The sequence below is a fragment of the Tursiops truncatus genome, chromosome 2, assembly GCF_011762595.2.
Source record: "Tursiops truncatus isolate mTurTru1 chromosome 2, mTurTru1.mat.Y, whole genome shotgun sequence".
NCBI lineage: Eukaryota > Metazoa > Chordata > Mammalia > Artiodactyla > Delphinidae > Tursiops > Tursiops truncatus.
Window position 1 is genome coordinate 88,703,084 of NC_047035.1, and position 72,089 is coordinate 88,775,172.

The following is a 72,089-nucleotide window of genomic DNA, read 5'->3' on the forward strand; positions in this document are numbered from 1 at the left end:
ACTGGAAAGAAGTGAGAGGGTAGCATGGACATATATACACTACCACATGTAAAATAGATAGCTAGTGGGAAGCAGCCACATAGCACAGGGAGATCAGCTCGGTGCTTTGTGTCCCCCCAGAGGGGTAGGACAGGGAGAGTGTGATGAAGACGCAAGATGGAGGGGATATGGAGATATATGTATATGTATAACTGATTTACGTTGCTATACAGCAGAAACTAATACACTATTGTAAAGCAATTATACTCCAATAAAGATGGTAAAAAGAAAAAAGATGATATGAAGTTCAAAGATACTTTTTATGACTATTTTTCAGAAATAAGAAAAAAATTCATTTTAAAATGGTGGCCTGGAAGTTCTATTAAAATGCTTTGTTTTGCTCTTGGAATTACCCACCTAATGTGAACCAAGAGAGACCAAGCCTGTGTTCAAATAGATCAAGCAAGTGATGTTGAGGAGGAGAAAACAAGAAGAGAACACCTCTGTTTTTGTCTTTCTGTCATCTTTTTCTGGCTTTGGTATCAGGGTGATGGTGGCCTCGTAAAATGAGTGTCAGAGTGTTCCCCCACTTCGGTTTTTGTGCCAGTACCATACTGTCTTGATTACTGTACTTTGTAGTGTAGTCTGAAGTCCAGGAGCCTGATTCCACCATCTCAGTTTTTCTTTCTCAAGATTGTGTTGGCTAATCGGGATCTTTCATGTTTCCATACAAATTGTGAAATATTTTGTTCTAGTTCTGTGAAAAATGCCAGTGGTAGTTTGACAGGGATTGCATTGAATCTGTAGATTGCTTTGTGTAGTACAGTCATTTTCACAATATTGATTCTTCCAATCCAAGAACATGGTATATCTCTCCATCTGTTTGTATCATCTTTAATTTCTTTCATCAGTGCCTTATAGTTTTCTGCATACAGGTCTTTTGTCTCCTTAGGTAGGTTTATTCCTAGGTATTTTATTCTTTTTGTTGCAATGGAAGGGTAAATTTTATTGTAAATGTAAGTGTTTCCTTAGTTGTTCTCTCAGATTTTTCATCATTAGTGTATAGGAATGCAAGAGGTTCCTGTGCATTAATTTTGTATCCTGCTACTTTACCAAATTCATTGATTAGCTCTAGTAGTTTTCTGGTAGCATCTTTAGAATACTGTATGTATAGTATCATGTCATCTGCAAACAGTGACAGTTTTCTTTTTTTCTGATTTGGATTCCTTTTATTCCTTTATCTCTGATTGCTGTGGATAAAACTTCCAAAACTATGTTGAATAATAGTGATGAGAGTGGGCAACCTTGTCTTGTTCCTGATCTTAGTGGCAGTGGTTTCAATTTTTCACCATTGAGAACAATGTTGGCTGTGGGTTTATCACATATGGCCTTTATTATGTTGAGGTAAGTTCCCTCTATGCCTACTCTTTGGAGGGATTTTATCATAAATGGGTGTTGAATTTTATCGAAAGCTTTTTCTGCATCTGTTGGGATGATCATATGTTTTTTCCGCAATTTGTTAATATGCTTTATCACATTGACTGATCTGAATATATTGAAGACTCCTTGCATTCCTGGGATAAACCCCTCTTGATCATGGTGTATGATCCTTTTAATGTGCTGTTGGATTCTGTTTGCTAGTATTTTGTTGAGGATTTTTGCATCTATATTCATCAGTGATATTGGCCTGTAGTTTTCTTTTTTGTGTGACATCTTTGTCTGATTTTGGTATCAGGGGGATGGTGGCCTCGTAGAATGAGTGTGGGAGTGTTCCTCCCTCTATTATATCTTGGAAGAGTTTGAGAAGGATAGGTGTTAGCTCTTCTCTAAGTGTTTGATAGAATTCGCCTGTGAAGCCATCCGGTCCTGGGCTTTTGTCTGTTGGAAGATTTTTAATCAGAGTTTCAATTTCAGTGCTTGTGATTGGTCTGTTTATATTTTCTATTTCTTCCTGGTTCAGTCTCAGAAGGTTGTGCTTTTCTAAGAATTCGTCCATTTCTTCCAGGTTGTTCATTTTATTGGCATAGAGTTGCTTGTAGTAATCTCTCATGATCCTTTGTATTTCTGCAGAGTCAGTTGTTACTTCTCCTTTTTCATTTCTAATTCTATTATTTTTTTATTTTTTAGGGAGTAATATGTATAATTTATTGAATGGCAGATATGCCTTAATAAAGATGTTTCTGAAACAGCAAATAATTTTGGCCCTTAGGAGCTTTAATATTCACGGAGAGAACATTTTATTTGTATATTATATTTTTTCATTAATTCATTTATTTATTTATTTTAACACCTTTATTAGAGTATATTTCCTTTACAATGGTGTGTTAGTTTCTGCCTTGTAACAAAGTGAATCAGCTATACATATACATATATCCCCATATCTCCTCCCTCTTGCATCCCCCTCCCACCCTCCCGATCCCACCCCTCTAGGTGACCACAAAGCACTGAGCTGATCTCCCTGTGCTATGCAGCTGGTTCCCACTAGCTATCTATTTTTTTTCTTATTAGTTATCCGTTTTATACACAGCAGTGTATACATGTCAATCCCAATCTCACAATTAATCACACCACAATCCCCACTCCTTTCCACTTTCCCCCCTTTGTGCCCATACGTTTTTTTTCCCTACTTCTGTGTCTCAATTTCTGCTCGGCAAACTGGTTCATCTGTACCATTTTCTAGGTTCCACATATATACGTTAATATACAATATTTGCTTTTCTTTTTCTGACTTACTTCACTGTGTATGACACACTCTAGATGCATCCACATCTCCACAAATGACCCAATTTCATTCCTTTTTATGGCCGAGTAATATTCCATTGTATATATGTACCACATCTTCTTTATCCATTCGTCTGTCGATAGGCATTTAGGTTTCTTTCATGTGCCAGCTATTGTAAATAGTGCTGCAATGAACATTGGGGTGCATGTGTCTTTGTGAATTATGGTTTTCCCAGGGTATATGACCAGTAGTGGGATTGCTGGGTCATATGGTAATTCTATTTTTAGTTCTTTAAGGAACCTCCATACTGTTCTCCATAGTGGCTGTATCAATTCACATTCCCACCAGCAGTGCAAGAGTGTTCCCTTTTCTCCACACCCTCTCCAGCATTTATTTTTTGTAGATTTATGATGATGGCCATTCTGACTGGTGTTAGGTGATACCTCATTGTAGTTTTGATTTGCATTTCTCCAATAATTAGTGATGTTGAACAGCTTTTCATGTGTTTCTTGGCCATCTGTATGTCTTCTTTGTAGAAATGTCTATTTAGGTCTTCTACCCATTTTTGGATTGGGTTGTTTACTTTTTTAATATTGAGCTGCATAAGCTGTTTATATATTTTGGATATTAATCCTTTGTTCAATAGTTTTTTGCAAATATTTTCTCCCATTCTGAGGGTTGTCTTCTCGTCTTGCTTATGGTTTCCTTTGCTGTACAAAAGATTTGAAGATTCATTAGGTCCGTTTGTTTGTTTTTGTTTTTATTTCCATTATTCTAGGAGGTGGATCAAAAAAGATCTTGCTGTGATTTACATCAAAGAGTGTTCTTCCTATGTTTTCTTCTAAGAGTTTTATAGTGTCCGGTCTTACATTTAGGTCTCTAGTCCATTTTGAGTTTAATTTTGTGTATGGTGTTAGTGAGTGTTCTAATTTCATTCGTTTACATGTAGCTGTCCAGTTTTCCCAGCACCACTAATTGAAGAGACTGTCTTTTCTCCATTGTATATCCTTGCCTCCTTTGTCATAGATTAGTTTACCATTGGTGCATGGGTTTATCTCTGGGCTGTGTATCCCGTTCCACTGATCTATATTTCTGTTTTTGTGCCAGTACCATATTGTCCTGATTATTGTAGCTTAGTAGCATAGTCTGAAGTCAGGGAGTCTGATTCCTCCAGCTCCATTTTTTTCCCTCAAGACTGCTTTGGATATTCAGGGTTTTATTTGTCTCCTACAAACTTTAAGATTTTTTTGTCCTAGATCTTTAAAAAATGCCATTGGTAATTTGATAGGGATTGCATTGAATCTGTAGATTGCTTTGGGTAGTACAGTCATTTTCACAATATTGATTCTTCCAATCCAAGAACATCGTATATCTCTCCATCTGTTGGTATCATCTTTAATTTCTCTCATCAGTGTCTTATAGTTTTCTGCATACAGGTCTTTAGTCTCCCTAGGTAGGTTTATTCCTAGGTATGTTATTCTTTTTGTGGCAATGGTAGATGGGAGTGTTTCCTTAATTTCTCTTTCAGAATTTTCATCATTATTGTATAGGAATGCAAGTGATTTCTGTGTATTAATTTTGTATCCTCCAACCTTACCACATTCATTGATTAGCTCTAGTAATTTTCTGGTGGCATCTTTAGGATTCTGTATCTATACTATTATGTCATATGCAAACCGTGACAGTTTTACTTCTTCTTTTCCAATTTGTATGCCTTTTATTTCTTTTTCTTCTCTGATTGCTGTGGCTAGGACTTCCAAAACTATGTTGAATAATAGTGGTGAGAGTAGACATCCTTGTCTTGTTCCTGATCTTAGAGGAAATGCTTTCAGTTTTTCACCATTGAGAAAGATGTTTGCTTTGGGTTTCTCGTATATGGCCTTTATTATGTTGAAGTAGGTTCCCTCTATGCCCACTTTCTGTACAGTTTTTATCATAAATGGGTGTGGAATTTTGTCAAAAGCATTTTCTGCATATACTGATATGATCATATGTTTTATTCTTTAATTTGTTAATATGGTGTATCACATTGATTGATTTGCGTATATTGAAGAATCCTTACATCTCTGGGATAAATCCCACTTGATCATGGTGTTGATCATGGTGTATGAACCTTTTAATGTGTTGTTGGATTCTGTTTGCTAGTATTTTGTTGAGGTTTTTGCCTCTATATTCATCAGTGATATTGGTCTGTAATTTTCTTTTTTTGTAGTATCTTTGTCTGGTTTTGGTATCAGGGTGATGGTGGCCTCATAGAATTTGTTTGGGAGTTTTCCTTCCTCTGCAATTTTTTGGAAGAGTTTGAGAAGGATGGGCATTAGCTCTTCCCTAAATGTTTGAGAGAATTCACCTGTGAAGCCACCTGGTCCTGGACTTTTGTTGGAAGGTTTTTATCACAGTTTCAATTTCATTACTTGTTACTGGTGTGTTCATATTTTCTGTTTCTTCCTGGTTCAGTCTTAGAAGGTCATACATTTCTAAGAATTTGTCCTTTCTTCCAGGTTGTCTATTTTATTGGCATAGAGTTGCTTGTAGTAGTCTCTCAGGATGATTTGTATTTCTGCGGTGTCTGTTGTAACTTCTCCTTTTTCATTTCTAATTTTATTGATTTGAGTCCTCTCCCTCCTTTTTTTTATGAGTCTGGCTAAAAAACCGCGGTGCGGTGGGGATGGTAGTTGCTGAATTGGGCGATTGGGATTGACATGTATATGCTGATGTGTATAAAACTGATGACACTATAAGAACCTGCAGTATAAAACACACAAACAAACAACTAATACTAAACTTTCTTTGGGTTATTTGTATGTAAATATGTTAATATAAATGTTTCAGACATTACATGAAATTTCTAAAAATCTTATATGTTCTGGTATAATGTTATAAGTCATAATTCTAGTTATTACTTTAAAATGTATATCTCAGAAATAACTAAATTTCCTTGTCAATTGCATTATTATGAACATTCATCAAATCTTTATCCGTGGTCATTTTTAAGTCTTTTGTTATTTACAGACAGTTCTGGGCGTACTCTGATGCTTTTGCAAATATGTTCCTATAAAAGGGTTTCATCTTCAAGGAATTCATGGAAAAGACTCTGACAAGTACAGGTTTCTGGTAACTGACTATACTGCTGAACTGAATAAATAAGCATTTTCAGAACTCTAATGGAAAACTGATGAATTCATAAAAGTGCTAACAAAAGATCAAGATAAAAAAAATAATTAATTACATGGGACTGAGTGAACTGATGAGGATGATTATAATTCTTGTGATTTTCTGTTTGAATAAAAAAAAAAATCCCACAAGGACTCAGAGGCAAAAAATATGCAAATCAATTTTCACTGCAAAGTAAAGGAGCTGTTACAGTGGAGGATTCCTGGACTGAATGTCAATATTATGACATAGTATGGGTGTGTTTCGTGTTTGGTGATTGCAATCATTGTTGCTTTTGTTGTGGTCATCCATTTACAATGCTTGGTGTCAGTTTATCTCTTGTAAAAATAAAATACAGTGTTTGTGTGTGGGAAAAAAAAAAAAAAAGAATAAAGGCAGTCTCTGGGCCTCTGGGAGGAAAGTCAGAGAGGCAAAGATCTGGCTCAGGGCTCTCCCCGTACATGAAGTAGACAATTGCTCTTAATATTTAAGACATTACTATTCCTGGAGGTATATGTTTAGTCCAACATAGTTTAAAAACTACAAAGCCAGAGGAAACAGTTTTGAATTAACATAACTTGAGTGACTTTACAAAATGATTTACTCAGAACACTCAGAAAAATCAATCATTTGAAAAATTGTAAGGGATTGGGGTTTTCTAAATTTGAAGTTACTGCTAATGATTTAACTTAGCTGGAGGGAAAATGAAGTCTTTCTGTCAACTACAGGTTGTTCAGCCAGGGAAGGTCAAAAAAGAGCACACACACAGAAAGAACAAACTCTGATATTCATGAGAAGTGATGGTCTTTTCTAAAATGAAGTTCTAACTGTAATGTAAGAAGTCAGCTAGAGGCAATGATTCCAAGGGTTTTTGAAGAAGGCATCAGAGAAGAGTGATAGAGATGCAAATTTCAAGCTTTCTGTATAGCTTCAGCCCAGCAGAGATCTGGAGTGAAGAGAAACTATTTCCTCAAGACTTCAGTGCCTGTCCATCTGGAAGTTGAAAAAAAAAAGGAGGCAGGAAAAATAGAGACAGCCCAATCTGGTGTATGGTTTGGTTTATGGCCACAGAAAGTTCAGCTAACTCCATCTTCCCTGTTCACATACAGAGAAGTTTCTCCCTTGTCCCTTACACCCACCTTTGCTTTCTTCCTCAGGTAAGTTAAGTCCTCAGACAGGGCCACCAACACTCTTTGGTTCATGACACTAGATGTTTTCTAAGGAATTCCGTTTTGGAGCAGACAGTGTGTAAAGTAGATTTAAAAATGTACCACTCTCCTCGCTCTTCCTTTATATGTTTGCAATAAACATACTATTCCTTTTCTTTTTAAGGAGTTTTTTGTGAAACACTACGAAAAACAGCTAGGGAGTAACAAAAATAACCAAAGTTAATCTTCAAGAAATCTTCAAATTGTTATAGTGTCTGTCCCTGTTCTGAAGTAAAAAGCAGGGGGAGGGCTTCCCTGGTGGCGCAGTGGTTGAGAATCTGCCTGCTAATGCAAGGGACACGGGTTCGAGCCCTGGTCTGGGAAGATCCCACACGCCGTGGAGCAACTAGGCCCGTGAGCCACAACTACTGAGCCTGCGTGTCTGGAGCCTGTGCTCCGCAACAAGAGAGGTCGCGATAGTGAGAGGCCCGCGCACCGCGGTGAAGAGTGGCCCCCGCTTGCCACAACTAGAGAAAGCCCTCACACAGAAACGAAGATCCAACACAGCCAAAAATAAATTAAAAAAAAAAAAGGCAAGGGGAGCTAGCCAGCTCTGGGCCATAAGATGCATGCTAAATTTTGCTTTAAGAATCAGTCCCATTAAACCCTACCTGCTAGACAGATGGTTCCCATCCAGTGCTATGCACTGTTGCAACTGCTGATTCACTCTCGTGTTCACCAGTAAGGTGGCCTTACCTGTTGTTTATTAGCTGTTTGATACCTTAGGCAGGTTCTGAGGTACAGTCAAAGGTTAGAGCACTGTCTAGCATGTGAAGAGAGCCCAAAGGAGGAGGTGAGAAGCAAATCTGTTCAGCTGTAGGAGAAAGTCTATGCCATCGTGTGTGTGTGTGTGTGTGTGTGTGTGTGTGTGTGTGTGTGTGTGTGAAAAGGACAGAAAAGAAAAGAAACTGCAGTTTTCCCCTTTTCTTTCCTTTGGACTTTACTTTTGTCCAAGGTCACCCGTGGGGCCACCTGCAAGTGTCTATGAATATGTCATCCTACACCCCCGGAACTCTGACCTGCGCTTCTCTCGGACTATTTCCTTTGGTTTCTTAAAAATGTCATCCCAGTGTTATCTACATGTTAAATGATTTGCTGGTGCTGTGACATTTGATCTTCCCTGCTGAGAGAAAACCTGTGTAGATTCACAAGTGGTTAAGTCATTAATATAGCTAGCACGTATTGAGCACTGACTGTATACCAGGCATTCTGCTAAGTGTTTTATCTATAATAATCCATCGAGGTAGGCTTTGTTACTGTCTTCATTTTATAAAGGTTAAGTGCCCGAGGCAGCTCATAATTGGCCAAAATCAGACCCAAATATAGGAAGCCTGAGCCTACAGCTGTGTCTTCAGCACTACATCCGTGCCCTTCCCTCCAAGACTCCCACAGCTTCCTCTCCTGAGCTTCAGTTTGCCCCAACTGTCCAGCACTTTCCTCCCCACACCCCTCAGGACCTTCCGGCTCCAGTCCTGGCCCTGTTGGCTGCATTCTTTTTATTTTTCCTGTAACATATTCAACACATGGTTATTTTCCTTGGCTTCAGTTTCTATTATTCTAAGTCAATATCTCAGTCAAGTACAGCACACTGCAATATTTTAAAAAGTGCCCCCATAGCCATCATATCAATTTTTCCATCTGTAAACCTGGGCTAGGATAGTGTCTATCTCCTGTGGGTATTAAGAGGATTAAAAGGTGACATATGTGTGACATTCAGCGCAGCGCCTGGCACAATATGAGTGCTAATTATTTTTGTGACGTGCTTACTAAAATAGTCTAGAGGTATAATTATGCTTACTTTGTGGATGTGAAAAATGGAGCCTTGGTGTCTAAATAACCTGGCATACGGAAATAACACGAGTTGCTGGCAGAGCTGGTGGAGCCTGTGCCTTAGAACTCATCTCCCAGCTCAGCTGCCCTGCAGAGGCACGTCCTGCGGACCTTTATCCACTTCTCACATTGTTGGGTATCCCATTGCCTTTATGTTTATGGTTTGGGGTCACTTTACATTTTCAGTTAATTTGAGGAGAAGAGATAATTTGTATTCCATTTCAGATGATCAAATTCTCAGGTTCATTTTAAGATTATTCAGGGGCTGTCAGACTTGGGAGTGGGAAAGCAGAGAGGGGAGAGATGAAGGCTCACTTCTAGTGTTCCTGGTGTGATGTTCCTGTCAGAGAACATGGGAAGAGGGCAACAAAGAGCCTAAATCAGGGGACGGTTAAGGATGTTCACTTGGTTGTGCGGTTCACTTGGATGATAGGGGAAGCCTGACCCTTGGGATGGGGGAACCCTGATGCATAGGAAGTGTAAGGCCAAGTGGCCCGAAGCAGGGGAACGCAATCAGACTCACAGGTTGCATCAGACCGAAACCTACCGGACCACCCAGTTCCAGAAACTGACCTGGAGACTTTCCGGACCACTCAGTTCCAGAAACTGACCTGGGGACTTTCCACCCGGCCCAGCCTTCCCGCCTTTCGAGGGGTGGGACAAACGGTCCCAAGCCTGATGCGACCAGCACCAGATATTGCCACGATACCCGAACAGACCACCACATAAGGAATACCCTGCGCCCTCCCGGATATGCCACACCCCTTTCCCCTCTTCCCCTATAAATTCTGCCCAAACCCCCGCCCGGGCGCGACTTCTCTGGCCCCTTTCTCTCGGACCAATGAACCTCGCCCCAGAGCGCTCCCAGATAAAGTTTGTTTAAGCTCTCCTCCGTTTCTTGGTGACGTTCCTTACAGGAAGTAAGATTGTAACAGAAAGCTGGAAGGTATATCAGCTCCATGTAACCATCACAGAGCTCGGGTCTTCCCAGAGTTGGGCAGCTTAACCAAGATCAGATTTATCCACGTAGAGAGAAAGTAGACACCCTATTCCAGGGTCAAGGACATATTATGATGGACAAGAATTACAGGGGAAGAGCATCACGGAGCTGAGAGGAACAGAGCAAATTAAGTGCACAGCTTCCCTTCCCTCTGGAAGTGTACACTGGGCAAAAGCTGTAACTGAATTTAAATGATGCTTGTTTCTAGAAGGGGCTTAGAATAAGGAGGGTTTTACCCTAGGAGAGCCTTTATTTTCACCTTAAAAATAAATGGTAACGTTTCCACGTAAGGAAGAAAAAGCAATATTGCTTCGTATAAGATTCTCTAAGGCTTAGGGATTTTTTTTTTTTTTTTTTTTTTTTTTTTTTTTTTTTTGCGGTACGCAGGCCTCTCACTGTTGTGGCCTCTCCCATTGCGGAGCACGGGCTCCGGACGCGCAGGCTCAGCGGCCATGGCTCACGGGCCCAGCCGCTCTGCGGCATGTGGGATCTTCCCGGACCGGGGCACAAACCCGCATCCCCCGAATCGGCAGGCGGACTCTCAACCACTGCGCCACCAGGGAAGCCCAGGGATGTTTTTTAAAGATGAAGAAAAGCAAATTACCTTCTTATTTACATTTACGCTGTCACCATACACCAAGTAGTAGCTTAAATGTAAGAGGAACTCTAATAATAGAGTAAAAATCCAATGCAATGCTGATTAAAAATGCAAATTTGAATTTGTCAGTGATCTTCTAGCTAAGCAGAGTAAATACAGGGAAGGAGAAAAGGTAGACTGAGGTTGGTCAGATAATTGAAATGATTGTGTGTGCTGAAGGAGGTAAGAAACGTGGAGTCTGGCTTCTGAAGAGTAAAGGGAGACTGAATAAGCCCTGGTAAATCAGGGGGGGAAATCAAGTCCCCCAGAATGATGCTTAGCAGGGTTTAGATTTTATGTCCATGGACTGAGCCAGTGATGCTTGGAGGAAATACAATCAGCAAATTACAACTGAACATCCACTATGTGCAAGGCAGCCTGCTATGCATTCCCAGTGTAATAAAGAAGTGTAAAGATGAGATAACCTGGGCTTCCCTGGTGGCGCAGTGGTTGAGAGTCCGCCTGCTGATGCAGGGGACACGGGTTTGTGCCCCGGTCTGGGAAGATCCCACATGCCACGGAGTGGCTGGGCCCGGGAGCCATGGCCGCTGAGCCTGCATGTCCGGAGCCTGTGCTCCGCAATGGGAGAGGCCACAGCAGTGAGAGGCTTGTGTACAGCAAAAAAAAAAAAAAAAAAAAAAAAGATGAGATAACCTTGCAATATAACATCTAAACATACAAAATGGTAAGTAAGATAGAGAACGTACGCACCTTGAAGAAAAGAAAATTATAGCACGTTAAATGCAAAATAATGGTACATGATAGCAGCACTAGGGGACTTTGAGCAAGAGGTGGGGTAGTCAGGAAAGTCTTTTGGGAAAGTGTGATGATTATATTGCGTAAGATAGAAAGGAAAGATGGGAAAGATCATGGCAGAGGTGAGAGACAATCGCCTTTATGGAATCATAACGTTATGGGGACAACATTAGTGGTGACAATAGTTCACAGAGCCCCGTTGTGTTGCTCGTTAGTTTAACCCCACTTGTCTCTCTCACCCCAACCTTTCACCCTCTGAGTCTGCCCACAGAGCAGGGCACACTGGCTGAGGGGAGAGGCGTGCTACTTGTACAACATGAAGCTGGACGGGTCTGAGACCGAGTTGGTCTGAGACTGCACTGCTGAGATGGAGGGGCAGCCCCAAAAGGGATGTTTATCCTGCTTGTGGGTCACATAATGTGGTGGAAGGTTGAGCAAGTACAGAGATACAGGGTCAGGCTTGAGAACAACGTCCAGTTGGAAGGTTCAGGAACTAGTCTGGAAACTGAAGGTATATACTCCTGCATGGGCTCTGCTGGGGACAGCTCCTTAAAAGAGATTCAATAATTCTCTACAAATTACAAATATCTCATTTAATATTTTCCACAGTAAGACCCTGGTTTTAGTCCACAACTCTCTTACACTTTACAGTCTAACCAAGGCACTTTTAATATTCATTGAAATCACCAGGGAAGGAAGTATAAGTAATCAGAACCACCTTCAGAGATTCTTATTTAGTTGGATTGCAGTGGCACCCAGAAAACAATATGTCTTGATATCCTTCCAGCTAGCACTGGGAGCCACAGGTACAGCCAAACTGGGGTTGTCTTTCTTCTTTAAATATGCTCCAAAGTTTCCCACCACCCCCCTTTTTTTTCCTCTTCAACTAACTTTATTTTTTTTAACATCTTTATTGGAGTATAATTGCTTTTACAATGGTGTGTTAGTTTCTGCAGTATAACAAAGTGAATCAGCTATACATATACATATATCCCCATATCTCCTCCCTCTTGTGTCTCCCTCTCACTTTCCCTACCCCACCCCTCTAGGTGGTCACAAAGCACCGAGCTGATCTCCCTGTGCTATGCGGCTGCTTCCCACTAGCTATCTATTTTACCTTTGTTAGTGTATATATGTCCATGCCACTCTCTCACTTCATCCCAGCTTACCCTTCCCCTCCCCGTATCCTCAAGTCCCTTCTCTACGTCTGCATCTGAATCCCTAGGTTCTTCAGAACCATTTTCTTTTTAGATTCCATATATATGTGTTAGCAAATGGTATTTGATTTTTTCTTTCTGACTTACTTCACTCTGTATGACAGTCTCTAGGTCCATCCACCTCACTACAAATAACTCAATTTTGTTCTTTTTATGGCTGAGTAATATTCCATTGTATATATGTGCCACATCTTCTTTATCCATTCATCACTCGATGGACATGTAGGTTGCTTCCATGTCCTGGCTAATGTAATTAGAGCTGCAATGAACATTGTGGTACATGAATCTTTTTGAAATATGGTTTTCTTCAGGTATATGCCCAGTAGTGGGATTGCTGGGTCGTACAGTAGTTCTATTTTTAGTTTTCTAAGGGACCTCCATACTGTTCTCCATAGTGGCTGTATCAATTTACATTCCCACCAACAGTGCAAGAGGGTTCCCTTTTCTCCACAACCTCTCCAGCATTTACAGTTTGTAGATTTTTTGATGACGGCCATTCTGACGGGTGTGAGGTGATACCTCATTGTAGTTTTGATTTGCATTTCTCTAATGATTAGTGATGTTGAGAATCCTTTCATGTGTTTGTTGGCAATCTATGTATCTTCTTTGGAGAAATGTCTATTTAGGTCTTCTGCCCATTTTTGGATTGGGTTCTTTGTTCTTTAGATATTGAGCTGCATGTGCTGCCTGTATACTTTGGAGATTAATCCTTTGTCAGTTGCTTCATTTGCAAATATTTTCTCCCATTCTGAGGGCTGTCTTTTCATCTTGTTTATGGTTTCCTTTGCTGTGCAAAAGCTTTTAAGTTTCATTATGTCCCACTTGTTTATTTTTGTTTTTATTTCCATTTCTCTAGGAGGTGTCTCAAAAAGGAGCTTGCTGTGATGTATGTCATAGAGTGTTCTGCCTATGTTTTCCTCTAAGAGTTTTATAGTGTCTGGCCTTACATTTAGGTCTTTAATCCATTTTGAGTTTATTTTTGTGTATGGTGTTAAGGAATGTTCTAATATCATTCTTTTACATGTAGCTGTCCAGTTTTCCCAGCACCACTTATTGAAGAGGCTGTCCTTTCTCCACTGTACATTTCTGCCTCCTTTATCAAAGATAAGGTGACCATATGTGTGTGGGTTTATCTCTGGGATTTCTATCCTGTTCCATTGATCTATATTTCTGTTTTTGTGCCAGTACCATACTGTCTTGATTACTGAAGCTTTGTAGTATAGTCTGAAGTCAGGGACCCTGATTCCTCCAGCTCTGTTTTTCTTTCTCAAGATTGCTTTGGCTATTCAGGGTCTTTTGTGTTTCCATACAAATTGCGAAGTTTTTTGTTCTAGTTCTGTAAAAAAATGCCAGTGGTAGTTTGATAGGGATTTCATTAAATCTGTAGATTGCTTTGGGTAGTATAGTCATTTTCACAATGTTGATTCTCTCAATCCAAGGACATGGTATATCTCTCCATCTGTTTGTATCATCTTTTTTTTTTTTTTTTTTTTTTTTGCCGTATGCGGGCCTCTCACTGTTGTGGCCTCTCTTGTTGCGGAGCACAGGTTCCGGACGCGCAGGCTCATCAGCCATGGCTCACGGGCCTAACCGCTCCGCGGCATGTGGGATCTTCCTGGACCGGGGCGCGAACCCGTGTCCCCTGCTTCGGCAGGCGGACTCTCAACCACTGCACCACCAGGGAAGCCCCCGTAACATCTTTAATTTCTTTCATCAGTGTCTTATAGTTTTCTGCATACAGGTCTTTTGTCTCCTTAGGTAGGTTTATTCCTAGGTATTTTATTCTTTTTGTTGCAATGGTAAATGGGTGTGTTTCCTTAATTTCTCTTTCAGATTTTTCATCATTAGTGCATAGGAATGCAAGATTTCTGTGCATTAATTTTGTATCCTCCTACTTTACCAAATTCATTGATTAGCTCTAGTAGTTTTCTGGTAGCATCTTTAGCACACTGTATGTATAGTATCATGTCATCTGCAAACAGTGACAGCTTTATTTCTTCTTTTCTGATTTGAATTCCTTTTATTTCCTTTTCTTCTCTGATTGCTGTGGCTAAAACTTCCAAAACTATGTTGAATAGTAGTGGAGAGAGTGGGCAGCCTTGTCTTGTTCCTGATCTTAGCGGAAATGGTTTCAGTTTTTCACCATTGACAATGATGTTGGCTGTGGGTTTGTCATATATGGCCTTTATTATGTTGAGGTAAGTTCCCTCTATGCCTACTTTCTGGAGGGTTTTTATCATAAATGGGTGTTGAATTTTGACGAAAGCTTTTTCTGCATCTATTGAGACGATCATATGGTTTTTCTTCTTCAGTTTGTTAATATGATGTATTAATATGATGTATTGATTGATTTGCATATATTGAAGAATCCTTGCATTCCTGGGATAAACCCCATTTGATCATGGTGTATGATCCTTTTAATGTGCTGTTGGATTCTGTTTGCTAGTATTTGTGGAGGCAAAGTTTCCCCTTTCTATGCTTCTTGTTCTTTTGATTTTCATTCATGTTAGCTATGAATATTAGGGATGTTCTCTTTCCATATCTCTGTTGAAATCCTTATTTAAAAAAATACTGATAAAGGTAGTATATGTCCAGTTCATCTTACTAGTTTGATCCACTTTCTAGGGCTCTTAGATCATTCAGGGTCTGTGTGTAACGCTGTGGAATTATTTTTGGTGCTCAACTGATGTCAGCATAGTGCCATAGGAGACCAGGAGAGGGCAGCAGAGAGCTGAGAAGCCCTCTGATAGAGGACGGAGGAAGCAGGAGGAGCGGAAGAACCTGTAGCAGGTGGAGGAGGAAATATTGGATCCTTCATGAAGCACAGGGTATGCCAGAGTCTGTGCTCCTTAAATCAACCAAAGCCAGAGTCATTACTCAGACGAGAAACTGGAATCAATAGGCGATGCCATAGGGAGTAGCAATTTTAAAACAGGAAGAGATGAAAATAGGCTCAGATATTGCGGGAAGCCTGCAAAGGAGAGCCAGCTTGTGGGGTGACGGTGGACCCATGACTGCTTGTGAGAGCCATGACTCTAGTGAGTCTAGGCCTAGATATAAACCCAAATCAAGAGAAACATGCTTTATCTAAGGGCTGAGCAAGTCTTAACTTAGGGATGCATGTGAACAGGATAGAGCAGAACATTTTAGGTAAGATTCCAGGGACCTGGAGAAGTCCTGACTTTTAGGAAGGGCAGAAGAGATGCCTGCAAGGTTAGTGCCTACTCCACAAGGAAAGACTCTTTAGAAGGCCAGGACGGGGCCAAGGGGTGTTATGCAGATGGAGGGCATACAGGAACTACCAAAGGCATAGGCCAGGACCGGGAGAGTGTGCTAGAGCACCCCATCTAGAGAAGGTATTTCAAAACCAATTCTGCAAGGTTTTGAAAATTCCACAAGACTTTGTTATTGATAGTGCCAGTGTGAATCTACCTTAGGCCCAAACTTCCAGAATGTGGTTTAGCACCTCACTACTTAAAGTGTGGTCTGCAGACCAGCAACACTTGCATCACTTGGGAGCTTATTAGAATTTTGAATTTGGGTCCTACCTCAGACCTATTGAATCAGAATTTGTATTTTAACAAGATCCCCAGGTGATTCCTATGCATATTATGCATATTAAAGTTTGAGAAATACCAGTCTAGCAGGCAGTCCAGGCAGGGCTGGGTGGCACTGATGCCTATAGAAGATTTAAGGGCATCGGTAATGAGGAAGTGAGGGAGAACAGCTGCATCTGAATGAGAGTAGGTGCACCTCTTACCAATATGTAAACTTGGTACTTTCTTTTGCCTTATTTTTGTTAATCCCTATTAGATTCCTTATAGTTACATGCAAAATCAACCAACCAATGTCTATTTCAGAGGCCCCATAGTGGGGAAAACCATATCCTTTTGCAGTCTGAATGGTGGTGGGAATCAAAGTGGAAGGTGCTGCCTGAGGTGAACAGGGTTTCTTAGAAGGTTTTTGCTATGTGTGGTCAAGGGTCTGCATATCCAGAAACTAGATTTTTGGGTTTTATTTTTTTAGGCTAGCTAAAAGCAATTAGACTATAAGACCAGGGACCACTAGTACTAACATTACAAGGTGGTGTATATTAGTTTCTTATTGCTGCTGTAACAAATTACCACAAATGTAGTGGCTTAAAACAACACAAATGTATTCTCTTACAGTTCTAGAAGCCCTCAATCAGTTTCACTGGGTCAAAGTCAAGGTTTAATCAAGACTGGTTCTGTCTGGAGGATCCAGGGGGAGAATCCATTCTCTGTCTCTTCCAGCTTCCAGAGGCTGATGCTGGCATTCATGGTCCTCTATGGCTCACGGTCCTTTTCCTCTGTCTTTGAAGCCAGCAGCATAGCGTCTTGTTTCTGTCATCACATTGCCTTATTCTTTTGTGTCAAATCTCTCCCCATTTCCCTCTTGTAACTACATTTGTAATTACATTTAGGTTCCACCTGGATAATGAAGGATAATATCCCCATCTCACTCTCCTTAGCTTAGTCACATCTTCAAGCTACTTCTTCCATATAAGGTAACATTCATAGGTTCTGGGGATCAGGGCCTGGATATCCTTGGGGACCATAATTCGGCCTACCACAGGGTTTAAATCAGAATGCTAATTAATTAACAGATAACATAAAATATACTTTTCCATTGATTAGAGCAACCTACCCTGTTTCTTGGTATTGGGAAGTCACATAAATGTCATAAGAACTGGACATTGGAAAAATAGAGAATGAGTGCCCAAGGAAGTGGCTATTTTGTGTAAGCCAGAGAGAGCCTTGAGAAAGCACCCTGACCCACAGCAATCCCTCATGACTGCATTGCTCCCGTGAACCAGAGCTTCTCTCCTCCACTCTGGCCTAGTTCATAGTGCCATAATTGCTCTCACACTTCCTTGTCCTGCACTGCTCCCCTCCTTCAGCTGGCAAATGCTTTCTTTGGACGCATAATATTATAGTTGAAGTCCCAGGTTTGGGGGTTCATGAACCTTCCAGGGACCTAAGGGTACCCTCCTAGCTGGTCCAGGAAAGAGCAGCTCAGACAGAAAACCAGGTCATTCAGGTAAAACGCTGCTGGCATAACCTTAGGAGATTCTGGAGCTTGAAGGCAACTTAAAAATTATCTAGTCCAACCCCTCATTTACTGATGGGGAAAAAAGTCTCAGAGAGACAGCTGCGTGTTCAGGGCCACACTCTGATTTATTATGTAGTCAATGCAAATTCATAAAGCAGCTGCCACGTACAAGGGTTACAAAGAAATGGAATGTGAAAGAAGGACATAAATGAGGGTGACCATGGACCTAACTGGCAGGAGGCCCCAACATGTGCACCAGAAACCAGGCTTTGGGCATTTCTGAGTTCAGACTCTAATGCTCTGTATGGGCAAGCTGGAAAACCTGATGCTATTACTCCATCATTGATAGAATAGAAATAGTTGTATTTATTTCCCAGTACATATCAAAAAAATAAAATCTGGTTCTCGCTTTTCAAACTAGAGCGTAAGTGTGTTTACCTCCCCAGAGGCAAGCTCTCTCATGCTTAGGTAGCAACCCGTTGCCAGCCCAGCCCTCTGGGAAGCAGCAGAGTAGCAATATGACAGTCCCCTCCACTCCCATGGGCATCCTGCAGGGACACATATTGGAGATGATGGATGTGACTGCCACAGCAATGTGGATGAGGATGGAGGAAGCTCTTTTTTCCTCACATGGAGCACCAATGTGCCTGAGCTTGAAGGAGAACTGACTGCTCCCAAGAGGTTTGGAGCTGAACAAATGATGCCATTGATTCTCTCCATATGTACCCATACATATCTTTTACTATATGTCTGCCAGCCCAGTGTTTGTTATCATATGTCAAACATGTTCAAATTCTTTTTTGCAGCTCTCAGAATAATATGCTGAGCAGAATATGATCATGGTGGCAAAAAGCTGTGAAATTCTGAGTCATCTTTCTCGTGTTAATTAAAGTCATAATCCAGTGATCTTAGGTTTAAATAAGGAATATACATACATTTCAAAATACCTCAGCTAGAAAGAGACTACTTAGGATTTGTTTTTCTTAGGAACTCAAAGGAGATTAAAGCCTTTTCACAGGAACAACAAAGACATCTAGGTAGCCGAACAAAATCCACAACCAAATATGAAAATGAAAGTTATGCACCCTTGTCTTGGGGTTGACAATGCAGGCTTTCCATTTACTTTTGGGGATACTGTTGGCTAGCTAGTCTGCTCTCTGGTATGATTGAAAGACCTGCTCTCTCAATAATTTCAAAACTGGCTAACAGGTCTCATCAGCACAGAGGTCAAAAACAATGACTTGATGGCTCAGGAGGTCTGCAGACATTGGCTCAGCTTCTCAGAGGTGCTGGGACAGGATGGTTCCCAGTAGTCCCTTGATCCTCACATGACTGCCCGGCACATGGTCCCTCCAATCCAGTCATCTGCTCACCATCCCATCCCACCCATGACTTGTCCCAATTCATGTCTGCCCCACTCTCGAGTGACCGAGTCTCCCAAGGGGTGGGTAACTCAGACCTATTCTCTCCTCAGTCTATCATCTTGTCATAAACTCTATGCCTGGCTCCCCTCAGGTCTTCTGCTTTCATTCTAACTGCATGTTTTATAGGTCAAGCAGACTAAAGTTTGCTAGTTGACTGTGTCTTTCCCTTCCTGCTGTAAGAACCCCAATTCTAATGGAGGCTATGTGGATTTCTCTAATTAAGGGAAGGCTGAAAAATAAGAAAGCACAGGAAAGGAAAGCTCAAATTATTATCAATCTACATAAAGGCCAAGAAAAAAGAAGGCCAGATATCAAAGTATTAACAGTAGTTTTGCTGAGTGTTGTTGTTTTTTCTATTGTTCAAGCTTATTTTTATCACAGTGAATCAGAAAGAAAATGATACATGTTGTCAGTCAGAATAATTGTGCTTCTCTTTGTAACTATAAGGTAGAGTGCAGAAAGGCAAACCACAGGGATCTCTTTGGTCATTGCAATGGGCCAGGATCAGGTTAGGTAAGTAAAGGAAAGACATTGCTCATATGCCTTTTTGAACTAAGCATAAGATCAACTAAATTTGACTTGGTAAATAAGATGCCCCAAGGTCAACCCTACTTAGGCTTACTTTATATTACTTCACATAGGCATGGCTAAATGGGTCCTCCATCACCCTCCAGACGAATTACATTTGATTAAAGGGCTTCCTTAAAAGCTCTTCTTTCACATTGAATTAAAAATGACTACTAACCTTCATTGACGGATGCCAGGGGCGTCACCTATGAATTGATTAGGTAGTGCTGCATTATGCCTTTGGGATACTAGTTCTATGTGGCCCCTGGAACCCTGACACCATAAATCAATGTATGGGATGGTAATTACAATATTCTGTTGCTATTTCTGTGCTACAGTCCATCTGTGTAATGTAGTCACCATTATCTAATTCCAAATTGGCATATTCTCTGCTTATCCAGTTTTTCTTTACATTTCTTAAAGGTATCTTGCTGATAGCTCTTTGCTCAACCTGAAGCCATTATCTCCCCTGTGTTTTGTACCAGAGAGTTTTACTTTATAGTTTTATGCCTACAGAATGGGATGGCAGGAGAGGCTAAGGATGGCTGAAAAGCAAATGGGTTCAACTATTCAAAATGTCAAAAAGAGAAGAAAGAAATCTCAAGTTCAGTCTGTGGCTGACCACTCAGAATTTGTTTTTGAACAATATTGATAACATAATATGTATTCTAAATGGAATGGTGTTGATTTCTGGGAATAGTAATTTTCTGGGAATAGTAATAAATCCCTATCATCTATCTATCTATCATCTATCTATCCATTACATGCAATTACATTTCAAATATAAATACATTTCAAAGGTAAACGAAAGCTTCAACCTAACAGGCTTTGAAATAAAGATGGTCACTTTTTTGGTATGTAGATCTTAATCCAGGTTTAGCCTTCTCTCTCCCTTAGGTACTCACTGCAACTGTGACTGGCATGCAGCCCAAGAAGAGAGAGTGCAAGAATGGGAGAGGAAGAAAGAAACCAAGGGTCCCATCAGTAAAGCTCATGGAAACAGAGTTTCAACTAATGAAGCCCAAAGGAAAACAGGTTATAGGAAAGACTATCTCCCCAATAAGTGTGGTCTTCTGGGATGAGGAGAAATTTACATTTTACTTCGTTAGAAGACCATAATTCTCTAAGAGGGTTTAGTTTTTAAACAAGCAGCCTCCGCCACTTCATGCCTATGCTTTTGATCCTGGCTCCCCTACAAATTAGCTGTATAAGCAAGTGACTTAACCACTCTACTTTTCATCAGAAAACTGGGTTGGTTATAGTAGTACCTACCTCATAATATTATTATTAGGAGCCAATAATCTCATAAATGTAAAATGCTTAGAACAGTTGTCTGGCTCAGAGTAAGTATGCGATAAATGCTAGCTCATTATTTTTGTGCCCTTCATCTTTAACTGAAATTTTGTTAAACCTTTCTTAAGATTGGTTATGTGTTGGTATTAGAAATGTCATCTTAAGATTGAGATTTTTTTTATAATGTGTCCTAGGTTCACAGTTGTTACCCAGATGCTGTGCTGCATTTCAAAGTTTCTTTTAAGAATTCAAGATACTCTGCCCTATCATCTTTTCCAAACATCAAGCCATTGCTATTGGAATATTAGTAAAAGCAAATATTTACTGAGCACATTTTATGTGCTAGGTAGGGTGCTAAGTTTTTTACATGGATTAATGCATTTGTTCTTCATAATAATCCTATGGCATTATCCCCATATGACAGATAAAGAACTTGAGGTACATGAAGGCTGAAGTATCTTGCCGGAGATTGTCCAGCTAGGAAATGGCAGAGCAGCAGCAAGTCCAGCTCGCTGCTCAAAAGGCACACCTCACATTCTTGGCTATAACCCAAACTAACTACCATATCATTGACTGCCTTTGGTTTTCCTTTGGCCCATATAAAAGGTACAGACTTACTGGAAGATTGATAACTAACCAGAATTTTTGAGTCATTGGCTCATCAATGACTCTAAGAGATGTATTAGTAATATTGGTCGAAAGTGTGATTCTTTCCAATAATCAAATTAACTAGAGACACAAATGTTTCTCTAATAGTGGTTCTTGCTCATTTGTCTCCGCCTGATTTATCTGTGAGCTGCTCTCTTACAGTATTGATGGCTTCACAAATAAGAAGCCATTAATATCTCACATTTTAAAATGACTTTTGGTGCCTACTAGAGCCTTGGATGAAAAGTTGTAACGTTGGAACCTTCTTTGTTTCTCTCATTCCTTTGTTTCCCCACATTCAATTAGCTGCTGAATATTCTGAATTCATCTCCTTATTTTGTGTAGGAGAGACTTTGCTAACCTGTAGAACCTAGGTAGAAAAATTGGCTGGAATTGTGCCACTGGAACTGTTTGTCAAATATGTAAAGAAGCCCAGGTGTTGGAAATGAAAGCCTTCTTCCTAAAGGACAAATCTCTCAGGGTTTCCTCATCCGAGTACATTAGCCTGGGGCCATGTACTCACTGGTGACCCTCCGGAGTGAAGCCCAGCCTCAGGAAGGAAGATGTGTAGCAGGTGACTGCTGGAAATCGATACAGCTCGATTTGCCCCAAGGGTTAACTCTGAGTTCTGCAGGACTTTTCATTTTTCTACCCTTTTGAAAAGGGTGTTCTTTTAGTTGAATTCTTCAACTTAAAAGTCTACCTTCTTAGTATACTCTTTTAGTCAATATTTACCTATTTACTTTAAACTTCTTTAATCTTTTTGCTTTATTGTCCTATCTTTTTACTGTATCTAGTCTGAATTTTTAGCTTGCTGTTTCATCTTCTTCATTTTATACTATGCTATCTCCTTTTATCTAAATTGTATGTATTTGCTTTATATGTGTTGTTTCAATTTTATTTACACCTCATTTTATCTTTAATGGCATGAGGTGACCAGCTGGCAGACAGCCCCTAAACTAACCAAGAGCAATTGGATTCCTTGTCCTTCTAAATATCTCACTAAACAGCTTTTTAAGTTTTCCACTGTATGTTCTTCTTTCTTCCAATAATGAAATTTCAACATAAAATATATCAAACTAATTATGTAGATTCACCTGTTAACTTCATTTTCTCACCTCATCTTTCCAGGACAATAATAATTATTTTTAGTGCCAGTGGTTTTGAGTTAGAATGGTACCATCTCTTCACAGTATTGGCCCAAACTTTCCAAATGCTTCCTGACCCAAATTTATAGTTTCTATTTTTTCCAACTGCTGTATATTGACTAGGCCTTACACACAAATCATGAGCTATTGAAGAAAACACAGGTGAGAAGATCTTCAGAATAACCTCCTGGTCCATGTTTAATCTTCCTCCAGCCTTACTGCTGTTTCCTCCCTTCTTTCCCATGGTTTCAGTGCCGTTAAAAGCCTTCGTTACCACTCCTGGATGATTGGTCTCCCTATCTCAAGTCTCCTTCCCTCTGTTTCCTCCTTGTGACCACTTCCACATTGCTTTTCTTGAAATACATCTCTCTTTTCAAATGCCTCCTCTAGTTCCCCATGGCCCACACATGAAGTCCAAACTCCTCAACCCACATTTGAGTCCTCCAGGTTATCCCTAGCCTCCTTTTCCAAACATATTTCTACTTCCCTCCCTCACATTAGACAAAATAACCAAACTTAATGGTTTGCTACTCTTCATTTATGGCTCAACCATTTCCACAGCTGTTTCTTCACCCATACTGTGTTTTTTCATGTATTTTTCTACATCTGTGAATGTCAATATTATCTCCTCTTTAAAGCCCCTTTCCTATTTTTTGACTTCTCTAGATGAAAATAATCAACCTTTGTATGACATTCCCTGGAGAAATAGTATTTTAGAGAATTAGTGTGGGTTTTGGCTCTAGATAGCCCTCAGTTCAAATCCTGACTGTGCTAGATATTATTTGACCTGAGATAAGTTATTTAACTTTCTGAGCCTTGTTTCCACACCTCTAAAAATGAAGCTAATAGAATCCATCTCACAGTGCTGTTAAAAAGAATAAATAAGATGAAGCATGAAGTTCTGAGGTCTTTTTGTATTAAAAAGCTTGAGACTCTGATTTGGTATTTGAGGAGAAGGGGAAGGAGAGGGAACCTCTGTTATGTTAAGAGTTATAGAGTCATGGATTATGGGGGTGTGAGAGATGTGCGCATGTGTGTGTGTGCCCGCGCACGCACGCACGCACACACACACACACACACACACACACTCTCAAGAAGTTTCAACTCCTGAACCTGAAATTCTCATTTGATATAGTCAGGTTTTCTTTTTCTCATTCTATCTGGATTTAAGGGGCTTTAAAAAAATTATTTATTTACTTATTTTTATTTTTGGCTGTGTTGGGTCTTTGTTGCTGTGCACGGGCTTCCTCTAGTTGCGGTGAGTGGGGCTACTCTTCGTTGCAGTGCATGGGCTTCTCATTGTCGTGGCTTCTCTTGTTGTGGCTCACGGGATCTAGAGCGCAGGCTCAGTAGTTGTGGTGCACAGGCTTAGTTGCTCCGCGGCATGTGGGGTCTTCCCGGACCAGGGATTGAACCCACGTGCCCTGCATTGGCAGGCGGATTCTTAACTGCTGCGCCACCAGGGAAGCCCTTTTATTTACTTATTTTTAAAATTTATTTATTTACCTGTTTTTATTTTTGGCTGTGTTGGGTCTTAAGGGGCTTTATGTGTATGGAAATACAACTCCTTTTGTCAGAGAAATGCCAAAGCGATCCTAGATAGATCATCTTGAAAATAAGTCAATTTGCATAAACACTTTATTATGGTGGTCTATTTGTATCTGCAGTAATTTCAAACTGTGCAAATATACTGATACCCAGTATATTAAGTATCTAAAATGAGTTAAAAATATTAAAGTATTCAACTAAAAAAGGCTTGGAAGTGATGTTAGTTGAGCAGGAAATTCCAACATGCACAGGGAAATTGAGGGGACAAGGGTCCTCTTGTGGAAGATGTAGACAGGATAACAGTTAATAGGCTTGTGAAATAAACATATCCATCAGTGCAAGGAAAGCAAGGATAACTCTTACCTGATGTTTCCAATTTTATAATGGGGTTATGTCCTTCAAGGAATTCAGATGATGGGCACGAACTGATATGAGCACAGTTGTCCCTGGGGCAGCACAATCTGCCTAAACCTATAAAGACAGAGTGAAGTTTGAAACACTGCTAGAAAGAAAGAGACAGTAGTATTTCAAGTGAGGGTTAGTCAGGGGTGAAAGATGGTTTTAAGTGAAAAGATACCTCTCTCTGATCTTTCTAAGTTACCATCACTTTAGGTTCAATAAAAACAGCCTGGAAGGAACATGACATATTCTGAAACATAATTATTCTTCACATACACGCACACACACTTAACAGGATGTATTAAAGAGGGTGGAGATTTCCTTATTTCCCTCTCTTCCTTCACAGGAATTGAGGAACCAGATAGGCTTTCAGCTTCCTTAACAAAGGGAACATAGAGGAACTTATTATGAGCTGAGAGGAGAAGGAGGACATAAAGCAAAGTGCCAGAATGTCAGACATTGTGTCTTTGTGGGGGAAATCCATTGTTATATTTGAAACCTTACTTTAATACCACCAATTACAGTACTTGTATACTGTATAAGTACTATATACTTATATATACACATATATACTATTTATAAATATATTTATATATATACATATACTATATACACACATATACAGTATGTATATACACATATATATGTATATATAGATATAATCAGAGTGATTATAAGAATGTTACATACATGAATACTTACATATATAGTATGCTGCAGTAATTTTAGATTTATCATAGTATATATATTACTAAGTGCCTAGGGTATACTAGTGTATTAATGTTATTTTAAATACTTAAAGTGACTCTGCAGCATAGATATTATTTCAGTTTCAGTGATGTGGAAATTGAAGCTCAGGGTGTTTAAGTGACTTAATCAAGAAGGCTCTCAGTGGCAGAGTCCTAAGGCAGATTCATTATTCTGCCATCTCTCTGATTTAAACAAACAAATCAACCAAGCTAAACAACAAAACCATGCGCTTTGCACAACACCAAATTATCCAGAAAAGTTTAAATAGTGTAAACTTTATAAATATTCTGTGTGCCTGGCAATTTTGTGATTCCTCTTACTCAAAATTTTAGGTTTAATTGTCATCATGTGCATTAAATATTATTGGTTTGTAAATTGTCTAACTTTTGTTTGTTGACTGAAACTATTCTCTCTTTAACTTGTGTTTTCCTTGTGAATCTAGTTCATGCAAATGCTGAAGCCACCAGGCTGCTCTATTTCTGCTACTGAAGCACCTGGCTCCTGCTAGCACTTGGTGATGGCAACACCCAAGTGGTCAGGAATTGTTTTCAGTCTGGCTTCTGAAACTTTAGATAGCAATAAGCACAAAAATGTTCAAAATAATAATAAATGATGCAGTAGTTGGCCCTTGCAGTAAGCAGTGCTGAATCTTAACGACTGAGATTAAAGGTCAGAGAGTCTTGCTAGCTCAGCAGTTTCAAGCTGGCACTGGAAGAAAACATCCATAAATCTGGAGCCAGATAGGTGGTGAAAAGGGCCAAAAAGGAGAGGACCAGCATCAGGGAAAGAAATCTGAGTGAAGTGAAGAAGCTAAAGGAAAGCAAAGACTCAGGAGAATAACAAACTGTGTGCAGGTCCCAAGAGGATAAAATCGCTGTCTGCAAACTGTCATGGACATACCACAGCTTCTTTGTGATCTCAAATTGTCAGGGCAGTGACATGAAACTCTGAATGAGTTGAATGCTTTCCTGGCTTGATTTTCTTCATCTTAGTCAAATTATTCTATGAGTAGAGACACACCCTTTGTGTACATCCCTGTGACATGAATATATGCTATATACTCTAAAATTGACTAATTCATCCCTTTTAGGATTGGTGTCATTTATTTTGTCTTTGATATAACCAACATCCTTCATCTTCATTACACTGAAATGCAGTTCTCCCAACCTCTCTCAAAAACATGTATCCATTTATGTTTTCAATTTACTTTGTGCTATTTTTCAAAAAGTCAGGTCACGACCTAATTTCTAAAGCAATCTTAACAGTGCTTTATTGTTCAGCAGTGACTTATACGATTAGAGAATCCATCAGGATTCTGTGGTTGTTTTTGTTCTTTCTATAGCATCTCCTTTGCCAATATCTCATTCTTTGTGGTTTGCAGTTCAGCATCTTGAATACAAATTCACACAAGGAATGGGTGTTAGACTTTAGAAAATCGCAGCTCCATTTCAACAGCCACATCATTTCTTAGAATTTGTGCTCTCTTATTGTGAACTTCAACCATATAAATATAAAAAGGCATTCAAATACTTAAATACAACATGTACCTGAGATTAACAATGCACCATGGTTTTCTTTCAGCCATGACAATGGTATCATCATTCCTAAAAAAAAAAAAAAAAAAAAAAAATTCAAATAATTCATTAAAAAGCAAGTGGACTGAAAGGTTGATACTCAAATGATTAGATTAATGAATAAGCCACTTTTCTGGGAACATTATGGACATTACTAAGATGTGAGGGAAGAAGCCTAAGAGTGTGACACAGCCGTAGATCCCATCTACACCTGGAATCCCAATAAAGAGCAATTCAGTTCCAGAAATATGAAGTAAAAATCTTTTTAAATCCTCAGTTTACTTGTTGCCCACATGCCTTGCAGCAGGTTTAGGAAGGAAAATAGGCACTGAAAGGGGCAGTAAAGGGACAGAGAAAATGAACTTCTTATTAACTTAAATGGCATTCATTTAGCGTGAATGTTAATGGCACCAGGACGCGGGGGATCAGAAATGGCTGTGCTAGGTCTCTTGCTGGATCTTAAGTGCTGAAGTAACACTGATGTGGAAAATGAGAATATTTTCACACTGGAACAGACAATGACCTTGATATGTGAATTGAAATGAACTGACAATAAGACCAAACTATATATTAATATTTTTCTCAATTTCAGACATTGTCTTAAACCATATCATGTAATATTCCAAAGCTGAGTAATACCTAAAAATTAAAATAAATTTGCTGTAGATGAGGTAAAGGCTATGGTGTCATAAATTGTCAGTGCCTAGAATTTACCTTCATGTAGATAATCTATTAGTTGAAATAATTATTTTATGATTCTATGGGAAAGAAACATAGACTGTTGATATAGGAAAAGATTGAGTGTTAAATATATATTTACTATCAAATATAATTTTATCATGCCTTTTAGAATACTTTGTTCTAAGTGAAAAAGATTAGATAAGATGGTCTCAAGGGATTAAAATTCTTTACTAATAATACATTTAGTGAGCAGATATATATATTTAGTATTAGTAACAGTATAAATCAAGTCATTTATATTGGAATACTCATTGGGAAAATGTCTATTAAATTTGCTTGCTTTTCATTCATTCATATATCAATTTCTTTCTTTTTCAATTTTTAAAATAAATATTTCTGGTAGCTTATATCATAGTTTGGAAAAATATAATTCATTGCTATAAAAGACCAGGAAAATATAAAACAGGGAGAAAAATGTTTTCTAAAATTAATTTTAAAAAGTGACTTAGTGCTTCAAAGTGGCCAGAGCAAAAGAAATGGAGATATGTTTCATTACATAATTTTTGTTTTTAAGGAAAAAATTGATGTAAGTTTCTGAAAATAAACATTTTTCCCTTTGGACTTCGGTCTGAATTCTATTTCTTGAATGCATCTTCTCAAATAGTCATAGACTCATGTATTGGAAAATACCATTAGCTATATAAACATGGCAAATGCAATACCAATTTTTATAGCATGTAGTGATTTGATTTCTAGATGTTTCACCATAGTCGTGGCCCTGTGGTCACTCTTCCCTAGTGACACTTATCACTTGTCCTATGTCTCCCATCTTCAGAGCAGAGTATCAAGTATTCTCCCACATTTGCTCTCTCCTTTTCTAACTATTTTTAAACTATCTTTTATCCAAAGATTATATTGCAACACATTAAATGCATGCTAATTTTTCAAATGATAAAATGACATCAGAGAGTTGTGAAATCTCTTCCTGGCTGTAAAAAAGGGTTTTTACTATATAATTAAATTAATAAAATTGTTACATTATTAACAGCAGGTCCCTAGATTAAAAATATATATATTGATGGTAGAGGGACATTTTAGGTCAGCTGGGTTGGCAGTTAGGAGGGAAAGCTGGATGTGAAATGAAGGGAGTGAAGAGAAGCAGGAAACCATGAGGGCAAACTGGAACCCACATCTGTCTCTCTTCACTTCCAGCCTCATGATGCTGGTGACCTATGGGAGAAGCTAGTGTCTTATGATACAATGTTACATGTGCATCTGGACCAGGGATTGGAGAAGCTAAGGAAAAAGATCTGGGGGGAGATTGAGGAGTTGTAGGTTTGGGTACTACCCATAAAGTAAGCCAGTAGATAATGAAAATGTGCATGAATGGCCTTACTGCCTAGAGTTCTGCACGAGCCTTCAGAACATAACAATTACTGCTTCTTCACATCTGCTTTCCTAATCCTGTATAGATTATTTATATAAGGTAAATGGCTAAGCCTTATGTAAGTTTTTACGCAAGATTTTTACATGAGGTAAGTGTCCAATCCTGACCCAGAATTATACAAGGAAGAAAATTCTGGGGCATTTGATTCTAATTTATCTACATTGACACAGCATAAGGCCATCAGAGACGACTCCTCGTCAATTTGGTATCCATGTGCACCTCTTTTATTCATACTTAACTTCTTCACTAGCCTTCTCCCAAAAAATAAGATATAACTATCAATATTTGGGGGATGTTTTTTCCTCTTCTAACTGAGCATACTTGTATTTAACTACTGAGATATAAGGTTAACTACTTTTAATCTATCTTAAGGGACATGGAAAAAAAGAAGAAAAATGATGACTATATCCACACATTTGTTCATATCAAAATAAGGCCAACATTAATAAAAATTACAGTTCTTGTTTCTATCTCTGGTCATATGGTCTTAGCTGGTGTTTGAAACTATCTTCTACTATGCATTCTGTTCTCAGAAAGCACCTCAGCTGATAGTGGTCCCTTGCCTGGTGGGGTGACCCAAGACTTAATTCTAGAACGGTATAAACCAGTAGAAGTTCAGCTTTTACTAGATTGTTGTAGTTTTACATTAACTTTTATCATAGGCCATGGAATTATTAAGATGCTCCTCTGGGTATTACATGTATTCCAAACATACTCATTCACATTCCCTTTGTGGAATAGCAGCCCATTTACCCCTTGAAAGTCAAGAAGATAAGTCCCTTCTTTGCCTGTCAATTCATTGGAATCAACATGAAGAGCCCAAACTGGCCTGGTGGCAGTATCAACTTCCAGTTTTAATAGAACCATGGCTGTGTCCTCTGGTGGAAGCATCCTTCTCTTGGGAACTAAGCCCTCTGGACCAGCAGACACAAAGTTGTGGGTTTGGGGTGAAAACACTTTGCCAGTTCATCATTAGAAATGAGAGAAACTACTTCATTTTTATCCTCAATTCTCAGGTATATAATATGATATAATTCAATCTATCTCTAAGATGTATTTTTATTTATTTAACTTTATAGAGGTACAATTTGTGTATAAAAATGCATAGATTTTAATTGTATATTTTGATGAGATTTCACAAATTTATGCAGTGTGTATCGACTCCTAAAATCAAGAAATAGAACATTTTCCATCACTTTTCATTTCCTAAAAGTTCCCTTATGTCCTTTCGCTGCCAATTCCCGTTCCCTAGCCCTAGGCAACCACTTATCTATTTTATATAAATATAGATTATTTTTATATTTTCTACACTTTCATAAACATGGATCATAGGGTAGTTATTCTTTGGCATCAGGATTTCTCAACTCAGGAAATTTTGTTTTTTCTTTTTCAGGGTTCATCCATCTTGTTTTATGTATCAGAAGTTCATTCTTCTTTTGAGTATTATTCTGCTGTATATCACAACTTGTTTATCCATCTCTCCATTTATTGACATTTATGTAATTTCCAGGTTTTGGTTATTATAAAAGTGTTGCTAAGAATATTCTTGTACTTGTCTTTGTATAGACATGCTTTCATTTTTCTTCAGTAAATACCTAGGAGTAGACTTTCTAGGTCATATAGTAAGTATACATTTAGCTTTATAAGAAATTGCCAAACTTTAAAAAAAGCGATTTATTATTTTACATTCCTACCAAAATTGTATGAGCATCTTAGTTGCTCTATATCTTTGCAAGCACTTGGTATTATTGCCTTTTTAGTATTACCCATTTTAATACGTTGACGGTAGTCTTTCATTGTGGTTTTAATTTGCATTTCCTTAACACTAATGATGTTGAGCATTTTCCTGCACTCATTGGCCACTTGAATATCTTGTGAAGTGTCTGTCCAAATATTTTTACCCATTAAATTTTTTTCCTTTTTATTGAAAGAATTCTTTATATATTCTGGATATCAGTCCATTATCATATATAAGTTTCCAGGTTTTATATATATAAATATATTATATATATTATATATGTATAACCTATACACACATATATGTATGATATACACATATATTCCATTCTTTGGCTTGCCTTTTGATTTCTTAACCATAATATTTATAAAGCAAAAGTTTTTAATTTTGATGAAGTTGAATTTATCAAATTCATGGCTCATGATTTTTTGGGTTTTACCTAAATAATCTGTCTATTCTGAACTCACAAATTTTCCTCTATAATTTCTTCTAGAAGTGGTAGAGTTTTAGTTCCACATTTAGTTCTATTTTTAGATAATTTTGTTTATAATGTGAGTTAAGGATTGATGTTCATTTTTTCCCATAAAGAACATTAAGATTCTCCTTTTCTTATTGTGTGAAATATCAATATGGCCACCTCAATATTATTATCTGGACTGTACACACTTGTTTTATTTTATTTTCAACTAGTGTCTGTATTTAAAGTGTACTTCTTATAGACAGAATATACTTGATCTTGCTTTTTGATCTAGTCTGACAAAATCTGCCTTTTGATTGGAATACTTAGTCTAACAATAGAAAATTTAAAATAACATTTACAATCACATTAAAAATAGAAAATATTTGGGAATAAATTTAATACAATATGTGTAAAATCTGTGCAATAAGAACTATAAAACTATGCTGAGAAAAAATGGAAATACTGAAATAAATGGAAAGATGTACCACATACATGTACATGTTCAACTAAAATCATGCATTTTTTGTGTATGTGCATGTGTGTGTAAAGGAAACAATTCCCAAAAAGAAAAATTCTTATCTCATATAAGCAATTTTTTCACTGTGCCACACAGCAATTAAGTGGTAGGTTTGAATCCCGAATCCAGGTTCATCAGAATCGCAAACCCATATTATTTCCAATACATGAAATTACCTTTCTGTGTCTACTTATAATGCTGAAATACTGCCTAATTGCCAATAACTTCTGTCTCGTTGAGCTGAAAGAGAATGATGCATTGGTCATATTACCTGGATCAGGGTTGGTGCCCAGTGCATTGATCTTTGCTTGGTTTCTTCCTAATACCATGTGCTCCCAGCTAGGTAGGAGATGAGTAAGTATCATCTCAAATCTACCTTGAATTTATTTCTGGCCTTTCTATCCTGCTCCATTGATCTATATTTCTGTTTTTGTGCCAGTACCATACTGTTTTGATTATTGTAGCCTTGTGGTATATCTGAAGTCACGGAGCCTGATTCCTCCAGCCCCATTCTTCTTTCTCAAGATTTCTTTAGCTATTCAGGGTCTTTCATATTTCCATACAAATTACAATTTTTTTTGTTCTAATTCTGTGAAAAATGCCATTGGTAATTTGACAGAGATTGTACTGAATATGTACATTGCTTTGGGTAGTATAGTCATTTTGACAATATTGATTTTTCAAATCCAAGAACACAGAATATCTTTCCATTTGTTTGTGTCATCTCCAATTTTCATCAGCATCTTATAGAACCACACATCTATAGTCAATTAGTCTATGACAAAGGAGGCAAGAATATACAATGGAGAAAAGATGGTTTCTTCAGTAAGTGGTGCTGGGAAAACTGGACAGCCACATGTAAAAGAATGAGATTAGAACATTCTCTAACACCATACCCAATAACTCAAAATGGATTAAAGACCTAAATGTAAAACCAGATACTATAAAAACTCCTAGAGGAAAACATAGGCAAAACACTCTTTGACATAAATCGCAGCAATATCTTTTTGGAGCCACCTCCTAGAGTCATGGAAATAAAAACAAAAATAAACAAATGGGACCTAATTAAACTTAAAAGCTTTTGCGCAGCAAAGGAAACCATAAACAAAACACAAAGACAACTTACAGAATGGGAGAAAATATCTGCAAATGATGTGACTGACAAAGGATTCATCTCCAAGATAATAAACAGCTCATATAGCTCCATATCAAAAAACAAACAACTCAATCAAAAAATGGGCAGAAGACCTAAATAGACATTTCTCCAAAGAAGACATACAGTTGGCTAAAAGGCACATGAAAAGATGCTCAACATGGCTAATTATTAGAGAAATGAAAATCATAACTACAATGAGGTGTCACTTCACACCAGTCAAAATGGCCATCATGAAAAAGTCCACAAATAATAAATGCTGGAGAGGGTGTGGAGAAAAAGGAACCCTCCTACACTGCTGATGGGAATGTAAACTGGTATAGCCACTATGGAGAACAGTATGGAGGTTCCTTAAAAATCTAAAAACAGAGCTACCATATGATACTACAATCCCACTCCTGGGCATATATCTGGAGAAAAACATAATTGGAAAAGATACATGCACCCCAATGTTCATAGCAGCACTATTTACAATAGCCAGACATGGAAGCAACCTAAATTTCCATCAACAAATGAATGGATAAAGAAAAAAAATATATATATATATATATGTGTGATGGAACATTACTCAGCCATAAAAATAATGCCATTTGCAGCAACAATGGATGGACCTAGAGATTATCATACTAAGTGAAGTAGCCAGACAGAGAAAGACAAGTATCATATGATATTGCTTACATGTGGAATGTAAAAAAAAAAAAAAGATACAAATGAACTTGTATACAGAACAGAAATAAACCTGCAGACATAGAAAACAAACTTATGGTCACCAAAGGGGAAAAGTCGGGAGCGATAACTTAGGAGGTTGGGATTAACATATACACACTACTATATAAAAATAGATAACTAACAAAGACCTAATTTATAGCACAGGGCACTATACTCAATATTTTGTAATAACCTATAAGGGAAAAGAATCTGAAAAAGAATATATATATACACACACACACACACACACACACACACACGAATCACTTTATTATACATCTGAAACTAACACAACATTGTAAATCAACTATACTTTAATTCAAAAATATGTAAATAAGTAGATAAATAAATAAATAAAAGAACTTGGATGGGGGAAGAAAATCTACCTTGGATTACACTTTAAACTGCTTTTTATCAGATTTCAGAAGGATCCCAGGAAGTCTTCCTTGAATCACTTAATAAGAAAACTAAGAATTATAAACTAGGAGACCTGAGAGCTTTGGAAACTTCAAGGATATCTGTAGCTTCACCACAGTAGTTACATCTGTCACTCCCAGTCTATTTCCATAAGAGTTAGTGGGAAGCATTTCCCATGAGAAAGTCCAGAAGGCTTTTTTAATGGATTAAGGCAGCAGAGGAACTGAGAAAACGGTCTCCTACTGTGGTGGTAGACTTGGAGGGAAATAACCTAAACAATAGCACAAACAATAACTTTAAAAAGCAGAAGAAAAAATAGCTTCAGAAAAAGAAGAAAGGGGTCCAAAGTAAGCCAAGACGGGACTGTGCAGACTTTAGGTTTGAGGAGAATTCTTACCCAAGGCCAATTTATGATTACTTAGCAGCTGGAAGAAACTTCAGACTGACAAAATTGTAATAGGACTGAATATTTCTCAGGCTAAACTTAATTCTAAAAGATAGGAGTAAAAAAAATGGTCAAGTGAAGAATATTATCATACTTTTTATGGAAATTAAGATTATTTACTTTTTATTTATTTATTCTATAAATACTATTTGACAGCCTACTAAAAACTGTCTTGGCAAGATACTATAGGTAAATAAATGATTCAGATATGACCTCTGCCATCAAGGAATGTACTGTTTAAGGAAAGAAATACATAATACGATGTTTATAAAGTAAGTACTATATCAGGTTATGCTAAGTTATGTAGTAATAAAACAACAACCCTCAAACCTATGAGGCTGTGCACAACACATTTTTAGTTGTTTCTCATGCATTGCCTGCTGTGGGGCAGAGTGCCTCTAGAAGGTAGGCATCCTCCACATGTTGGTTCACTGTTCTAGCTACTTTAATCTTATGACAATCCCACAACAACAGGTGATTTCAAGATCAATCATAACAGAGGAAGAGGGAGCTAGAGAGTACAGCATCAGAGTTAAATATCACACCAGGAAGTGATAATTGTCACTTCCACTCATTTCATCATTCAAATAAGTTGTATGGCCTTGCTTCATTTCCTGACAGGGATATAGGCCCCATGTGCCTGTAAGTAGGGGAGAACCAGGTATTGGTGAATACCTACAGTGTATAGGTATTCACCAATACCCGGTGTATAGGTATTCACCAATACCCAGTGTGAATACCTACAGTGTTTTATATGATAGAGGTTTAGTTAAAGGATTATGGTCACTAGTCAGTTAATAACAGAGGGTAAATTGGCCACTGTTTGCCTTTTCTTCTAGTTGCGGGAGTAGGTAAGACCTGAACAATATAGGAAAGGGAAAAGACAGGAAATCATTCAAATGAAAGTCTCCCTGTGCACTCTAATCTCTAATCTAACGGTAACAAATATGAATTTTGCACCCATTTGTGTAAAGTCTGTGTGAAATGCAAAATAAATAGAAGGTACGATTTTGGCTCTTAAAGATCTTAGAACATAATGGGGAGGTAAGGCAAACCTAAAGAAATGCAGTGAAAGCTGATCAATCTGATAACATATAACTGGAAATAACTGGAAATCTTTCTTCTTTCCCTACATATATAGGATGATGATAATGGTAACCTTGAGACTCTGCAAAACCCTAAAGTGCTTTCAGAATCATTAAAGGAAGATTAAAATATTTTCAGTATCGTTTAGGTTTGAGGCTATTACTGAATTTTAATACTACACAATGGGCCATTCATGCAGTGTATACTACATATCTCTATTAACTTGAACCTGTGATGAACTAGAGTAGCCCATTCTCTGATCATTTATAAACAAAATTAGAGAAACAGATAAACATTTGCTTCTAGCAACATCTGCACAGAATTGCCTATGCATATTGAGCAATCATGGTGATTTATAATGGGAGTGAGATGGAAGTGGGTTAAGTAGGAGTTTATATAAAAAGGCTATCTGAAGAAGATGAGTACGTTTTTACTGGAGAGGTGGGAGATATTTTGGAGCACAATGAGCTAAAGGTGGGTAGAAGCATTTTAGAAAAAAATGAGATTTGGAAACAGATGTCACATTAATTTTGTTTGTGTGGCTGGAGAAGAGTATATAATGGAAAGTAGCAGGGGCAAGAAAGGTCTAATAATGGGTAGAATCTTCACGCTTATGACCAGGAGTTTTTATGTGGTCAAAGTGCAAATTAAAGTCCATTCACGTTCTCAGAAGGCAGGCTTGGAAATTCAGTTCCTGGATTTGTTTTAAGATAGGTTGGATAAGGAGAAGCTGCTAAAATGGTTGATGCTGGAATACAGACATGGATTCCCAGGAACTGCCAGAATAGAAGGTGGATCCTAAAGACTACAGGGAAGAATCAGTATATTTGGTATTCCTTAGGTTTCTGTCTTAGGTACTCTTCCTCCATTATTTAAGTGATCATATCCATTGGAATGATGTCATCAACAGGCTTATAACTCTTATCCAGAAACAGGAAAAGCATCATATAGTAGTAAAGTGTGTACTCAACAAATGTTAGCTATTAGTATATGTCTATCAAAATCTATTTATTTGAACCAAAATTTGTATATCCTTCTGCAGTTTGGTTATCTCCACTTGAATACCTGAAAGAAAACTCAAGCTCAACCGGTCTAAAAGTATCCTCTCCCCATCCTGACCCACTCTTGTGCTGTGTTCCCTTTTCATTCAGCCAACTGAATATATCTCCAACGTGTATATCATTGTATCTTCACATTGTTTGCCTCACAGTACATGTCCAAATATATGAGTATGTGAATATTTCATATGAAAAAAGACTAGATAAGAGCAACAAAGAGGCTTAAGTTTTTAATGTGACTCCAAGCTTGTAAACTTAGGCAGAAATGAGACTGGGAATTGTAGGGGAAAGAGTATGGGCATGAGAATCAGGTTTCAATTGTTGACATTACTTGAAAGTTACTTAACTTAGCAGATACCTTGTATTAACAAAGCACAAATCATCAATAAGGCCTCAGAAAAGGCAATTTTTTCTACAAGCAGTCCTTCATGGCTTTCAAACATTTCCACACCTCACCAATTTTGCCCTCCTCTCCTCTAAAAGACAGCACATCATTGTGGCAAAGAAAGATAAAACTCTCTGCCATCATAGAAACCCAGGGTCTTCTTGGCTTAAAAATAAGAGGTGACATCCTCTAGGGAGGTTCCTGAAGGACACAAGTTGGCATCATTTCATAGAAGAAAAAAGGGCATGCTTTGATAGATAGATAATAAAAGCATGGGGGAAGAAGATATTTCATATGAAAGAAATAACCGACAAAGAGGGTTAGTGAAGGGTCAAAACAATATATGAAGATATCAACATTTCTTGCACAAACATTCAATAAAAGTGTCAACAAACAAAAGCCTGGCTGGCAATAATACAGCCAAAATGGGTAATTACGTGAAGAAAGTAGTCTAACTGAGCTCAACATGGCTATTAACACTTATTTACTGGTCTCAGAAAAATAAAATACTGAAAGACAAGAGTTTGAAGTGAATCAAACGTATCCAATTTACAATCAAATGAAAAAATAGTGGGCTCAGAGCCAAAAAATATTCCTCAATTAAGCTTCTTTCAATGGCTTTAATTTAACTAGCTGGATTTTTATTTAAAGCTGTAAAAAACTACTATTTTATTCAACCTTTTGAAAAGCAGGATTTTCCTTTTAAAGGGTAATCTATTTCTTTTTATAAAATGAAAGTCAGCAATAACTGGTTTTCTGCACACACGGAAACATAATAAAATTGACACAGAGAAATAGAAGGCACAGTCCCTATTCTCAGAGTGAAGACATTCTATGAAGAAGAAATACATGGCAAATGGGATATATAGCTCATGGGAATGCAGCTTACTGGACTTGCCTCAGTTTTCAATTCAGAGATGCTAGTCAACTTAGGTGTAAGGTGATAATTGAGGTTCTTTGTTTAATATAACATTATAATTTTGAGGATGACTCCTCAATAAACTGTAGCTTAAGGTCAAAATGTTCCAATTAAGTAGTCCTCTTGTCATATACTAATATACGCAGTATAATATAGTAAAATTTTCATTCCTAAATACATAAAAATTATTTAAAATTCTGGAACTTGAAAAGGTAAGCCTTTATCATCTGGAAAATTCTCTTTCATAAGAATAAAATCGGATGTTACTATACCAGGAAATATATTTCACCTTTCATCTTTTAAATTTTAAGATAAAAATCACAGTATAAATATATAAATATATATGATGTTCCTTTTTGGGGGGGGCATGAGTTTGTTTTTTTTAACATCTGTATTGTAGTATAATTGCTTTACAATGGTGTGTTAGTTTCTGCTGTATAACAAAGTGAATCAGCTATACATATACATATATCCCCATATCTCCTCCCTCTTGCATCTGCCTCCCACCCTCCCTATCCCACCCCTCTAGGTGGTTACAAAGCACCGAGCTGATCTCCCCGTGCTGTGCAGCTGCTTCCCATGACAGAACATTCAACATGAAGGGATAGTTTAATAGGTTAAAGTTCTGATTTTTTAAATGTTGAGTAATAATGTAATGTTTTATCTCTATACATGCATATGAAGTTGAAAAACTGTGCACTTGACAGATAATTCAATCCAATCAGCAAATATTTGAATCCCTACCACTGGCAAGTTTGAATGCTGTAAATGTCATAGAGTGGAGTTATGTACAGTCTCTGCTGTCACTCACTCAGTGGATGGCTACTGCGATGGCCCTAGAAGGAAAGAAGACAATATAAACTTATAGATAACTAATACAAAGCAGAGTCAACTGCAAAGCAAAGCAGGGGGTGGGAGGAAGTACATTTAATTGGAGAAAATCAGCATTGGCTCCACAGAGAAGACCGCATTTTATAAGAGCTTTGAAAGATAGGTAGAATCAACCTATAAACAGATAAGGTAGTAGGGCATTTTAGGGACTGTAAAAGGACAAGAAGGAGGTAAAGAATCAGATGGATTTGGGTGAAATGCTGAGTAATACAGTTCTAAACAAAGGATATTAAATAGAGAAACTGGTAGATAAACTTGGGTTAGCTTGAAGGCCCAAGAACAGGGAGTACTTATGTCGAAAGGCAGAAGATAGATGTCCAGCTCAAGAAGAGAGGGAATTCACCCTTCCTTGACCTTTTGGTTCCATCAGAACCCCCAATGTATTGGATCATGCCCACCCACATGGGTGAGGGTGGATCTCTTCACTCAGTCTACTGAATTAAATGCTGGTCTCTTCAGAAACACCCCACAGACATACCCAGAAAGTGTTTTACCAGCTGTTGGGGTATCCCTTAGGCCAGTAAAGTTGACACAGAAAATTAACCATCACAGTGGCCTTTTGTGTCTGCCTTCTTTCACTTAACATACTGTTGTCAAGGTTTAACAGTACTTCATTTCTTTTCGTGGTCAAATAATATTTCACTGACTGGATACACCACATTTTGCTTATCCATTCATCAGTTGATGGACATTGGGTTGCTTTCACTTTTTGCCTATTATGAATGATGCTGTTGAGAATATTCATGAACACATTTTTTTTGGCCATATGTTTTATTCCTCTTGGGTATAGAACTAGGAGTGGAATTGTTGGGTCATGTTAACTCTTTAATATTTTGAGGAACTTTCCACCGTTTTCCAAAGTGGCTGTACTATTATATAATCCCACCAACAATGTACGATATTTGAGGGTTTGATTTTCTTCATATCTGTACTGAAACTTGTAACTGTTGGTTGCTTTTTATTTTAGCCATGATAGTGTATTAGAGTGGTACATTGTAGTTTTGATTTGCATTTCTCTCGTGACTAATGATTCTGAGTATCTTTTCATGTGCTTATTTTTGCCATTGGTATATTCTTTCAATAAACGTCTTCAAATTACTTGCTTATTTTAAAAATTGGGTTATTTGTCTTATTTTTGAATTGTATGAGTTCTTTATAGGTTCTGGATATAAGTCCCTTATCAGATAAATAATTTGCAAATATTTTCCCCAATTCTGTGGATTATATTTTCACTTCCTCTATAGTGTCGTTTGAAACACAAGTTTTACATTTTGATGAAGTCCAATTTATCCACTTCTTAAAAATCATTTGTGCATTTAGTATCATATCTAAGAAGCCATTACCTAACCGAAGGTAACAAAGATTTACTCTTATATTTTCTTTTGAGAGTTTTATAGTTTTAGCTTTTATGTTTAGACCTATGATCTATTTTCACTTAATTTTTGTACGTGGGATGAGGTAGGGTCCAGCTTCACACTTTTACATGTTGACATCTAGTTTTCCCAGCACCGTTTGTTGAATAGATTATTCTTTTCCCATTGAATTATCTTGGCCCCACAGACACAAATGTGTTTTAATGGTCACCATACAGGTTTGAGGACATACTTACCCTTTACTAAATTCTTCCATAAAGCTTTAAATATACTATTTAATTTCTAGGTGAATGTTTATGGGAACATGGATGGATTAATTTCTTGTGTGTAAGTTTGGTGGTCTTAGAAATTGACATAAAAATTTGGCCTTGTTTCCAAATTAGGAAAGAGGACCCCATTCAAATCTAGAAGGCAAATCTCTATTTCAGAGTCTGCTTCTCGGAGAATTATTTAAGACATCTCCAATAAGGGGACAGGGTCTCTCAGTAGAGAGGCTTATGCACGGTAAAACATAATTAGGAGCCCACGATCTCCGTAGACAGACTGACTCAAAAAACAGAGAAGAGGAAGGCTCCAACTATACCTGCCAGTTTCTCCTTCCAAACTCACTAGTGAGGGTAGAGTGAATGAGGGGATGTAGGAAGACCAGGATTGCACTGCTAACACATTACATTGTCATAGTCATCCACATGAAAAGAAACAGAAGAGGTGGAACATAAGCATTTCCCCCCAAAACTTGTACCACATACCTCCGGTAAGGTGCCAGGCTCTGGTGTAGGTCTTCAGTTCTTTCCTACTCACCTTCCTACCTCACCTTCCCAAAGTATTCTGTGAGGAGAATCTGATACTTAACTTGTTTACTTATAGCTTTAGATGAGGGCTTACCACACAAATAGTATAATTGCTTCTTTACTTTGAGGTCTTTTATATGAATAGTTGGTCATCACAGGTGATGAATGTTTCATTTCCTTTCACCCAAAGACCAACTGACTTATGAACCAGCTCAAAGCAAAGGATAGACTTGTTGAGAAACTTTTTTTCTTTTCTTTTTTAACCACTGTGGAAAAAAAGGCCATTATTGCTGGAGTTTTTGTCTAAATACACTCTAAATTTTGGAGAAAATTGATGGCAACCCTATTTTGGGCCAAGAATTCATTTCTGGGTCCTACAAAGTGACATTTTGTCTCTACTTTATACGGAGCCAAAGGAAAATTGTTCATTAACATTTACAAGCTGTTTCTTTATATCTGTGGTCTGATGAAAATGAGCTGGGAGGCAGAAAGTGCAAATTGAATTTCCATTTCTATCACTGGCTCCATGTGTGACCTTGGACAGAACTCTTAACTTCCCTGAACCTATTTTCTCCGTCTGTAAAATGGGGACAACAACAATAGTGGATATTTGCTTCATGGCTTAGTTTCCTATACATAATTTTTAAAAAGTCTCACTAATGAGAAGGATACATTTAAATGGTTCATATGAATAAAAGTTGGAAAATACAAAGTTTCATATAAATGTGAGTTCCAAAGGTGTGATTCACTTTAAGGAACACACACATTTCTGAAAATCTGGCATAAGGTACAGCACATTATATTCTTTTCCACTTTCAAAATGATGGTGTATCCACATTAAGAACTGTTGACTTTAGCATGTAAGAGTAATCATTAAACTATGTTTTTAGTAACATGGTTTTTTCATAAAGCAGATATGTCCTTTTTTCCCCAAATTTTGGTACAACCAGTTTTCTAGTAATTTCTAGCTAGGTTACAGCAGACTTTTGTCATATGTGGTTTCGTGTTTCAGAGTTTAGCATAATACCCAAGCCTACGTAATAAGAAGTTAGTTATTATACAGTTCTACAGTATAAAACAAACACATTCAGGGGTTGTTTTTAAAACTCTAAATACTTTGTAACACACAAAAAAATTCATTTCACATTTTCTTTAAATAGGGAGCTCATAATTTCAACTACTTAAAAAATTTCAAGTTTGCACAACTTATAAGGAACACATCTATCTCAAGAACAGGCAAATTCTGCTCTCACATCAGGAAAATGAAAAGAGTATTTCAGATTACTGTTGGGTCTTTGGGAGCAGAAGGGTCTCTTTAGATGCAGCATGTGGCTTTACTTCTCCCGCATAAACTTTCATTATAAAAATGTCTAGTAAAAGAAAAACTCTTGTCTATTTCCTAGATCATACTGTATCATTTACCTGTTGAATCCAAAGAGGTTTATTTTAGCTTCACTTTCATTTTGTGATATTCAGGGATTGAGCACATGATCTAGTTCTATCGTTCCGCATATTACTTCAGTTGTCTTAGTAGGTAATGTTTAGGTTAACCGTGGTTTTGTTGAAATAATGGCTACTTCAAGCGCCTTCATTCCTCTCACAGAGTGGCTCACAGAATAGATGAAAGTCAAGGGGAGGCTAAGCTGCCCATTCAGTAGCTGTTATCAAAAATAAAGACTGATTCATGGGTGCTCTTCCCAGATATTTTTATTTTTCTGTTTTGGGAGGTGACCTGGGAATTTGGACTGAAAAGGAAAACAAACAAACACAACTTTCCAGGTGATTCTAACACCCAGCCATGCATGAGAATTCTGCCTGAATTCTGTCTTACAGTTTTTTGAAGCGCTCCATGAATTCACAGTAAATGTTACTTATGTGATTGTCACCCTGAAGTTCCAGCACCAACATTTTGAATCTCCAGTCCAGACTTTTTTTGGCCCCTTTCCTACTCATTGTATTTGAATGAAGCTGGTGCTTGGCCTCTTGACTTTCATATGTACTATAAACACCATGTTTATTTCCCTTATGTGTGTCTTAACCTGGAATAATTTGAGATATAGGCCTGTATCCAAGTTCTTAGGCCATTTATTTATTCTTTCAAAATGTATATAAACATTTTGAATATATAATATGTACCAAACAGGTACATTTTATTACAGACATTCGAGCACAAAGGATGGGGACCCCCAACTACAATAAATCTCTCTGAAGAAGAAAGCATTAAATGGAGACATAAAAGCAGGTGAGGTGGAAAGGGCAAAAAGAAAACAAAAAATGCAGGATATAAAAAAGGTGAAGTTTTATTGACTATCCCCTTAACCTGTCACATACTTTTGCACTTTAGGTAGTGCAAATTTAGTAGTTAGTATTGTTTCTTTTTTTTTTAATTAAAGACTATTACCCTGATTATTGGAGATTAATTCAAATTCCTAATTCAAAGCTCATAGGAAATACTAATATCAAGCAGAAATTTGAAAGGCAATCCTTGCAAACCCTACCAGATTGAATAGCTCTGACTCTGTTTTGCTCTGCTGCAGCCTGTGTATAATAATAATATAGGACATTAACTGAAGATTATTTTCAATCTGGAACATCCTGTTATGTCTTCAAAATGGCATGCTCATATAATAATCTTATTCTATAATGTTGTTTCTGCCATAATAGGCCACTCTTCCTATTAACCATGTCACAGACTATAATATCAATGGCAGTGATTGAGATCCAAGTGAAACGTGAATCGGGTGACGTCTGAATTGGAACTGGATCCTTGTTAGGTGAGATTAGCTAATACATTGACAAAGCTACCCACAATCCAGACTTCTTGGTAGCTTTTTCAACGTCAGCCTGAGAGCTGAAGGTGGTCTGGTCAGCAGGTGGATCTGAGGAAGGTCTTAGATTCTTGCGCTACTAGCTGTGCCCTTGCTGAATTGAATGACATTTCTGTTATTCCATAGATAATGAGGCGAGATGTGCTTATTATAGCAATGTATTAAAAATAAAAAAGCCACATTTTAGCAAACTAAAATTATAATTAAAAGAAGAAAGAAGGAAAGCTTCTGCATAAATAGTACCCAAATTTCAAGGGGCCAATCCTTAGAGGACAGAGACATCAGGATTCAAATTTGTTGAGTAATTTTCCTAGGCCACACGGCACCAAACATATCATCTGAGACAGATTTTCCTTTGATTTCCACTTAGGTTTAATGGTTGAATAATCATGGCTCATAAGTTTATCTTTAATAACAGTCACAGCAGACAGTTTATTAGCAGATTCTGCAGGCTGCGGGGTTGTCATTTGCTGTTATAGTGATTGTCTGTTTTAAATATCACAGCTGCTGGTGTTTTTATTTATTTATTCATGATTTGATTCCTGCCTCTCCCACATCTCTGATGCTCAAAGGCAAGCTATTTTCCCTTTCTCTTTGAATTGTGAAAGGCTGCTGTGACAGCCCCTAGCCCAGGCCGTGGAGTGTCACACAGGGTCCTATGGTGCTGAACAAAAAGCCACGTCTTCCTGAATCTGGCAGAGCTCTTTATGAGATCCCAGCCTTCTTGTGGGGGGCTTTCTCTGTCAGTGAGTGGCGGGCATGAACGGAATCCTATCAGGGGCTCTGGGCCAGTGAAGACCCTTCTTCATGTGTTTCTTGGCCAGGAGAGTGGAACCACTGGGAGAAATGCAAATGCCCGGGCCTCCACTTTCCTGTGCAAAATGAGATACCACTGTGAATAAACATAGGAAGCACTGTAAGCTGCAGTTTCTAAATTCAGCTGAAGAGAAAGCTTGGTCATAATACATAGCATCTTTCATTGAGTTGTGAGGGGACAGGCTTGTATTGAACAGATGACATTATTTCATTCGTCTTCAGAAAAGCCCTGTGAGGCAAAGTGTATACAGAGTGATAGAATTTTGGAAAGAGAAAGATTGGGGCCTCACATTCTCAGCATGACCTGGAATTAAGCATGGAATTAAACGGGCTGCTGCTGGGTAGCTGGTTTAGGGAGCTGAACATGCCTCAAATACCAATATCTTTCCTCTCTACCCTGAGGAAATATGCCATGCTCCCTATACCACCTGCATAAATAGAACAATGTCCCCACCTGATGGATAGGAGGTGGGCAAACTCTCATATTCTACAACTTAATGTGTATCCCCTGGACAGAGGGCAAATGAAACGTACATAACAAATTTCAGTTAATTTCCTATGAGCAGGCTTGGATCCCTGGGGGGCCAGTGAAAGCAGAGAGAAGAAAGACCTAAGAAAGGAACAGTGAGGAAGGAAAACAGGAGACACATCCCACCCACGTATTGATCTTTGGAGGGACACGTTCTGCCCCCCCCCACACACACACACTCTAGAAGGTATCTACCAGTTTCTTGCCTAGTTCAGCAAAAAGGAGACTCAGATCTCTGTGCCCCTTGCTGCTTTGGGAAAGGGGAAGGTGCAGTCTGCAAAGAGACAATCATCCTCCCCTTTACTGCCAGCAGCAGATTTTTTTTTTTTCTCTTTTTGGCTTCTCTGCCTTTCAGTAAGTGCTTTTGTAAAGTAACAGTAAAAGCTAACGTGCAATAATATTTCAGAAGTTAATGGTGGGTGCTGAGGATTATGGAGCACTTTAATTTTTACTGTTGCTTTGCTAATATCTTTATCAAAACAATGAGCACCAGGAAGTGGTATCGATTGGTAAGCAGAGCCAGAACTAGGACTCAGTACTGTGAGCCTTTCTACCTGCCTGGCTTCAGATGCACTCCCCAATGTCAGGCTGAAATCAGAAAATGATGTTCCTTTTAACAGGTGAGGTACCCCTCCTAATGCCTGGGAAAAAGCAGTTTCAATGTCAGCAACATCATTCCTCAAATTTGGACAGCTTAGTGGTTCTCAAACTCTGTCCCTAAAAAACCCTGGGAGCCTGCAAGCTGGGTGCCAATGTTCTAAGGCTGAAGTCCAATAATTAGTCATTCTTGACAAAATAGAAATGTAATAGACATAATATTAATGTAGCAGATATGGTCTTTGTTTTATTTTAAGTTTCTTTGCCCATAAATGTTTATAAAGCCTTTGGCACTTGATGACGTTTACTAAGGAATGTTGGCCAATCTTTATTTAAATTATTTGTTGACTCTATGATAAACTGTTGATTCTACTTTAAGATATTGAGCATTCAACTAATTTTCATCATGGACACACTACTTTGGTCTGAACCACCAAAGATTATGGCAATCACCTCCTAACAGATCTTTTTGCTTCTGCCTTTGCTACTACATAGTCTATTCTCCACACAGCAGCCAGAGTGAGCCTTTGAAAATGTAGGTCCAATGATGACACTTGCTCAAAACTCGGCAATCATTCCCCATCTCATTGCAGAGGAAAGCACAAGTCTTTATAATATGCTACAAGGCCTTACATGGCCTGGCCATCCTGACTTTGCCTGCCCCTCTCCCTTTCCTTCAACCTGCTCCAGGCACTTTGGCCTCCCAGCTGCTCTCTGAACATGCCACGTAAACTCACACCTTAGAGCCAGTACCCTATTTTTCTGCCTGAGATGCTTTGCCCCTAAGATACCTGCTTGCCTGAAATCATTATTTCTTTCAAGCTTTTGCTCAAATGCCACCTTCTCAATGCAACCACCCTGCTTAATAGTGCAACTTGTTTACCCTTCCAACTCCCATTCCCTCTTAACCTGTTCTACCTTTCTTCCATTACACCTATTGCCTTCCAGCATTTTAACCCATTAGAATTAGAATGTCAATACCATGAGAACAGAAATCTTGGACTTTTTCTGTACTTCACATCTTCTAGTAAATGCTCCAGAAATATTTGTTGAATAAATAACTTCTATTATGTGCTAAACTCTAATATTCTGAGGATACAAGCATTAACAAGTTATACATGCTTACTTACAGTTCAGTGAAAACATATAATTTACAAGTAGATGCAGGAAATAGAACAGTGCAAAGTAACATATGAATAATAATGGAAGAAATCATCAAGAAACACTGAGCTGAGCTTAATAGTTTTGTGTGTGTTGCATGTACTTACAGTTGTAATCTTATTCTATACTACATTGTACTTTTCTACTATTAAAACGGTTCCTCTGGGCTTCCCTGGTGGCACAGTGGTTGAGAGTCCGCCTGCCGATGCAGGGGACACGGGTTCGTGCCCCGGTCCGGGAAGATCCTACATGCGCGGAGCAGCTAGGCCCGTGAGCCATGGCCGCTGAGCCTGCGCGTCCGGAGCCTGTGGTCCACAGCAGGAGAGGCCACAGCAGTGAGAGGCCCGCATACTGCAAAAAAAAAAAAAAAAAAAAAAGAAAAAAGAAAAAAGAAAGAAAAAAAACGGTTCCCCTGATGAAATTCAACACATCAGTGTTCACTGTGATCTCCAAGGAACACTGACTTTCAGATGCTGCACACCTGAGGAAATTTAAGCACTGCTATTTGATTGTACGGTGATTTTAAAAGGCGTTCACATATATTTTTCTTATCTAATCCTCAGAACAACCTTCAAAATGCAGGTCTTATGTGTTATCTTCTTTAATGTGTTCTCCCTGTTTTGACTTTCAAGCTTTAAGCAATGAAGTTTTAGGTAATTTTCTAAATTAACATGCCTACAGGTTCTATGAGATTATTATGTGTGGACGTTGAGTGTGACGGGTGCTACCTGTGTTCATTTTTTTTTTTCTTTTTTTCAACTTCAGTCCACCATTATAGGTCCTTCTCTCAAAGTAAGAATAAATTCTGCAATAATTGCTGGGAACGGGAAAAGTACATCTTAACTTCGTGGAGTCAGCTGGGCCCCAGGCTTTGCATTCTCTTCTCTTTCAGTTCCAAGGAAATTTATCCCGTAATGATTGTGTAAAAGGCATGGTTTAAGAAGTTATAGAAAATACAAGGATCAATAAAACAGTATCCTTGTTTCAAGAGCTTGTACTCAAGGAGGGGTGTCAATGGTGTCAGCAGTGGTGAAAAACACTGTTTTTGCAAGGTGTGTGTATAATTTTTAAATCAACTTTTCATTTTAGGGTAGATTTAGATTTACATAAAAGTTATGAAAGATGGTATAGGGACTTCTGGTATATTCCACACCTAGTTCTCCCTATTCTTAGCATCTTACTTTATTATGGTAAATATTATAGCTAATGAAACAATATTGATACATTAATTATATTTTTAACTAAAATCTATACTATATTCAAATTTCCTTTTTTTTTAACTTAATATCCTTTCTCTGTTCCAGGATCCCATCCAGGATACCATGTTGCATTTAGCCATCATGTGTCCTCAGGCTCCTCTTGTCTTGTTATGACAGTTTCTCAGGCTTTACTTGTTTTCAATGATTTTAACAGTTTTGAGGAGTACTAGTCAGGTATTTTGAAGAATGTCCCTCAACTGGGATTTGTATGATGTTTTCCTCATGATTAGCCTGAGGCTATTGGTTTTGGGAAGAAGACGACTGAAGTGCCACTTTCATCACATTATATTAAGAGTGGATGCCATCGACATGACTTACCCCTGTTGATGTTTATCTTGATCACCTGACTGAGGCCGTGTTTTTCAGGTTTCTTCACTGTAATCCCTGTGATTTTTATGTACCCTTTACCTTGACCAAATCAGGATTATGAAGAAGCTTCCTTGGACTTTCTAAGTTTAGCCTCTCCAAACCCTGAATCAGCTCACTTTCCTCACATTTCCAAGATTTCCTACGTATCTTTTTGTCTTTTTGCATGCCAGATATTTGTCTGATGTCATCCATGAAGAAACTGCAATTTTAAGAGTAGAGGGTGTTTTGTTTATTGCTTTTTTTTTTTTTTTTTTTCCGGTACGTGGGCCTCTCACCAATGTGGCCTCTCCCGTTGCGGAGCCGGACGCGCAGGCTCAGCGGCCACGGCTCATGGGCCCAGCCGCTCCGCGGCACGTGGGATCCTCCCGGACCGGGACATAAACCCGCGCCCCCTGCACCGGCAGGCTTACTCTCAACCACTGCGCCACCAAAGAAGCCCTGTTTATTGCTTTTAACTAGTGACTCGGGTTATCTATGAAATCAAATACTTTATTTTGAAAGCAATCAGGCTAAGGAATCCAAAAATAAGACTAATGATTAATTTTACAGATTCACAAAATTCTAAAAAGTAGCTTAATTTCAAGTTAGAGATGTAATGCACATGCATTGTTTAAAAAGTTGGAAAACAGAGAATTGAGTCATTTTTCTTTTTTTTTGCTGTACACGGGCCTCTCACTGTTGTGGCCTCTCCCGTTGCGGAGCACAGCCTCCGGAGGCGCAGGCTCAGCGGCCATGGCTCACGGGCCCAGCCGCTCCGCGGCATGTGGGATCCTCCCAGACCCGGGCACGAACCCGTGTCCCCTGCATCGGCAGGCGGACTCTCAACCACTGTGCCACCAGAGAAGCCCTTCAGTCATTTTTCTACATTTCTAAATGTATATATATTTATCCATGTATCTACATATCTTCATTTTCTTTTGATTTTGGGAGATGATCTTATAGGTATAGTTTTGTATTTTGTTTTTTACCCTGAATTTTCTCATTAAACTTTGTTTTAAAGAGTCTCAAAATTCAAGATTTTTGGTCAAGTTTTTTCCATTAAAAAGTATGGATTTTAAAGACTAACAACTTAAAATTGCCACAGAAAAAAGCCAAATGATCCACAAAACATCCTCTTTTCCCTCTGAAGGTTTTGAATTGCATTGTTATCATTAACCAAATTTTGCTATTCAGTGGCCAGTTGAGAGAAACAGTTCTGAGACCTTCTACCACGAGTCTGATTAAGACTAGGATGGCAGGTATTAGGGATAATATTATTGTAGCCTACTAAGTTTTATGAGCAGACTTAGTGAACTTACCCGCTCCAGCAGCTTTCTTGTCCACTGATTTGATGACACGCACGGCAATGGTGTATCTCACGTCACAAACAGCCAAATGACCCAGAGGAGGATAGCCAGAGTTCAACACGTGGGCTTCCAAGAAGCACATCAACCGTGTCAGCAACCAGATTTCAAGAATTCGAGGCCATCTTTTAGCTTCTTGCGGGAGTAGTGATCAATCTTCCCCTTCAGCTCAGCAAACCTGCAAGCAATGTGAGCTGCCTGACAATTCAGCACAGGTTCATAGCCAGCACTGATTTGGCCTGGGTGGTTTAGGGTAATCACCTGAGCACTGAAGCCAGCTGCTTCCAATAGTGGGTCATTTTTTCTATCACCAGCCACAATGCCAGGATGAATATTTTTGACAGGCAAATTCTTGACACTGAAGCCTACACTGTCCCCCAGAAGAGCGTCACTCAAAGCTTCATGGTGCATTTCAACAGACTTTACTTCAGTTGTCATGTTGACTAGAGCAAAGGTGGCCACCATGCCAGGTTTAAGAACACCAGTTTCCGCCTGCTGCAACTAAGATCTGGCACACCTAATTGATTAATTAATTTAAAAAAGAGTCTCTTTCCAATATGGTAACAATTCACAAGTACTGGGGTTTAGAACTTAAACATATCTTTAAAAAGAAAAAAAGACCACCAGTCTCCACTCAACACACAGGGACAGTACCAGTACCACCAATTTTGTAGATGTCCTGGAAGAACAAACCTAAAGGCCTGCCAATTAGAAGAACTGGTGCGCAGGCCACAATCTGGAGATTTGAGCACTGTGGTTCCACTGGCACTGCCATCTTTATGGGTGACTTTTGTTCCCTTGAACCAAGGCATATTTGTACCTGGCTCCAGCATGTTTTCTCCATTCCAACCAGAAACCAGCACAAAAGCTACTGTGTCTGGATTATAGCCAATTTTCTTAATGTAGGTGTTGACTTCCTTAACGATTTCCTCATTATCCCTCTGGCTGAGGAGTAGCTCAGTGGAATCCATTTTATGAATGCCAATAATTAGTTGTTTCACAACCAGTATGTAAGCCAGAAGGGCATGTTCATGGGTCTGCCCATTCTTGGAGATACCTGCTTCCAATTCACCAATACTAGCAGCAACGATCAGTATAGGAGAGTTAGTGTGAGATGTGCCTATAATCATGTTTTTGTTAAAGTCCCTGAGTCCTAGGGCATCAATGACTGTCATGTACTACTGGTCTCATATTTTCACATGGAATTATCAATGGTGATAGCAAGCTCATTAAGCATTCCGTTTACCCAAGACCCAGGCATACTTGAAGGAGGTCTCTCCCATCTCAGCAGCCTCCTCCTCAAACTTTTCATTGGTTCTTTTGTCAATCCTACCACATTTGTAGATCACATGGATAGGAGTGTTGGACTTGCCTGAATCTATGTGTGCAATGATGTTGATGTTAATATGAGTCTTTTCTTTCCCCATCTTGGCTTAGATTTAGTGGTGGTTTCCATGGCACCTGTGTTCTGGAAGCAAACATGTTGCCAAAAAGCTGCACTAAAATTAAATATGGAGGATTTCCCTCAATTAAGTTTAAAAAAAATGGCCAACTCCAGTATAAGCATTTAATCATACGTTTAGTGTTTGGAATTTTAGTTAGGGAATTTATAATTATTTCCTCTCTCATCAATTCTGTGATGAATATATTTGATGTATCTTTTGAATAATCTTTGAATGCATTTTTTATTATTTCCTTATTATAGTATCTATGTCACTAGAATTCACATTCCTGGAGGTGGGCTGGATTGTAAATTCAAAGATTACCATCTTCCTTTTGTTGACCTAGAAATAGGACCATTGCTGTAAGACAAGGAAAAACACCTCACTTATTTGGGGGTGTTAGGAATAGCAATTCAGAAGACACAGATTTGGGTAGAAACCCAAATGTGCTTCAAGAAGAGTTAAAAACCAAAAAGTTTTAACAGGAAAAAGGAGGAAGCTTACATAAATTGTTTTGCAAGAATTATGATTGATGTTGGAAGACTGGAGACATTCTTATCTGTACATGGTTGGTTGCTAAGGCTGTCACTCTGAGAGAGTTTGATGTGCAAGCATTCTTTAAAGATGTTGTGGCCCAGTTCAAATTCATGTTCCATCTGGGTGGAGATGTGCATAGGCCCTGCTTTCCCAGTGGCCTCCTGGCTTCATTTTACTGTTCTGTTGGCATTAATGACTCCATTTTATTCATTTCTTCACACTTTTTTTGAAAATCAAGGTAACTAAGCTGGTGCCTCTGAAGGAATAGAATCTGACATAATGCACTTTCACCTCTAAGATTCCATGGTACTATGATCATTGGCTATTTTTTCAAGTTTTTTTAATGGATTTAATATTTTATACATATATGTGTACCTATAAAATAAGGAATATATATAAAGTGTATATATGCTTTAATGTGGATATTACAACTTAGACCATGATCCTACAGAAATTAAAATACAGATTTCCCCAGAAACTGCATAAATTATTGAGTTAGGTATTTCAAATTACATGTTCCATATAATTCACTCAGGAAGGAATAAGAAAAAACCTGAACACTGTTTTGGGGAAAGAAGGTAGAACTTGAATATTAGCTGATGTGATTCTTTCAGTCAGATTCTATAAACATAGTTGAAAACAGCCTAGGTTACAAGGTAACAAGTCAATAACACGTGCTCACCACTTCAAATCAAGCTCTCAAATGCAGGCATTGTAAATATGAAGTGATTCTCCCAGTATAGTTCATGCGGTTCTAGTCTTAATTGCTACTGTAGTGAGATTCATTTTAATCCTATTATTGATCTAAGAAATAGAGAGTCTGGTTAGGGTCCAGAGGAAATGAGAATTAATAAAAAACCAAAACCGATTAATGTGTTGACTAGGAAACATTGAACTCATTGGGGTTATTGAGTTTGGAGCAGGCTAATGAGAGACTTAATATCAGTTTCTGACTATATAGGTGAGACTATGGTATGATTAACTGTGTGTAACTGATTTCATTTTCCACCAAGGAAAAGGCACATTTACACGAGCATGGATTTGCCTTGGTCTTTGAGAAGATATAATAGGCTAGGAGACAGCTACAATTTGTCATCAACCCTAGGATGCATTGTAGCCAGGAGAAAGAAGGCTCATAGCTTACCAGGAGAGGTCCCATGAAATGAATGGAATTGCAGTACAGAACAGCATGCAGACAGGAAGTGATATCTGCTCCCCAGTCACACAAGTTTTAGATGGTATTACAAATAATGATGAGGAAAACTTCTGTCCATGAAGAGCAAACCTCCCAACACCAAGCCCCACTCCTCCTGTTCAGTCTTTTATAATTGGTTTGGGGGCTGTTGAATATGGGCCATTGTCTTCTCTGTTATTCTGTGCTTATTGTACATTAGCAGGAATGGACTGGTATCGATTCCCTTTGTTTTGTAGACAGCACCTGTGAACTGCAGCATGATCTTTCAGCTCATGTAATATACATGCAAAATATGTATGTCTGTGAGTCACACTGATGTAGAAAAAAGTTCTTCTACTTTCCTCCAGTATAACAAGTTCCTCTTTTGGAGTATATTAAGCACTTTGGGGAACTTCTTTTGGTCATTGAATGAATAACTCATTATTTGCAAAATTAATGCCTTAAATTATATTATGTAATAAGTTCAAGTTGGTGGGTTACACAAATCTGAAACTTGAGGTAGCAGTATTATACATTCTTCCTGAAGAATCAAGAATAGAGTGTTATATGGATAAAAGAATGGTGATGAAAATGCTGATTTTAATAGTCAGGGGACCACTTTGTCAGATATTTAACTCAGGTTAGGTGCAGTCCCTTGTGTGATCTCTTTGTTTTCTTGTTGCTCTTTGACTCCATAACCATAACCCCTCTACTTAGACCCTGTTCTTGGACTCTGTTTCTTTTCCTTTCCTCCTTCAAATTTTCACTGTCTATTAAATTCGTCTTTTGAAACAACATAGTGTAGTGCACAGGCCTTCTGCTTAGACCTTGTGCTTTTGAGTTACCTGAGTATGGGTTTGAAAGCAGCTCCATCTCTTTCCTTGTTCAGAATTTTCATCAAGTTTTTTGAGACTCAGTTTCCTCACCTGTGAAATTAACATAATACGATCTATAATGTAGTGTATAGGGAGGATTAAATGCAGTAATATTTGTAACAGATCTACCCCAACTGGAACATATTAAAAGTAAACATTTCTAGGAAAAAAAATAGCTGTTTTTAAAAATATGATCACTTACTTCAATTCTAAGATACTACTGATCATTCAATCAATACTGAGCACTTATAATGTCACAGCTTTGTGCACAACAGTGCACGATAGATTGTGCTGGATAAATAGTTACTAAAAATCATAATAATGATAAAATATAGATATGTTTCTCTTACATTCATGGAGCTGACAATAGGTTATGATTCACCATTGGTTTAATAATAGCTTTTCAGGGAAAATAAGAAATGATACACATTAAACTATATATTAATTTTAAGGTACATCATGATTTCAGAAATATGTTGTGTGAAAAATGCATACCTTATAATAAAAAATATTGTATAATTATTGTCCCACTCAAATTTAAAATGGATTCATTTCTGAATACTGGTCATCATCATCTTGAATTTTTCTCGCTTATATTTGTTCTATTCTCCAGCCAACCTATGTCTCTTCAGTTGTCCTCATAAGCTCCTCCCAAACCTGAAGTTCAGGCCTTGCTCCTGCCTTTGTTGCCCATTGTTCTGCTAACGCTGTGGGCTATGCCTGAAAACTCCAGTCTTGGTGAGGTGTCACATTCAAAAAGAAGCACAGTCAAGTGACCAAAAGTATTTAATACAACTCCAATAATCACTTTTTGCTGCTTCTCTTGTAGAACATGAAAGAACGTTTAATCTCCAATGCAGCACATCTCTGCGCCCCATTCCTTCCCTCCCTCTACACCTCTCAACTTGCTCAGCTTCTCCAAAGCCTCTTTCTATCTCTCACATTTTAATATTCTTCTCAGTATTTTTTCACCTCTGATTAAAATCAGAAAAGAATGAAATGCCAATTAGGCATTAAGAAGGAAGCAGAGGCTGTGAATGTTTATTCAGACATAAATAATTTTGTTTCTGTCATGCAGTTGTTGCCTTTTGCTACGCTCACCTAAGGATTGGGCACAATGAGACAAATCAGGATAAGGAGTGAGGATGGGATCAGCTGAAATTTTGGGGAGAACTGACAGAGTTGGTCCTTGCAAATGCCAAACTCCACTTGAGCACATCTCTGTAACCTTGGCAATTGGGTCTCCGTTACTATCCCAAGCAGACCTTAAGGACAATCCTAGGCTTGGGCAGGAGCAACAAACATCTGTGGAAGCTGCTCATCGGTTCAACATGAACTTAGTTTTACTGCTGGTTCCCCTGACACTTAAGCTCCATTTCTGTGGTAACACTATGTTTGTCTGATACCCTAGTATCAACCCTGATTGAGTTCTAAGTACCAATTATTTAAGAATCTTCAGGACATTTAGGGTTAACATAATAGCCGTGTAACAATCATTCAATAATGTACAAGGCTAGCAAAACACAAGAGTGAGTATTGATATTAGAAATACTCATAATTTATTATAATAATTTGGCCTTGGCATTAATACTTTGCTATCTTGTAATTTATCATGTGCTTATTGATGTTTTGTTACACAATTTTTAAAATGGAGGATGTTAGCATCTTGGATTCACTTTATTAAAATAAGTACTGAATTTTGGGGGAATTTGGCTTCTAGGACTGGGACAATATGCTTTAGAGAAAACTGCTTCTTCAGATTTGTCTCATGTACCTTAGATCTTCCATATAGACAGGAAAACTGCACAATCTATAGTAAATTAGGACAGTGATATTATTGGGTTAAACCATAGCTTAATTATTCAGTTACTTGAGGCTACATAATCATCCAGCCATATCTTTTGATAATGTTCCTTTAAACTCACTGGGAGTAACCAAATTTAGAATAATGTGCTGTCATGTCACTTCTAAGAAACATTTTGTGTGCTGTCCTTGGTGACTGGTTAGCGATGCCTGAGAGAATATTGTTTGTGTAAATTTCATTAATTATTTTACTTCAAAATGATGAAAGTGTTTTTTAAAAATTCAGATGAGATCTAAAACAAAACCAGACATAATTTGGGATTCAGAGCCACTAAGGATTTGTTTCAGGAGCAAAACTGTTTCCATGGAGTTACAAAGTGTATCTGAAGCTCATAATTTAGTTTAAATTATCAAGTATTTGTAAAGTTACTATGTTCAAAATATGTTAAACATTTTCATAGACACTCTCAGACATTTGAGATCAGAAGAAGTTGGTTTTAAGACAGCCAAATGTTGAAAATGGAAGTGATTGTTATTCCATAGCTGCCACTCCAAGTCTCACTGCATAATTAAGCTAGAGTTGTTAAATGTTCCCTAGAGGATCCAATTCAGCAACATATATCTCACCTCTAGATTTATCTCTCATAGTCCTATGAGTCACAGGGGCCTTGGGTGATCACCTATTTACTTATATTATTATGCTGGACATCCAGCCATAGCATTTGTGTTTTATTAAGGACAACTGATATTTCCTCAGAGTTTGGGGTTTTCCAAGTAAATAAATATAATTACTTTTCTCTCTTTCCATGAACTATCTGCAACATAGGTAAATTATCACTATGTACATAGTGATATCTGTATAGTAACTTCACGGGCCAAAGTATGGAAACAGGTATAGCGTGGTTAACTGACACTGGTGTTAGAACTCACACTTTCATTTACAATTTTTATAAATACAACAAAAAATTGCACTTTAAAACAACAAAATATTACTGTGAACCAATCTATAATGAAGAGTGATAGTATTTTAAGTGCAAGGCTAGAAAAAATAAGGACACCTAAGTACAATTGTATACTTTTTTATTAATTGTTAACATTAATAATCACTGCTTAAAATAATTATAGTTTGACCTCTGAGGTTGGGTAAGATAATTAACCCTCAAAACTTTATTAGAGTAAAAAGCCATTTTATGGAGACATAGCTCTGATACTTCAGGGCTTCTGCATGGATATTTTTACTCTTTTAATCATTTCACTATGCGGATTGGTACTCAGGCCTCTTATCTTCTTGCTCTCAGATTTCCCAACTTGCATCCTCTACTTGTGGCAAAGTATAAAGTGAGAGGAAACTTTAAGAAGGTCTGTTTTCCAAATGGGATATCTTCAGTTCCATGTCATTCATCTTATCCCAGGTCCTCATTCATAGAAACTAATATTGTTGTGAGATAAGTGTCCAAATTCAGATCTTGATTATTAGTGTTACATGTCATTTTCCACTTCTAGCCAAAGATTATATGAAGGTGTATTTCCTTCTCTTCTTCATAGTATATTTTCATCAAAAATTGAAACATGTTTTCCAGTTATATTTCAGTACCTAGTTGAGATTCCACCTATCTCTTAAAGATTTCCCTGATAATTCTAACATAAAACTTCCCTTTTCTGAAGTTTTATAATTTTTTATTATTTTCATTATGCACTCTGTATTCTGACTACTAGCAGTACTCTGTTTTCTTTATGAATCTTTGAATATGCACATAGAAGTTGAGTGACTTTTATGCTGAAAAGATGACATGTGTTCTTTTTCCCCAGGGTGCTAAATACATTATAAAGTCTCATTACAAACCTTATGTTTTAGAGATAATTTCCAATAATATATACCGAGACTTTCTTGTCTTTTAAAATTTTATTCTTTTTGGGTCCAATTGACCAGTTGATAAGCTGAGGCCCAATAAGCATCTGATTGGGCATTTATGCCTATTGCCTTTCATATTTTCTCAATTGTATTAAAATTAGGAAATGGCTGGTAACAGCATTTTCACTTCTGTTGACTAATTTTATGTCATTTTAGCAGATAGCCAAGATGCCAAGATGTAATAATTCATTCTTGACTTACTAAAATCTAATACAAATTATTACTTTTATCCCAAACATGATTCTGCTTGAACCTCAGGACCTTGAAGCTCTATTTATCCCCTCTTGCCTTTTGAGTAATTTTTGTTTAGTATTATAGTACTACATGTATTTTAACTGCAAAAGACATTATAATTATAATTTTGTATAGTAAATATTCCTTACAAATGACGCAAAATATTTTTCTTTCTCTTTTTCCTTGTCAAGGTTTCAACTGGGATGAATTTCCATTTGCTTGAAGAACTCCCTTTAGATGTTCTTTTAGTATAGATCTAGCAAAAAAAATTCTCTTAGACTTTCATCTGAAAATGGCTTTATTTTACCTTCATTTTTGAAAGAAATTTTTATTGCATGTAGAATTTTTAAGTTGGAGTTATTTTCTTTCAGTGATTAGAGATGTTACTCTATTGTTTCTGGCTTGTGACAGTTCTGTTGAGAATTCAGCTGCCAGTCTTACAGTTACTATTTTAAAAGTAATATATATTTTTAAAATTCCTGTCACTTTTTAGATTTCCTTTTTGTCCTTGATATTCTGCAGTGTTACTATGATATGCCTAGATGTTGTTGTCTTTGTGTTTTTCCTCCTGTGAATTGAGTTTTTCTTCACTGGAATTTTTTGGGTTGATGTCTTTTATCAGTTTTCGAAAATATTCGGTCACTGTCTCTTCAAATATTGTTCCTGCTTCATTCTTTCCCTTCTCTCCTTCTGGAACTCCAACTGTAAATGCCTTTGAGATGTTCCCATTTGTCCCATGTTTTTATTTCACTTGCACAATGTTTTCCATTTTACTAATCCTGCTGTCTTCAATCTCTGATAAACCCATCTAATATAGTTCTTACTTACTTTTGTATGTATATATTTTTAATTTTTAAGTTCCAGAATATCCATCTGATTATTTTGTAGGTGTCAATTTTATGTTGAAACTCTCAACCTTTTTATTTATTTTGTGCATCTTGTCTCTTTTTTTGAATATATAAATCATAGCTATTTTAGAGTTCTTGTGTGTTAACACCATTATCTTGATCATTTGTGAGTCTGTTTATATTGTTGTTGTTTTTCCTCTTCTTCTATGATATTTTCTTGTCTCTTCTTATTTCTAATTTTTAAAAATTGTACACTGGACATTGTATACTAGAGAGCCTTAGGGAATCCCAGTGATGTTATATTACCAGTGAGAGTTTCCCCTTTCTATGTTAAGAAGATAGGATGAGGGGCAGATCATCTGAACTCAACAAGAAAGTGAGCTGAGTCAATGCAAGGTTGAAGATTTAGAAAGACTCAGTCTAACCCTTGTTCACCCTCATCTTTAGTTATGTCTCTCGTGGAATATGTATTAAGAGATTTCACGTATTTCTTCTCAGTCCTGAAGGCTGTCAAGAATGTAGGTCTGCTCTTCAGAGATTCTCAGCCAAGCTTTTTAGCTTCCTGCCCAGCGAGCCTTCAAATACGGCAAATGTTTTTAAAGATGGACTTAAACACAGGTTTTTCAGGAAGGCAAAGCACAAAGCAGTTGCAGCAGATTTTACTCTCCCTTTTTTTAGAAAATTTGGCCCAGCTAACCAGAGTCTCACCCAGCACTGGAACTCAGCAAATATCTTTGTCATCAAACCAGATGCCTTTCAAGATTCTAGTTTGTTCTTCAACTCACAGAAACATTTGGAATAATGCTTGACCAAATATCTGGTCACCTTGTGGCCTAGTCAAGCTGACACATACAATTAACCATTACACTATTATTAAATTTATAACCCTATAGATTATGATTAATGATTTTTTATAATATATAAATGTGTATGTGACATAATTTATTAAACATTGTATCATATATTATTATGAGAACTGTTTAAACTGGCATCCAAGGCCACCCAATATATGTGCTCAATTCATATTTGTTAATTATTAAAAATGTCTAATTGAAATACCAACTATTTTATGTAGAAATATAGTTAAGCACTCACATTTTGGAACTCTTCTGCCTGTGTTAAAATCCTAGCCCTATCACTACTAGCTGTGTTTGGGTATCTATTGCCTTATGTATAAAATAATGAAAATAATAATTATGTCAGTAGGTTGCTGTGAAGGTTAAATAAGGTAATGATGAACCAGTGACTGGAACCTGATAGACACTCAATAGTTTGCGTAAAACATTGTCATCATCATTGTTGTTTAAATTATTTTTAATTCTGAGCCCTATTTCCTTTTCCAATCCATGTGCTCTGCTACTTTCAAACTTTCTTAACCCTATACATGCACTGCTCTAATGACTTTAACATAGCTTAAAATTGTAATTCTTTGGATATATTCATTGCTGAATATTTAGTTTTAGATTTTTAATTTTCTTGACTAGGAATTGTGTGGTTTTAATCGTCATCCTCATCCTCATTATCATCATCGTTTTCATCATTCTCATCATTCATCATCATCATCATTTGCAGTAAATACATAGCAAACAGTATTTGTTGAATGAATGAATGCATAAACGAATGAGGAGTGAAACTATTTCCTATATCTGCTGAGAGCACAAAATAATAAAACATACTACACAGCATATTCAGCATCTATGTTTATGTTTGTTTTAGTTTTTTTCAGATCTATATTACTACATTAATTATCCAGAACCAATAAGAGAGAAGAAAAGGTTGACTTAATACTTAAATGATGTAGTAATGGAAATGCAAGCCAAATCTCTTCATGGCGTATAATAGAAAGGTCAGTGTTGCTTTAATTCAAATAAAGAGGAGTGACAGAGAATTGAACGACCACAAGGCACTCAGTAGTTTAGGCATGGCAAACTCAATAGAATCTGTGTCATAGTAGTAACAGCATATCTGGGTTTGGAGTGCAGATTCATTTTCAGCAAAACAGTATCATCCATCACATTAAATTTTGTTAATTTGAATTTTATTGATTCATTGTTCATATTTATTTTATAAACTACTTTGGTTTTTAAATTATATAAGAATTGATAAGCATAAGAATATATATTTAAGTTCATAGATTTCACATGTATTAACATTGAAGTAACATAATAATAAAGTAATTTTGGACTTGGAGTTCATGAGACATTTTCCTTTGAAAGGAGACCATGCCTTACTCAGATTTGTGTAAGCACCATATGACTCAAGTACTTATTCAGTAGCACTTCATCTGAGCACAGCTTGTTAGCCTTTAGATTTGGATATATGTGCCCTCAGAAACAACACAGAAACATACCAAAGCCCAATATATCAGAGTTAATCTGTGATGCAGGCATCAGTCCAGCTGGTACGTTCTACTGCTGTGAGTACTTCACTCTATTTTCAGTGGTAATTTATTTGGCATTCAGATGGAGATCTTGTGTGGGAGTAACAAAATAGACTCAAGTCCTGAGCTGCCCAGTTCTCTTCCTAAGAGCCACCATGTGAAGATGAACAGTTTTGCACCTGAGATGGTTGGTAATTGCCTGCTCCTCTCCCCTCTTCTACATTTGTATGAACTCTCTTGAATAAACGATAAATAACTTCTTTTTTCCCCCTACTCCAACAACTAAGTCTCAGAATTTGCTACTTCTTTTAATACATTCAATTATCTGCTGATTCAAGCATCTTCAGGTCAAATGCGTTAGAAACAGCTAATTATGCTCTTTCCCATGGGTTAAATTCAATTAAAAGACCTTAACTCAATTCCTTCACATAAGGGTCTACTTCCCAATGGATTTTCTACAGGGTGACTTAAAGAACCAAGCTCAGTATTCAAATTAGCAGCAATTACTTGTTATTTCTTCCTCTTTATTTTTTTTTATTTAGTTATTTTTTTTGCGGTACGCGGGCCTCTCACTGTTGTGGCCTCTCCCATTGCAGAGCACAGGCTCCGGACGCGCAGGCTCAGCGGCTATGGCTCACGGGCGCAGCCGCTCCGCGGTACGTGGGATCTTCCCGGACCGGGGCATGAACCCGTGTCCCCTGCATCGGCAGGCGGACTTTCAACCACTGCACCACCAGGGAAGGCCTGTTTCTTCCTCTTTATAACAAAATTGTTTTTGGTCAAAGGATACTTTGATCGTTAATATCCTTCTCTCAGTTATGCCTCTGCATTCACTCTTAAAAGCATAGATTAATTGAGAAAGCTTACTTACTGGTTTTAAAATTGTTTACTTTCTATATCTTGTGCCAATAGAGCATCTTAAACACAGACTACCATTTCTCAATCTCAATATTCTCTTTGACATACTAATCAACACATAAGCAAAGGTGGTAGAAAAAAATCTTAAAAGAAGAGAAAAAAAATATTAAGCACCACATCTGAGCCATGTAGGGTTCAAATATACAGGATGTTCTGACTTTTATGAGAGAAAGCCACAAAAATACTTTTCCACTTCCCCCATCTAAATTGGAAAATTGGAATAGAGAGAGCTATCTCAGATTAATATCTCCCAGAAAAGCATAAAAATCAAGGCAAATCATGTGTTTTTTCTTTAGTCTCATGAGTTTTACTGTTTTTTTTTTTTTTTTGACTTAGAACAAACTTGTTTTTCATTAAAAATTGGCCATACACAGAAAGAGAAATCCAGATGTTGAAAGGAAGAAAGCAGTCTGGAAAAAAAGCAATTATGTATTATCTGTAGGTGAGCTTCTCCCTCTCATCCAAATTCTGTCCCTCCTTTCTTATTCCCATCCCCCTTCTGTCCCTTTTCTTCTCTTCCCTCCTTCTCTTCTTTCTCCCTTCCATATACCTTTCTCCTTTTTCTTCTTGTTTGACCAAGTACTTCTAGAAGACAGTTAGTATGTGAGCAACATGTGATACCTCCAGGTTCCTGTAATGGGCCAAACCCACTTCTAACTCCCATTCCTTTGTTTGAATCAGAGTCACTGGAGAGTAATTAATGATGCTAACTGTTCTTACTAATGTAACAAGTAGGCACTGGGGAGCCATTGGAGATTTTTGAACAGAGAAATGTCATCAAGAAAGTGATCTTTTCAGAAGATTCATCTGTCAGCAATGGGCAGGAAGAATTGGAACTGGAGGGTGGTAGACATGTTAGTAGGGTTTATACTTCTCAGGTAGAAGGTGTTGAGGGTTTTAAATAGCCCAGCATACTGAAAATGGAAAGGATTTCATATTGAGAGACATTTAGGAAGAATTAACCTGTGATAGATTGGGTATAGAAAATAAAAAATAGAGATGAGCCAAAGATTGTTTTCCGCTTCCAAGCTTGAATGACCAAGGAAAACGGAAATGTTATAAATGGGAACTGATTAGCAGAGCAAATTGGGTGAAGAGGGTAAATTCAGTTTTAGGCAATTTGACATTCAATGTTATAAAGCTAATTCTAGATGGAAATGACCAAATCAATTGGGGAAATTTGGAGAAAGCTGGAGAAATTGGGGGAAAAAACCCACCTCAGTCACTTGCTGACAACTCCCTGAACCTCTGGATACCTTACTCATTAGTTTATCTGCATGTGTACTAAAATCTCAGTCATCTGCCTTTGTGTGGCAGGAAAAAAATAATTTCAATACAAAAAATGTACCATTTATAGTTTCTTATCTGTTTTCTAAGGCAGGTGCCTCCTAGTAACTGGAGGATCTTTTGCAAACTTAAAAATTTTATTAAAAGAGGGCTTGGGAATGCATGTTTGGAGGAGGGAAATACATGAGGAAGAAATGGTAAGTGCTGTAGCGAGGTCAGGAAGGAAGAAAGGTGCAAAGGACTGTGGTCAGGGGAGCTTTGGAAGCTCTCATAAGGAGACAGATTAAGTAGTGGTAGTGAGTGGCAGGTGAGGGAACTTGTGGATAAATATAGAAATACCTAATGATTAATTTGTGGGTGAAATGTTGCAAATGTGTTATAAGACAACTATTCCATATATATCCCATAACCCCTGTGGATTTTAAATTTGTATTTCTCATCAATCCAAGTATAGAGTTTTTGTGTGTGTAAATAAAAAAACATTGTGAATCTTGCTCTATGGTCGTGACAGAATGGGAAAAATATGCTCTCCGTGGAGGGGTCATTCACACGTGTTTGATATTTGTGTTTATATAAGTGTGTGTGGCGAGGCAGTGGGGAGACAGAGAGGTGGGGGGCAGGGAGAGAGGTGGCGGGGAGGGAGAGAGGTGGGGGGGAGGGAGAGAGGTGGGGGGGAAGGAGAGAGGTGGGGGGGAGGGAGAGAGGTGGGGGGGAGGGAGGGGGAGGAAGGGGGGGGAGGGAGAGAGAGAGAATATTAGGAAATGAGTATCCAGAGGAGTGATTTACTGAGGAGGGCGGGTCACTGTCCATGTTGCTCAAGGAGAAGTTGGAAATCCCAGATGGTGAGTCTAGGAGGTGGAGCTGGCCTTTGCAGCAATGATGACTGCAGGCCCTGAGGTGCAGGATGGGCTTGCTGAGGAAGAGGTGAAGCAATTGAGGACATGGAGCTCCATGGTCACAGGGGAATTCTATGACCAGAAGTAGGTGAAAGCACTCTAGTGTGTAGCTGGGCCTTAACAGAAAACAATTTTTACATAAAATAAAGGAGAGCCTTGGGAACCAGAATAATACTTTTGTTTTCTCAACAGCCAAAAGCCTTGGCCTTAAATTGATGGAAAGTACATGAAAAGAAGAAGAGAGGAACATAAAAGTTTAGGCTATGCTAAAGCTTCTTTCCTAATGTGGAAGACTCTGAGAAATAGATAAGCCTTCTGGGAAAACCTGGGGCCCCTGTTAGTCACTTGATCAGAATGGTTGAATCAAGAGATTTCCTCACATTTAAAAATTCCTGGCTATGCTGTGTAATATTCATCTCTGTAGATAATAAAAATTAAAAATAGAAGAGATGAGATTCCATGTCCTAAGAGTACAGTCTTTTGAAAAGAAATACATATGATCCTACGGTGATTACAAATGCCTAGATGTTACATAGGTCACAAAAGGACCCGGCATGTTGTTGCTGCCTAGGGCAATCAGAACTTACCGCCAGGTCTCTGCAGCCGAGTAGAGGAGGAGTTGAAAACCAGTCAGTGATTTGAGGCTATTCTGATAGCTAAGTCAGGCCCAGAAAGCCCATAATATTTCCAGGAGACATTGAGGCCTGAGCCATTCAGACCTAGGTTAGCTACTGCTTCAGTCTATGCGAAGGGATGTAAGGGTAGGAGCAGAAAAGTGAGTCATGAGACTCACTGTGTGAACATACCACGTGCTTTTATGCCTCCATATGGCTGGTCCCTCAATCTGGAATTCCCATCTCCTAGAGGAATAACAATGCTAGTACGTTTTCAATGGGGCATCCTGGGAAAATCCTTCCTGAAAAAAAGGAGAAATAATTGTTAGAGAAAGCCTCAATAATACTGACATTTATAACACCTAATATTTGAGGCAGAGTACTATTCTTTACAACTGTATGAGGTCAGTGCCTTATCCTTATTTCACTAATGAAAAATAACTTGCCCAAAGTGTTATACAGTTGTAACTGCCGATGTCAGTATTTCCATCTAAATCTCTCAGATTTAAACTCCTTGTTCTTAACCACCATACTTTTAGGAATCCTCTTATATTCTCAATTCTGTTGTTGAATATGTGAAATAAGAAATGCTTAAACTAGTCACAATTGTGTTGACCAGTTTGGGTATCCTCTCTTCCTGGCTGCTGGAAACACACAGCAGGATCTAGAGGCTGCAGGCATGGAGCAAATAGTGATGGTTTTATTATCTCACACATTTTTTCATTAAACCAAAAAATCTAATCAAATAATTTCTTAATCAAAGAATTCTAAATGTTCCACTCTATATTTAGGCTACAGTTCAAGTTAGGTTACCATCCAAGAGGTCTTACAATTTGGTTCTACCTTATCCACTCAAATTTATTCAATTCATTTCCAAGTCTGCAGACAATTATGGAGATCTAGGAGTGTGCCAGTCACTACAATGGGAAGAAGAAACAAAAATGGAATACACACATTTCTCCAGGATCCTATAGACTTGTTTGCATTTAAAGGTAATATTCTAAGTGCTATAGTGAAGGTATATTCCAAGTATGGTCAACACAGACACAAAAATGATAAACTGCCTAAAAAGGCAGGATAAGGTAACAGAGAATGTGAAATTTGAGCTAGGTATTGAAATATGAACAATAGTTTATCAGGCAGAGAAGAGGTAGAAGGGCATCTCAAGGAGCAGCAGAGCAAAGCATGAGAATGTGAAATAGTATAGTGTGCTCAAATAATGGCAAGGAGCTCAGTGAAGGACCAAGCAATTACATGAATGAAGGAAAACAGCAGAAGAGAAGGCTTGAAATGCAGCATGGGGCCAGACTGTGAAAGCCCTTGCATGCCATGCTAAGGATTAAACAACAATTATGGGTTTTAATTAAAAAAAATTAACATTGATTTTTTTTTAGCATTCAATATCAGGTATGTGCATAACAAAATCTAGAGAGTTTTAATTTGCTTATGTCCCCTTGTCTGAAGAACAATCTCTTGTCCACACTACAGTAAGGGCCAGGGAGAAATTCTTTCCTCTCAGTCTCCTAATATAATTAATTTTGCACATATTTAAACCTGAGATGAGTACTTGTGATTTTATCTCCCAGGTTTTCTGGGAAGAAAAAAACAAATCAAATCATGAGTATTAGGAAGGGAAATTTTGTTTTTAAAAAGTGTATTCTTGCAGGTAGTGAAAAATGAATTGAGGCGAAGGAACATTTCTCCATCTTCCCTTATATAACTTTTTAATTCAGCCATAATTTTCTCTTCATTGCACTCCAATATATCATGCCAATTCCAAACTCCAGCCTGGTCTTTTTCTTGTGTTCATTCTGCATTCTTAGGGACAGAATGCTTCTCCCTCTTCACTTCCAAATCCAATACTATCTCCCCTTCAGGCAAAAGCAAGTCCTGACTCCTCAATAAGGTGTATTAGGTCAGATTCTTCAGAAGCAAGCCCTGTGACAAGGATTCCTGAGCAAGTAATTTATCAAGAAGTATACTCAGGAAAAACTAGCAAGAGAGCTGGGAGAAGAAGGACAGGGGAGAGGAAAAGCCAAACAAGGGTTCAAGCCCTAGCTCAATCCTATGGGGAGTTCTGGAGTGCTAATTTTACCTCAAGTTTGTGCTGCCTCCATGCAAGGGAGGTGGACTTTCGTTCTCCCACACCAATCAATCATTGGCTGTTGGCTCTTCCCAGGAGGGAGGTGTGGATGGTGCAAAACTACTAGGCACTTCTGATTTTCTGCACCAGCAGGCAAAGCCACTCCAGTGGCCCATGGCCAATCCTCTGAAGACAGTTTCAGGTAGAAACCATTAAATGCAAAGCACACAGAACCTGGGGTTTGGATGCACAGAATGATGGGTATTCTAGGGGATCTGGATGGAACAATGACAGGTTCTAGTAGAACCTGCTCCAGCCGGACTGGTGTGTTTTCTAAAATTCTCTGTGAGTTATTTTGTCTGCCACTCACAGTGAACCTGTGCTTCTTTTAAGTGTTCCTTGGTGCTTAGCCTACTTTCTGGCACACAGAAAGGAAACACTTTTTCCCCCAAGTAATGTTGTATCTCTAGGAAGAATTTCAAACCAGTTTACCTCCTTGAGATTCCTTTATATCTGAGGAACCTACCAAAGTCCAGGGAAGATCCTTACCATATGAGTATCTGCTTAAGTGCAGCCTGGGGCCCAATGCACTCCCAATATGAACCCTATGCTATTTCTTAGAGTCTACAACAACTCCTGTAGTTCAAGAGTATGAGGTAGTGCATCTGTCAATCCAAGTGTAAAACCATAGGAATGGAGACTAATTTAGTCAGCCGATGGTAAAGCATCAAGGGATCCTTGGTGACTCCAAAATGCAGTTTGCCAGCATGGAACCTGTTCAAATGTAATAGGTCTCCCAAGTTAATGCACTAGAAACTGGCTCAATAAAACCTTTTTAAAATGAAAAGTGTAGTAGAAAATTGACTGTCGGCCATGTGAGGAGACTCCTTTTACTTCTTTCATTTTTCTATTTTTTCATAGATGGATAGCAATCTAAGACATTTACATGTAGAAGGAGCCCTGGGAAATTGCTTAACTAAAGCACCTTTCAGCCTAGGCTGGGAGGAACAAAGTGACGTCCGTTGATTTTTCTGAATCCAAATTCAAAATGAATGCATTGTATTTATACATGTATCTCCTCCTTTATATCACTGTACCATTTCTGAGGGAAAAGAAGAAATCTTGGAGAAAAGTATGTTGCTAATATATATGATCTGCCCTTTTGTCTGCTGTCAAGATTACAACAGTAACAACAACTTCCTTTTTGTGAAACAAAGAGCTAATCAAGGGGCATCTGGGCATCTGCTGTTGGCTAATGCAAAAGAGCAGGTCAGCATATATCTTTATAGCCAGACTCCATTCATAGTTCTTTCTAACTCTGTCTTCTTACCTTGACCTTTTCTGGTCTAGAGATCTGAAAGGCTGGCTTTTTAAAGCTTGTCCAAACTCTTCTGGTTGGAATACTGAGGAAGGGCTGCTGGAGCCATTAGATATCTTGAATTAAATTTGCTTAATCAGGGCTTCCCTGGTGGTGCAGTGGTTGAGAGTCCGCCTGCCGATGCAGGGGTCACGGGTTCGTGTCCTGGTCTGGGAAGATCCCACGTGCCGCGGAGCGGCTGGGCCCGTGAGCCATGGCCGCTGAGCCTGCGCCTCCGGAGCCTGTGCTCCGCAACGGGAGAGGCCACAACAGTGAGAGGCCTGCGTACCAAAAAAAAAAAATAATAATAATTTGCTTAATCAGTCATTAAACTTAAAAGACAAGGAAATCTTGCATGTAAATATCAACTCTCAATAACCTATAATTTCTTTACTTCCTTCTTCTTCTGTAATTATTATGAATTCCCTTACTTTTTAAAGTTGTTTTACCTTTCTGAAAATATCAGATGTAAGGTTGAAGTATTAAGGATATTTAGATTTTAGTTTGCACAGAACACTGTACAATTCAGAGTGAATCACTGTTCTTTATTTGATGGGGTTTATAGTCTGAATAGTTAGAAAAATTCCCAAGGGAATGCTGGGAAGCTGAGCGCATAGTGAAGGTAACTATGATAAACATCTTAGCATCATGCAGGAAAAACAAAAAGATACCAAGTTTTCTTTTCTTACTACAGAGCTAATATGAAATGTTATCTAAGGTAAATGGCAGTAATCCCTGTCATTTGTGCAAGGGATTACTATTATGTAGAAATATTAGAAAATGCGTTTATTGTAATAATTAAGATCATATTAGTATCTTAATGTTATTCCAGTTTTAATATATTAGTTATTTTAATTACTTGGATCTCATTGCTTTTAGGGCAAATCTATTTCTCACACTCACATCATCTCTTCATTTATTCATACAACAAGCACTTATTGAGCACTTCCTGCCTTCCAGGCCCAAAGTTACACAATCTGGATTCAGTGGTAAGAGGCACAGTCCTTCCTCTCAAGTTGTTCACAGTCTAGTCGGCTGTGACAGTCAGGGCTCCTCTCAGTTGCAAGCTACAAAAGCTTTGCTCTCTGAGTTAAGCAGGGAAATAATTTCATTAAAGGACACAAAGTAGTTCAAAGAATCATCCAGAAAGAAAGAGAATCCAATTCAAGTCAATGGACGCCAGAAACAATGTCCAAAATGACACCACTATAGAAGCAGCAAGGGCGTCTGTGCTGCAGGCACAAACACTAGACCCTGCAGCTTGCCCTGGAAACACATCTGGTACCAGGCACTATAGGCTGGCACTTTCACCTCTACTCCTGCTGCCTGCCCTAGGTGACCTGACATTGCTTCAACTGCTGTCATAATCACCTGAAAGAGTTCCTCCCAGTCTCTGCTTCTTTCTTTGCATTATTAATCTTGGTTTAAAAGGTCCTGTGGGTCTGTGTGCCTGGGCCTATGAAAAAGAGAAGTCAGCAAAGTGAGTATCTGACATGTTCAGCTTCTGTAGTGGAATTTTCCAAATTTAAGAATGATATTGGCACGCAGGACAACCACAGTGATGTCCATTCCAGTCCCCGATTTTGGTTACCCAAAATCAATTTGTACTTTTCTTTCCTTATTTACACAGCCTGCTCTGGAATGTTTATAAAGAAATGAGCTTACAGGATTTACTGATAAGAGAACGATGTCAACATAACACAGAAGTTGCTTATGATTTTTCTCAGAGTACAAATGTTTTGTGTCATCAGCTGATAACTAGCGACTGTTTACACAGCTGAACACAGTAGGCTGTGGAGGAGCACCGAACTGTACATGGTGCCCATTCACATGCTCCCTCCTGTGTATTCTGGGCATGCGCTCTGTTCAACAAGTGCTCATTGTGTGATTTCTGCCCAATCTTTGTACATTTGCCCTTGTCTCCAGATATCAGCAGCCTCAACCCTCTTCTTACATACAATCCATTAAAAAAAATAAAGTCCAAGATATTCTGTGGTATTTACTAGGAATTACAACATCTTAAAAAAAACTGGGCTAGAATAGCTGTTGTACTTGTTATTGCTCTGGTTACCAAACTGCACAGATTTTACATGCTTGCTCCAATCTATTTTTTCTGATAAGCCCTGTAACTATTTGTAAAAGATTTTTCAGGACATGAGGTTTCTAGGAACATGTAGATATGCTACAGTAGAAACACAAACTTTAGAAAGTGCTTTCATTAACATGATGCAAAAAATCTCATACAGCCATACACACTCTTACCCTCTCCCCAAGAGGAGTAAAATTCGCAATTTTTGGTGCCAGCAACAAGTCATGTGTGACTGTGTGATGTCCCATTCTCCCTTAGTTCTGTCACGAGTCTATCTACAATGTATGGCCTAGACTGGAAGGTTCACCGCTGACTAGCACATCTATACAAGATAGTGGGGAGAGGAAGAGGAAAGAAGAAAATAAGTTCAAATTTATAATTACAGGGCTTCCCTGGTGGCGCAGTGGTTGAGAGTCCGCCTGCTGATGCAGGGGACACAGGTTCGTGCCCTGGTCCGGGAAGATCCCACATGCCATGGAGCGGCTGGGCCCGTGAGCCATGGACGCGGAGCCTGTGCTCCACAACGGGAGAGGCCACAACAGTGAGAGGCCCGCGTACCGCAAAAAAAAATTATAATTACATACAACACAGAACAAATAAAGAAATATGGGTAAGAGCCATAGTTGTTACCTCTGAAGTTGGTTTGGAGGCAATAATTTGTGTGATTTCCCTCTTTATTAATATTTCTGCGTGGCATTTGCTATCAGCCACCACCTCTCTCGGGTAGGGTTCTCTGACTAAGCTGTCATCACTGAAGGATCTGAGTGCTTTGTGGTACTCTTGTACAGATCTGCATTAAATTTTGCCACTGGAAAAATAATTATGTGGAATTCTACAGTTCCTGTCCATTCTGCCCCCTTTCCCATTTTGCAGCAGCAAACTTAGTGATAGCCAAGATAAGCGCTCCATGTGCTGACGGAAACATTCCTTCATTAGGGATTGAGATAAACCAAAGCTTCAGGGCAAGGAAAGCAAAAATTTTCAAGTGGATCATTAGATGACTAGGTCTAACACTAACAGAAGACTCTCCCACTTTTAACCTTTGTTTCCAAGACCCATATATTCTGGTGATGGAAGAAATAGTGTTATACATTGAGATACAATTCAGAGAATTTGCTTCCGCAGCAGTGCCTGAGTCTTTAATAGGCCATACCATAATTTTACATGTCCAACTGCTTTTAGTGAATGCAGTCCTAAGTCCATTGCCTTTGCCTCTTTTCTATAAAGTGACTATTCATTAGTTGGGAGCGCTGTAATGTTTATAATAAAGTATTCTTTGATTCCTCAGATTGTAATTCTGATATGAGCAGGGAAAGCAAACCTATCACCAATATCCAACTGACATTCCTTCCATGATGGTAAGGATCCAGCATAATTGGACTTCAACTGGTTGGCTGGCTCCCCTGAGATATTATCCCATATTAGGATGGGGAAGAGTTGGTCACCCAACATTGGTTCCTGCTGCTAACATATTGCTCACTCCTCACTGGAAGTAAATAGGCCAGCCTTGGGGAAGTGTGGTCCATAATGAGCTCCTGAATGACTTTATTCTTGACACCAAGGACACTTTGTTTTTCAGCCTATTGAGCAGAGGCTGGAGTGACTGTGGAAAGAGGCTGACCAACATTCACAAAGAGAGTCATTTTGTCCACCTGATTATTGAAAGCCTTCCCCATCAAGGAGGCCTTTTTATTAACATTTGCATTGGAACCAAAGTTCTTCCATTTTGAGCCAATCCCAAAA

At 38.1% G+C, this 72,089-nt stretch overlaps 1 long non-coding RNA gene and 1 pseudogene across 1 annotated transcript; both read right to left on the bottom strand.

Moving 5' to 3' along the window:
- Nucleotides 1–24,571: 24,571 nt before the first annotated feature.
- LOC141277851 (uncharacterized) lies at nt 24,572–38,729 on the bottom strand. Its single transcript, XR_012329714.1, has 3 exons — nt 38,685–38,729; nt 26,900–26,956; nt 24,572–24,674 (listed from the first exon to the last, which is right to left on the bottom strand). It is a non-coding gene; the product is annotated as an uncharacterized lncRNA (long non-coding RNA).
- An 11,091-nt stretch (nt 38,730–49,820) lies between these two features.
- LOC101325155 (elongation factor 1-alpha 1 pseudogene) lies at nt 49,821–51,324 on the bottom strand (annotated as a pseudogene).
- Between the last annotated feature and the right edge of the window lie 20,765 nt (nt 51,325–72,089).